The following is a 67,985-nucleotide window of genomic DNA, read 5'->3' as shown; positions in this document are numbered from 1 at the left end:
GTGAAGGGAGGCGTCGCTTGCCTTTGACCTTTGATTTCTTTGTACCTTTCTTGGGGCGTACGCACCCCATGGTGTTCCAGAGACTGAAGGTTTAATGCATGCCCTGCTAACCACAGCTGGGAGGAATAAAGGGGCTGGAAAGCCGTGGGGCAGAGCAGCTGCCAGAGAGGAGGGAGCGGCTGGCTGCAAGCCCCCAAAGGTGCAGGGACGCAGAGCCCCGGGGGGAGGTAGGGAGGTGCTCCGGGCTCTGGCAGGGTGGGAGCTCCTCTGAGCCCGTTTATTTCGTTGGAGGGCCCTGAGCCGGCAGTCAGAGGATTGGGCAGGCCTGGGATCCCCCCTGCCCCGGTTGGGCTACATGAACCTTGGGGCTGTGCCACATTTGGCCAGAGGGAGGCGCCATCACACCCCCCACACAGACCGTTTCTGCCTTTTCTGGCTTGTAATCACTTAGCTCCTGCCCTTCCCTGGTTCTCAGTGTTCGATCTAAAGCAGGGTGTGTCTGGGACCTTCCCTTGGGCCGACAGGATCGGGGCGTCTCCTTTCAAGGAATCAGTGATGGACTTTCTAGGAGCTTGTGTTGGCCCGGAGGGCGCTCGGAGTTCTGGGCAGGGGGGTTTGCTGGGCTGGGGGGTTTGCTGGTGTCGCTCTGCAGAGTGATTCTCGGGGGGTGGGGGAGGGGTCTGGCTGCAATATAACGGGGAGCGATTTGCAGGCTGGAGCAGGGGTGGGCAAACTTTTTGGCCCGAGGGCCACAACTGAGTATGGAAATTGTATGGCCGGCAATGACTGCTCAGGAAATTAGGGGCGAGGGGCTGAGGGCTCTGGCTAGGGATGAGGGGTTGGGGGTGCAGGAGGGTGCTCCGGGCTGGGACCCAGGGGTTCAGATGGAGGGAGGGGGATCAGGGCTGGGGCAGGGGGCTGGGGTGCAGGAGGGGTTCAGGGGTGCAGGCTCCGGGCGGCGCTTACCTCAAGCAGCTCCCCGAAGCAGCGGCATGTCCCCGCTCTGGCTCCTACGCCGAGGCTCTGGGCGCCACGTCGTCCGCAGGCGCCGTCCCTGCAGCTCTCATGGGCCACAGTTCCCAGCCAGTGGGCGCTGCGGGGGTCTCCATGCATAGGAGCCGGAGGGGGGACCTGCTGCTGCTTCTGGGAGCCGTGTAGAGCGGGGCAAGCCCCCCACCCCACTCCTTGGCTGGAGCACCAGAGCGGGCTAAGCCCCGGACCCCACTCCTCGGTGGGAGCTCGAGGGCCGGATTAAACCATCTGGAGGGCCGGATCCGGCCCCCGGGTCATAGTTTGCCCACCCCTGGGGTGGAGAACTGAGGGGCCCTGGCAGGTCATGGGTCCAGGCTGTAGGCTGGGGAATGTCCCAGGGACGCCCTTTGCACAGGAGGATCAAGAGGAGAAAGAACAAAGGAGACCCCCTTCCCCCTCCCCGCCTCTTTGGTCTCTGGGAGCTGTGGCTGGGATATTGGATTCAGCTCCAGCCAAGCTTAATCCAATATCCCAGCTCCCGGAGACCGGGGGTGTGTGCCAGGACACCTGGGTTCAGCGCAGATGCGGGCAGCGGTGTGGCAACTCGTCCAAACACACACACGAGCTCTGGGGAATTTCAGTTTAGGACCCAGCTTTATTCAGTGCCTTTACTTCCGGAAATACATAGCGTTAAATCAGGGAGTGCTGGGTGTCAGGGCTCCTGGGTTCTATCCCTGGCTCTCCGAAGGGAGTGGTGTGTCATGGTTAGAGCGGGGTGGCTGGGAGCCAGGACTCCTGGGTTCTATCCCAGCTATGGAAGAGGAGTTGGGGCTGATGGGGTAGAGCAGTGGGGGCTGGGAGGCCAGGCTGTCCCCATGCTGTCCCCAGTTCTGTCCCCACGCTGGACTCTCAGGGGCTCCTGCAGAATACAATTAGACTCAGCGCTGTTCCACAGGACGTCACAGTCTGTCCAGAGACACACGCGCCCCCTCCTCCCACTCTGGCTGTAATGGGCTTTGCCTGGGGCCCTGACTCCCTGGATCTTTGCAAAAGCAGTTCAGTTTCATTATCCTTTGGGCACAGATGGGGAAACTGAGGCGTGGGTGGGTGTGGGGAGAGGAGAGAGACCCACGGACTATGAGGGCCTCATTCAGCTGTGGGGTGGCTCCCCCTGGCGGAGGGGGGGCAACACAGAGGGGGCGTTAGGAGAGGAATTTCCCTGCCAGGAGCCCAGCCAGACTGGGCAAGATGCTGCCCAGGACGACGGGGCCCAGCATCCGCTGAGCACTGCTGGGCGTGTAACACTCAGTCTGTGTTATTCTGTAGGTGAACACTCCCGAATTCAGAATCTCTCCCTTCTTGAGTTCGCAGGCATTCGGGGTAGCACAGCCGCTGGCTGCAAAGGGTATCGTGATGTTATCTGTGCAGAGAAAGAGACGCTGATCAGACACGGGGCATCCCAGCTCTGCTGAGCCAACATAACAACCTCCCCCACAACCCTGCAGCCTGGAACCCCCCCACATTGCATCTTTAGCACAGAGTGGCACCCATGATGCCAATGGTAATTAGTAGGCTTCAGAGTCAACACCTTGTTGAGACAGAACGGGCATGTGTCACCCCCTGGGGCCTCTGGGTTTGAGCCTGCCTGGAGACTCCCTGCTGGTTGCGGGGTTCTCTTGGGCCTGGGGGAAAAGGCAAGTTCTTAACTCCCATTAGCTAAGGCCTGGTGACGTAGGCAGTGGGCCTGTCGGAGTTGCTCTGAATGGAGTATCAGGAACTGGTCGCTGTGACACTGGCAGGCAGGTGCCAGCTCATGGCAGAGCCTCAGGCCGCTTTACTTGTGGGTCAGTGTAGGTCAAAGTGATGGTGAAGCTGGAACAGCGTCTTCGGCATTGAAACGTCCTGAAAACGAATGGGGCATTACCCGCATTGTGTGCGCTGATCCGCCTCCTGTTTTGATGTCAGAGCAAATGTTGACACCATGTCTCCCCTGCAACTAACCGAGAAGGGATAATTCCAAAGCAAGTGGCCACTGCGTGAGAGGATGGGCAGGTAAAGACTCAGAGCGCGTTCCTCGCTCTCCACCACCGAAGGAAGAGCCCACGTGGGTGGGACCCTGGCGGCTTGTTCTCTGTGAGCGGGAGCTGGAAGTTTGGCTTCAGGAAAAGATCCTGCATCTCTGGCCGGTTTGGCATCTCACGGGGCGGAATAGCTGGACGCACAGATGGCGATTCCCCAGGGTTATTCGGGGCAGCCCTGAGTGACACGGGAACCTGGCAGGTTGCTGCCGTTGGGGCTCACAGACGGCCTCCCCTGGGCATCTATTGTACCTGCTATAACCGTGTTGACTAGCTACTAAACCTGGAGGTGGTTTACTGCAGAGTTGGCTGCCAGCGTCGCCTTTGCTGTGAGATGGAAAGTACCAGCGGGGCTGGGATAAGTGACTGGGAGCAACCTGCTGTGGGTGAGTTTAGGTGGAAGGGACCATTGCTCATAAGTGCCGTTTGTCTGGGTGGCCAGACAGAACTGGAGCATCTCAGGCTGTCACTCCGCAGCGAGACTGGTTCAGCGAGCCAGGAAATCTCGCCTGTTGAAATCGTATCAGAGAACACGCCATCCGCTCGGGGGGTCTGTCCTGCGTCTGTCAGTCCGCCCTGAGATAGGCACTCACGGTCACGAGCCGCCCCAGACAGCGTGACAACCACCTAGCCGGGTAACTGCCCTGGACAGAAGAAAACCCCAGCAACCGGGCATTGATTTGTAACGCCCGGCGAGGGGAGGGACGGCATCCACGGGACAGCAACCGGGACCCCAGGGCAGGTCACAGCGGTGAGAGCTCAGCTGCCTGGCCCTGGGGAGCAGCTGGCCTCACGCTGCATGGTGGACGTCTCTTGTTCTTCCATCGGTGGCGGTTGCTACTTCAGGCTCATGGTGGCCAGCGAGAAGCTGGGAAGGCTGGGCTGTGCAGGCCCTGGGGTCCACCCGCCCCTTCTGTCTGCAGTCCCACCCCTGTTCTGCACCTTCCCCCATGGCCCTGCCCCGGTTCCCCCCCACAGTCCTGTCCCAGTCCACCCACCCCCTTGCAGCCCCCCCGCCCACGGCCCCAAGACCAGGAAAGATCTGTCCCGCTGCCAGCTGGGGGTGAGAGCTCTTCCAGTCCCCGGGCCACAGCCGCAGCTGGGATCCGGGCGCTGGGGCTTCCCCCGCCACCTGGCGCTTCTGCCAGGCACCGGGCTTGGGGCGCCCATTTTTCCGGGGGCACCCAATTGGCTGAGGCTGCTGGGCACAGGCCCTGACGACCCATTGGCTAATCTGCCACCGCTGCACTGCGGGTAGGGGTGCAGGCTCCCCTGGCTGAGCTGGCCTGGCAGGGCGGGGCAGGTGAGGGCAGGGGGCTCTGTGTGTGGACGGAGCAGGGTTTGGGTTTAAACATGGGTCAGAGCCATGTCCACAGGGAGAGGGGGCAGCCGGCTGGCCTTGGAACAGGGGAGCGTGGCTCCAAACTCCCTTGCAAAGCCACAGGGTGTGACAAGAGGCTCTGGCCCCAAAGGGAGCCTGGGGCTGAGCCTTGCCCAGAGCTGGGCCAAGGGCATAGCCAGTTAAAGTGTGAACTGCCGGGAGGCTGTGGGGGCCTGGCCCACTGGAAATCCCGGCCCCGGGCCTCCCTTTGTCCTAGTGCCGATGGGCCCAGGGAGCCAGGGCTGGAAGGAATCCGGGACAGGCGCTCACCTTCCGAGATCTGCCCGCTGGTGGAAATGCACTGGCTGGCACGGCCCTCGCACTGCAGGGTCTCCGTGCTGGAACAGCTGCTCCGACCCAGGGCAATGCAGATCGGGCACCGGCCTCCCGTCTAGACGGTGTTCATGATCAGCCCTGCAAGACCCCCAAAGAGAGGGTTGGTGGGGGTTGACGGGCAGGGCTGAGGACAGGTGCCTTCTCTACTTTGTTACCGCTTATTTCTAGCACCGCAATAACTGAGATCAGGGACCCCCTTGTGCCAAGAGCTGCACAGACTCCCCAGAGCAGGGGCCCTGATTGCACTGGGCACTGCATAGATCCCCCCAGCCTGCTACTGGGGGCCCCCCATTGTGCCAGGCACTGCACGCCTCCCTCCCCTGAGATCAGGGTCCCCCCTATGGCACCAGGTGCTACACGGGACCCCACCCTTCTTCAGAAAAGAACCTTTTCCAAACCAGTTTGACACTCAGTCAGTGCCTATGCCACTGGGAACGAGCAGGGAGTGATGCAGAGAGGTACAGACAGGAGAGAACTGGGTATTGCAGCTGTTCGTAGAGCAGGTCCGGGATTGAATCTTCACAAAGAAGAGGGAGATGTTCCTGGGCGTGGCAGAGGATACACAGGAGAAGGAATAGCCTGCATTTCCCTTCGCTTCTGGTTAGAAATGTAACCCTTCTGCCCGTCAGAGTTGGCAGCAACAAGGGCCGGGTTCAATATCTAGGGGATCCATTCCAACAACACAATGCAAACCGGCTCGAGCCCCCACCCAGTGACCTGGGACAAATATATACCACTCCTGCTGAGCGCCTCCAAGAGGCAATATTCCCCTCTCGCAAGAACATAGTCTGAGTGTAGCAAAAGCCTTTTAATAAGAGAGAGAAACAATGTGGCATTATGTTGGGGAAACACCACCAACAGGATTCATAACACAACCCATGAGGAAAAAAAACCCACCCCAAGCAAATTGGGGCATGCCCCTTTCCCGTTGGTTCTTGAGTCCAGCAACCCCAAATCACCCAAAGTCCCAAAAGTCCAAGGACCCAAAAGTCTCTGTCCCTGGTCAGGGCAGCCCCAGAGTTCGAAAGTTTATCTGCGGAGCCTTACCCCCCAGCCTGGGTGGAGATGGGACAGGGGTAAGAGGCACCTTACAGGATCTGAAGCTGACCGCCCCACAGCTCCATAGGCCTTCGCTCCGCTCCGCCAGCCGCCCCACGAACTCCTTCGCTCAGCTCCGCTCCGCTCCGCGGCCCACAAGCAGCTCCCGCCGTCCCAGGAACTGCTCCACCAGCCGGTCCACAAGGCACTCCAGCCATCCCGCAAACTGCTCCACGATAGAACTTCAGGCTCCGCCACTACTTAACACAACGCTCAGTGATTTCAGCTCTTCGTCAGTTCAGCTCTTCGGTGAATTCAGCTCGTAGTAGGGGAGCCTCAGGGCTGGTGCACCATTAGCCCCAAGTGAGCTCAGCAGCCTGTAACTAGACTTCTAATGAAATCAAAATTAGCCCTGATATTCCACAGTGGAGAGAGAGAAGAAAGCGCAATTAGCATGTAAGGCCCTCACCAAGGGGCTCATACACCAAGGATTAATACTTGTCCCCAACCTCTCTCCATTCACAAAGTTTTGGAACCCATGACCCTTGCCTAGCGAGTGCCACTCAGTTGATGGTGAGTCCCTCCATCATAACAAAAGGCCAAGTAGAGTTCCAAGCACAGTTCCCATAATCAGGATAATAACAATTTATTCTTCCTGCCCCAATAACAGAGACACTGGGGATCCCATAGCAGCCAAAGTGACCATTTGGGCAGCTATGGCCTCATTCTAGGCGGGGTGGGTGTGCCTATGCAAATGAGATCGGCCCCTGAAGTTCTTTTCCACAACTTGCCACACCTCACCACCAGATGTCAGGGTGGAGCTCATCCTGACACTGCTTACAGAAGCAAAACAGTTACAAAAATTATTTACAGATGAAACCAGCGCCCCGAGGGCTGGTGATTCCTGGGAGCCACCTCACCCTTTTTTCTGGCGTCCCAGGCCAGAAGGACCCATACCCAGCATCTAGTCTGACCTGCCGCATAGCCCAGGCTGGAGAAGTCCTCCCTCCATTGTGCCCGATCACGTGCGTTTGATGAAAGCATCTTCCAGGAGGACAGCCAGCCTGGCCTGGGGGATGCCGAGGGACGGCGCATCCACCGCATCCCTGGGGAGCTTGTTAACCACCCTCCCCAGCATGTCTTGCTAAATACTTATCTGGCGCCCATCACCATGGCATCTGAACCCCTCGTCATCTTTAATGCATTATCCTCACAGCCACCTTGTGGGATGGGGCAGGGCTCTCAGCCCCATTGAACAGATGGGGGAAACTGAGGCACAGATCCTCAGCAGGACCTAACTCTTTGAATCTCTAGGCCTAAGTGGTGTGTCGCAGGTCACACAGGGTGGCTGGCAGACAGAGGTGTGCTAAGCCCTTGGCGCGTGTCCAAACCACAGCCAGCAAACGGTCGGTGCGGAGACCAATGGTGGAAAGTCAGCGCCACCCACCCTTGACCAGTGCGTTTGCCTCCCAGACACCGAGGCAGGTGCTGTGACCAGCGGGGCAGGGCTGTGGCTGAGCAGGGCAGTTGCTCACAGAATTTCTCCTACACTGGTAACAGGATCTGGTGAGGAGGGAAATAAAGCAGGATTTCCATTTTAATTTCTGGTGCCAGCGTCCCCCTTTTCTCGTCCGGTCCCCGAAGGCCTCGGGTTCGTGGAGGTGGCCTTGGCTGGGTTGATCTCACTCCCGCCGTTAAAGCCAGTGCCTGGGATCGGTGCTGGCAGTGGCAGGGTGCACCGGCCGGTGTCTGCAGCAGTTTGGGGCGCAGAGGGATGCGACAAAGTGGGAATTGAGCTCCTATTTCTATGATGCCATGGAGTGCCTCAGTTTCCCTCTGTGCTTTGCAAGGCTGTGCAGGGCACACCCCTCCATCCATCCCTGACACACCTGTGATGAAGTGGGACTGTTCTTAAGGTTTCCTCTGAATAGTGTGGGGGTGCCTCAGTTTCCCCCATGCAGTTCTTAAGTATCTAGGTGGTGGGGTAAGGGTGTATGATCATTGCAGAGCCCTCGAGGGCAGGTGTGTGCAGGATGTCATGGAGTCCCTGGGCGATGCTTTGGAACTGCTCCCCATAAAGCCAGGCAGGACTTTGGGGAAGTCTCCTCTCTGGGAGCAGCCTGTCTGCAGGACACAAAGCTCCCCCGGCTCCACCTTCCTGGGTCTGACCTCGGAGCATTCAGCCTCCTCTGCCCCTCCCTGCGCTTCCCACAGCGAGTCCGCCCAGGCGGGGTCCTGGGGGGGCCAGAGGGTCCTGCCCCCCAACTCCGCAGTCAGACGGGACTCTCAGCCAGCCAGTAAAACAGAAGGTTTAGGAGACGACAGGAACATGGTCTAACACAGAGCTTGTAGGTGCAGAGAACAGGACCCCTCAGCTGGGTCCATTTTGGGGGGCAGTGAGCCAGACAACCACGTCTGCCCTTCACTCCATGTCCCCAGCCAGCCGCAAACTGAAACTCCCTCCAGCCCCTCCTCCTCTGGGCTTTGTCCCTTTCCCGGGCCAGGAGATCACCTGATTCCTTTGTTCTCCAGCCCTTTAGCTCTCACCTTGCAGGGGGGAAGGGCCCAGGCCATCAGTTGCCAGGAAACAGGGTGTCGGCCATTCTCTGTGTCCAGACCCCTGCACACACCTGCCCTCTAGGGCTCTGCAATGATCATACACCCTTACCCCACCTAGATACTTAAGAACTGCCTAGAGGAAACCGAGGCACCCCCACACTTTTCAGAGGAAACATTAAGGACAGTCCCACTTCGTCACACCATCCATCTCTTCCTCCCTCACCACATGGCCCATCCATCCATCCATCTATCCATCCCCACACTCCCTTCTATCCAATGACCCAACCATCCCCACACACGCTCCTCCATCTCCCCACTTCCCAGAGCGGCTGTCCCACTGAAGTGCCCCCTGTGTCTCAGGGACACACCCGGCACCACGGCTCCCCCGGAAGCCAGAGACGCACCTGCTGTCCCCTGGGCCTCCACCGCAGCCAGGAGAGCGGCGAGCAGGCAGAGGACGTGTGGGGCGGGCATGGCGCATGGGTCTCTGATGCTGCTGGCTCCCCTGCCAGTAGGTTTTATGGACAGAGCAGGGCGTGGTGCCGGGACGTGGAAAATCACCAGACGGGATCCAGGGAACACAGGGAATGAAAATACCTCATGTGGCCGCCCATCATCGGGCACCTCCCAGTCTTCAATGCATCCATCCCCACCATCCCCCAGTGAGGCAAGGCAGCGCTGTGAAGGGGAAAGTTCAAGGATGGGCTCAAACCTGGGGCAGGGCACCAGGGAATGGGGGTGGGGTTATTTGCATGCAGGGGCCGAATTGCTGTGGGGTGGGGAAGTAAAAGGGGAACGGCTGGGTAAACAGAGGCAGGGATGAGTACGTGGCATGGGGCAGTGCGTGAAAGATGCTGCCTTTATGAGGGGTTTTACAGCTAGCGCAATAGTGATGGGGTAAAAGTCCAGGTGTCATACGTGGCTAGTTTTTTATGGTACATCCCTGCCTGGGCCCCTGGCTCCTCGGTTTGAGTCAGAATCACAGTTTCCCTTTTCAAAGAAATAAGAAGGAAATTTCTAGCCTTTGTGGTTGGGAAGAAAAGTGGGAAAATGTGCATGCCTTATGTTTGCCTGAGTCTGCTGAGAGCCTGAGCCCATTGCTGTGGAGGGAGGAGCTGCTCTGTTCATCTCAATGCGGTGCATGGGAGGGATGGGTAGGAGAGGAGTGCATGTGGGGATGGATGGAGAGACAGATGGCAGGGCCCCTGTCTTGCCAGGCACGGCCCAGATACACAGGCCCTGCCCCCAAAGGCTCATGGTGTGAGTTGACCATGGACGGGAGGGGAAACTGAGGCATGGGGGGGAAAGTGATTTCCCCAAGGTCACCCAGCAGAGTCCAGAATAGAATCCAGGAGCCCTGACCTCTGACACTGTGCTCCAAGCCACGAGCCAGCACTGTGGGGGAGGGCTGTGGGGGGAGTGAGGACAAGTGAAGACATCACTTCCCCACCTTTACAGGTTCCTCCAGCTGGCTGGAAAGAGCTTTTGCTGTGATGTGACTCAAGCAACCTCCACTGTCTCTGTGCTCCCACTGAGCAGGGCCGATCATCATCACCATCGTACCCAGTTCCTGGGTTTGTCCTTGGGAGTATGGAGTCCCCTAAATGGACCATCATCAGTGTCTGGTTTCTCCACTGTTGTACCTGAAAGGCTGGTTGTGGGTGTTTCCAATTTCACAACATATTTGAATAACAGCAAAACAGCAAAACTCCATAGCTCTCCCATACAAAGACAGCACACACAATCCAACAGGAGATTAGTGTTCAACAGATCAAGACTTTTAAAATGATCCCTCATAAGGCAGACTGTGTACAAAACACAACATAATCCTATCACCATGGTAAATATAGGGGTGCCGGGGTGTTGCTTTGTGGTGCAGAGTGTCACACCTCCCCGCTTAGTTTACTGCAGAAGTGTTAGTCACTGATTAATGCAGAGGCCTTGGGCCCAAGTTTCTCTTTCAGTCATAGCATACAACTTCCAAGTGTTGCTAAACCTCGTAGCATTACGCACACGAGCTCTTGCAAAGTTCTGTGTCCCATTTAACATTTTGTGGCTCAGTTTAGTGATCTCAGAAGCAAGCCAGTGTGTCTCCTGCTAGAAAACATCTCTTTGTATCTGTGCAGCATTGTTAAGCATTGTGCTTTTCCAACTGCTGTTAACTCAGTGGAGATATTAATGTTTTCTGGAGTGTAGGTATCTTGGCATTTAGCCACCAATGCCATGAGGTGGTGTGCCTCGGTTTCCCCTTCCACACAACAGGCCAGGTTTATTATGGTTTTTCTGCTGTGCCAAGCTTCATGGCTGCTTCCAGGTAGTAGCTGAGAAGTTGTATTTCCACAGGGCCTCTTCACACAGGACGCGTTCTTATTTACCACTCCTAGCATGTCCAAAAGCTTTTCCCCAGAATCATGCCTGTTGCATCTTTTCACAGAATTTACCATCGGTACCAAATTCCTTCTCGTACGGCTTACCATTACCATCTAACGTTTTATCATGAGATTTAACAGTAACACCAAATCTTTTATCACAGGGGGGCCTTTCCAAGCATCCTTCTCATACCATGCCTCCTGTTTAGACAGCCAGGTTTGTTCCATTCCCACTGTGTCTTGCAACTCCTCCCTGAACCTTAGCATGTGTTCAGTGACCGGTTTTTCTTTCCCTTCAGTGTTCCCTTCAGTGTGGGAACTGAGTCCCATCGTGCCTTTGGGGGTTTGGCACTCCAGGGACTGGTGAGGTGAGGACACCGGGTGGCTTTGCGGGTTGGCTGGCCCTCTGTGGAGCTGCTTCTCAGCCCAGGCAAAAAAAATCCACCTGCCCCGTGGGGTTACCCTGTGATCCTTACTCTCAGCACCGGGACCTTCCCTGGCCCCTTCTCCCAGAGGGTTGTGAGCTGGGCTGTCTGGGCTAAGATGAATAAACAGCTGCTGTTCTGTGTCTTCCTCCCCTCCCCTCTGTCAGTAGGATCTGCCTCCTGTCTTAAAGAGACAGAGGGCTTGTCTACACGGGCACTTTACTGAGCTGCAACTTTCTCGCTTGAGCCGTGGAACCCCCCGCGCGCTGCAGGCCAGCGGAGACATTGTCCCCGCGCTGGGAGCCGCGCGCCTCGTGGTAACTGGAGCGCTCGCAGAGCTCTCTGCCGCGGCTACGCAAGCCCCGTTCCAGTGCTACCACGGCAGGGCTTTCGCGTTACCAGTGTAGACCCGCCCAGAGTTCGTTTTCACAAGCCCGTCAAGAACAGTCTCCTGAAAACCTGGGAGCTGGAGTGCGGTACCTTCCGTCACCCCCTCTCTATCCGTAGAGGTCAGGTGTGTGGCCGCTCCCCTCCGGGAGGTCAGTTCCCCAGTTCCCACTGTTCCTTCCCAGTTTCTTCCTCTGGGCCCCCTCTAAGACACCCAGCTCTGTTCTCTCTAAGTGGGATCTATCCCCCGTCCAGCTGTGTAGGGCTCACAGCTAACAGCTTGGGCAGTTGTGTCACTGACAGGTGCTACACCCCTCTCCCTTCCTGAGCTGGTGTGGTCTCCAGCTGCAATGCAGGAGAGGGGCTCAACCACCCCCACCACTGGAAGCAGGCCGCTTCCCCCCAGCAGCAGAGGAATCAATGAGACTCCCTCCCATTCGTTCAGCAGGTCCTGGGACCTTGCCCTTCCCCTCTGGAGTCCCAGCAGAATGCTCCTTCTTAGGGCAGGACGACCCCTAACAGCCTGAGGTACAAGGAAGAAATCATTACCGATGGGCATATCAATGGGGCTATTGTCCACCACTCCCACTGATAATACAGCTTCTATCCCCTCAGTTTCTATATGTTTCTATAAGGATTTTGTAGCCTGCTACTGATACAAGCTCTGCCAGCTGCCCTGGCAGTATGTCACCCTCTCCTACGGTTCTCCTCCCGATCACAGACATTTCTGCACCTGTATCTTCCCACCCAAGGTGTTCCCTGCCATTAACGCTGACAGCCTTTATGTGCTTCCTGCCTGGTTCTGCAGAGGCTGGAGAAGCCACCTTCCGCCCCCTCCCCAGCACCTCCTGCCCCCTGATAGGGAAAAAAACCCAGAAAACGACCCTATAATCATGTAAAGCTACGCTGCTGTCTTTTTTCTATGCTTATCTGTCCTTTCTACTTTGTTTATGGATAGAAAGAATGTGAACTGTGTGTAACCTGCACTCCCTGCTTTTGGGGAGAGAATTCCTTATACAGATAAGCCTCCATGCTCGTACCTACCCCAGAACTTCAAACAGACTGGGTTAACCGGTTCGAACTGGAAGAGATATCACAATGTATGTTGAACCAAGCTATAAAAGCTCATCCCTGTTCTTTGTTCGGGGCTTCACCATTTTCCTCTGAAAAGGAATTGGTGAGCCCTTCAGCTGTCGTATTTGCTAGCAATAAAGTGCCTCACTTTATCAAAGAGCCAAGACTCTGTGTTTTGTTTGGCTAATACAGAAGTCCAGGGAAGGCTACCCTCCTAACCCTAGACGGGAGGGGAACCCTTTTTCCCTAACAATTTGGGGGCTCGTCCGGGATCGCCTCTTCTCCGGACCGGTGGACGGTCGGGACTCTGAATCCTTCTTGCCGGCACCCGGGTTGCTTTAACCCTGAAGGCTTCCCGTCTCGCTTCCACCCGCCGCTTCGGCGAAATAAGGCATCCCGAAGGCACTAGGGTCCGGACCTATTGGTGAACACCGGCCGGTGGGAACTTGGTGAGTTCTGAATTTTTCCTTTGTGATTGTCTAGACAACAGCTGGGGGTCCTGTCTTTGGGAAAAGATGGGGGGGGGGGGTCCAGTAGAACTGTTGATCCTTCTACGCCTCTGGGCTATATGTTAAAACATTATGATAGGGATATCAAGGCCTTACAATCGGATGGCAACAAAGCTTTGTCTAAGTTTATATTTTTGTGTCAAGGTCCCTGGGTGGGAATGACGCAAGACGACCCGGAACCAGGAAATCGCTGGCCGGGGGAAGGAACATTTGAGTTACATAACATTGTTCAATTACGAAAAGTATTGTATGATTTACAACCGCGGCAACTTAAGTATTCTGATGTATGGATCAGGGAGGCCGAACGGCGCAGAAGTGCCAGTGTAACTACTAGTTTACGTGCTGAGGTAGAAAAACTTAAAGCCATGCGGCCCCCACCATACAATCCAGAATCTAGTCATGCTGACCAGAAGCTAAAAACGTCAAGGTCTATTTATCCCCAACTCCCATTGAAAGAAGCGGGGGACCCTATACCATTGGAAGAATGTAGCTGGCTATGGGGTGGGGTACCGCAGCCTGACCCTGATGCACCCACGCCCCCAACCGGGGAAAGGAGCGGTCCCCCTCTCCCACTAGCCACCGATACCCCCACAATTAACGCAGAGCGGGGGGGCGATCTGGAGGCTGGCACCTCTACCCGGGGGTTGACACGTCCTGATCCGCGACACCCCAGTGATGCGACCCCTGCAAAGACCCGGTCTCACGGTTCTCTAGGCACCCCTAAGGCAAAAGTTCTTGGAGCTGCAATAGCCAGTGCAGTCCAAATGCCTATGCGACAACTGCCGAGCGGTAGGGGGGGGACACAGATGGTGTATGTCCCTTTTACCAGCACGGATCTAATGAATTGGTCATCTACTTTTCCCTCATTTCGACAGTGTCCGGAAGAATTTATTAAAAAGTTAAAGGGTATTTTCACAATGTATAAGTGTAATTATGACGATGTGGAAATGATTTTAAATCAAGTGCTAAGCGAGGGTGAGAAGGAAACGGTGTATAAGAAAGCTAGAGAGACGGTGCAAGGCAGGGCGGCTTATCCGCAAGAGAAACCTGAAATGGATTGGGATGTTCCAGAGACCGTTCAAGAGTGGGATAAAATGAGAAAGCGAATCTTAGAAGCATTAGAGGATATGTCTAAGCCTGTGTATGATTGGGGAAAGGTAGATGCATGTGTTCAAAAGCACGATGAGCACCCAGGGGAATTCTTCCACCGCCTTTGTAAGGTTTTGAAAAACCACGGCGGCTTAGATCCAACCTCCCCTGTAGCGAAAACACAAGTGATCGGCCAGTATGTAAAAAATTTATTACCATTCGCTCGGAAGTATGTGTGTAGTCAACCAGCTTATGAAAACAAAACGCTGGAGGAGGTGGTGGGGTTAGCAGCCCATGCCTGGAGGAATAGGAAGGAATTAGACACTAGGAGGTCCGAAAAGCTCCTTAATCTGCAGTTGCAAGGTTTCCAAGACGGCTCTCGGGGACGGGATGCAAGCCGCAGGAGGGGAGGCTTTCGGGGACGAGGCGGAAGAGGAGGCAGCTCTACCCAGGGATGGGGACCACAAGGTCAGAACTTCCAGCCACGGCCCGGGAGGGCAGGGCCAGATGAGTGCCGGCGGTGCCGACAAAAAGGACACTGGGCTGCCCAGTGCCCAAATTACCCCCTCCAGCCAGCTGACCCTCTTATGCAAGCCTACCAGAGGGTACAGGAAAGGGGGGAAGAAAAAGGAAGTACTGATTGAAAGCTAGCCGCCCACAATGCTTCGTCCCCCTCGCCAGGAACCCCCTCCGCTTCTTGGACAGTGCAGTTGGATGCAAACCACCCGGAGCTTCCAGTTGTGGTGGGAGGAAAAACTTATTCAATGTTAATCGACACCGGGGCAGATAGAAGTACTCTACAGGACCCCACCCTTCCTACCACTTCTGCAACCGTAAAAGCTATAGGCATTGGTGGCACCATGTGCACCCTTCCTCTAACTGCGGAGCAAACGGTCCAGCTTGGCCCGTTATCAGAGGATCATAGCTTTTTAATTGCAACTTCCTGTCCTGCAAATTTATTAGGTAGAGATCTGTTATGTAAACTACGAGCAACTATAACTTGCAGCCCGGAGGGGCTATATCTCTCAGTCCCTACTTCGGTCCCTGAAGCTACGGTAATGGCATTGTTAGCCACTACACCCACCGCCCCCTTTGTCCCTGCTGAGTTATCTGATATTCCTGAAGCATTGTGGGCCTCGGCGTCCACTGAAACTGGACTTTTAAAGTCAGCAGAACCGGTGTATATCAATTACCGTACAGATATCCCTCTGCCCCGAAAAATGCAATATCCATTGCCTAAAGAGGCCATAGAGGGCATTCGGCCAGTCCTACAACAGCTTTTAACTCAAGGAATCATTAAGGAGGCTACCAGCCCTTGCAATACACCTATTCTTCCTGTTAAGAAACCCAAGCCTGGCCCCGATGGCAAACCGGTTTACCGTTTCGTGCATGACCTCTGACTGATTAATGCTATTGTGATCCCGAGAGCTCCGGTTGTTCCCAATCCAGCAACTATTTTAACTGCTATTCCCCCAGGGGCTACTTATTTTACTGTGATTGATCTGTCTTCAGCATTTTTCAGCATCCCTGTGCACCCAGACTCACAGTTCCTATTTGCCTTTACCTTTGACGGATGTCAATACGTATGGACCCGCCTCCCTCAGGGCTACAGGGAGAGCCCTACCATCTTCAGGCAGTATTTAAAGCGAGATCTGGACTCTATTTCGTTGACTATGGGTTCTACTTTGATTCAATACGTTGATGATCTGTTATTGTGCTCTACAGCCAAGGCTGCCTGTGTACAGGACACTCGAATCCTTCTTTTTGCATTGGCCGAAAAAGGTCACAAGGTGGCACTCTCCAAGCTACAGTTTGCCCAACCCGAGGTGGAATATTTGGGGCATCGTATTTCATATGCTTCTACTGCACTTACTCAGGACAGGATTGAAAGCGTTCTGAGTATGCCAAGGCCTACCACTAAAAAGCAACTCCGCCAGTTACTGGGAGCAAGTGGCTATTGTAGAGCCTGGATTCCGGCTTATGCGGAGTTAGTGCACCCCCTCACCGATTTGCTGCTGGATTCCGTTCCCGAACCCTTACCATGGACGACTCTACACAACAACGCCCTTACCGCCCTCAAACAAGCACTAACTTCTGCACCAGCCCTGGGCAGACCGGATTACGCAAAGCCTTTCACCTTATTTTGCCATGAACAATCTGGCACGGCGTCTGGTGTGCTAACTCAGCCCTTTGGGCCTGGCCAGCGACCGGTGGCTTATTTTTCGGTCCTTCTTGACCCAGTGGCTCAGGGTCTTCCGCCCTGTCTCCGCGCTGTTGCGGCTGCCGCTGTGTTGGTCGAGAAAGCTTCGGGGCTTACCTTGGGCCACCCTCTTCTAGTTCAAGTGCCTCATGCCATTGCAGCACTTCTTAATCGTGGATCCACGCAGCACCTCACAGCAGCCAGACTGACCAGGTACGAATTGGCCTTGCTCGCCAATCAGGCTGTTACCCTACGCCGCTGCGAAGTCCTGAATCCTGCAACCCTTTTGCCTCTGCCTGAGGATGGGGAACCTCATAATTGCCTCCACGTGGTGGATTTGATCTCCACGCCTCGTCCTGACCTCTCTGATATTCCATTGCAGAATCCTGACCTCCAATTATTTTGTGATGGTTCCGCCTGTCGGGACGAGTTTGGGGCCTTACGAGTTGGCTATGCAATTGTTACCCTGATGGCAATGCTTGAAGCGCATGCCTTACCTACACAAAAGTCAGCGCAAGCAGCAGAACTCGTGGCGCTTGTTAGGGCCTGTCAATTAGCTGAAAACAAAACTGTGGCCATCTATACTGACTCCAAATATGCCTTTTCGGTATGCCACTCTACTGGACAACTTTGGAAGCATCGTGGGTTCCTTACCTCCAGTGGCTCTCAGATCTCCCATGTTGCCTTGATTTCTGCCTTGTTAGAGGCTATTCAACTTCCTGCAGCTGTTTCGGTTACACACTGTAAGGGCCACTCCCGCGCCTCGGACGAGGTTTCCAAGGGAAATGCTGCAGCCGATTCGGCGGCCCGTCATGCTGCCCTCTGTGGGGCTCCAGCCCCTTTTCCTTTTTTGGCACCCCTGCTACTGCAACCAGTGATGCCAGCCGTTTTGCTCTCTGCCCAGCAGACGACGTCCCCGGCCGAAGTTAGCCTTTGGAAATCCATTGGATGCCACCTAAATGAGGACAACCTCTACGTCAGCCCGGACGGTTGTCCGGTTCTCCCAAGACAACTCCTCCCTCAGGTTTCCCAGGCACTCCACCTGGCCTCGCACCTGGGAAAGGGGGGATTAGTAGCTCAAATGGAGAAGTTATTTTTTGCTCCGGGGGTCCATGCAGCTGCGAAGACCGTCACTGCACAGTGTGAATTGTGTCAACGGTACAATCACCAAGGAGCAGTCAAACCACAAGCTATGGGACATTGCAAACTGCCTGAGTACCCATTTGCTGTGGTCCAGATGGACTTCATGGACTTACCACCAGTGACAGGACTAAAACACTTGCTTGTCCTGGTTGATCTTTTTTCAGGGTGGGTTGAGGCTTTCCCCACTCGAAGGGCAGATGCAGTATCCGTAGCGAAGTGTCTCCTCAAGGAGATAGTGCCCCGCTTCGGGATAATGACTCGTTTGGAAAGTGACCAAGGCCCCCATTTCACTTCCCAAATTATTCAACACTTAGCAAAGGCCCTCGGCATAAAACAAGCCTTGCATACCCCCTATCATCCACAAAGTTCAGGAAAAGTAGAAAGGGTGAATGGGCTGATAAAAACCCAATTGGCAAAGCTATGCGAGCAGACTGGATTAAAGTGGCCTGAAGTGTTACCCATAGTGTTAACCAATCTTCGTAATACACCCCATAGGAAGCATTCGTTGACACCGTTCAAAATTCTATTTGGCCGACCCTTGCCGATTCCTCTAACCAGTGTAGACGGGTTTGCCCCAGCAAAAACTTCATTAATGGCTGGGCAAGATAAGTTGGCGGGTTATTGTCGCATGTTGCAAGATGCCTTGAGTGATGCATGGGCCAGAGTAAAAGATGCCCAACCTTTACCGCTTGATACTTGTGCGCACTCTCTTTTTCCAGGAGACTTTGTCTGTGTTAAAATCCATCGAAGGAAGCATTGCCTGGAACCAAGGTGGTCGGCCCCGGCCCAAGTCCTTCTGACTACTCCAACTGCAATGAAGGTCGAGGGCATCGATAGATGGGTGCACTGCAGCCACTGTAAAAAGGTTCCTGCTCCAACATCCCCAACGACTCCCATCACGACCGCCGCTTCTACATGAACTGGGTACCGGTCAATCAGCGGAATCAGAAGCAGTTACAGAACTCTGGAGTATTAGTATACTGTTACAAATATTGTATTAATATTATTTTTTTTAGAGTTGTTAGTAGCTGGTAGTGTTTATAATGTATGTATGGCTATGGGCGTTAACCTGGACCTCTGCCCTGGGGGGTTGGGATAAAAATACGTTTCTACAATTAGCCCAAAATTTAACCAACGCATGGAATGTTAGTGACTGTTGGGTGTGTTCCCACTTCTCTTCCCATTCACTGCAAGGGTTCCCCATTTTGCCGGTTCCAGCGCTCCTCAATTCTTGGCAAAATGGTTTGGCGTGGTACGGCCAAAAGGGAAAAAGGGGAAGGGGACCCATAGATTTTAGGACCTGGATCCCGAACCATCGCCCAGACTTGCTCGTTAAGGCCCCCTTGTGCGTAGAAAAAAGGTCGCTACGCACCCGAGGCAAAACTACTCTGGGAAAATACCCAAAAACCCACTGTGAGAAAATTCTAATTTTGGGAAACAATGCAAGTACTACTCTTTTGCTGTATCCCAATGGTACTGAGGTAGCCAACTATGCCCGTGCTGGAGGCTATGTGGGGTACATTCTCAGAGAAAATGCGACTCAATTTGCCGGCCTTACATTATGGAAATGGGGGGGGATAGGACCCAATCCTGATGATGCTGCATCCCTGGTGGGACGATTGCAGGAAGTATCTCAGAACTCAGGGGGCAATAAAGGCAACTATACCATAGTATTAGGAGATCATCACTTATGGTGGGTATGTGGCACTTGGGCAGGAAAGACCTTGCCCCCAAAGTGGTTGGAAAGATGCACGGTGGCCTTTGCCTGGCCAGGAGGGATGCATCGTAGAGACTTAATAGAAATCAGAGACACAACCCGTCGAGATACCAGTTATAATCCTATTGTCGAGGAAGGCAGTACAGGCATGCGCGCCTTCCGTATTCTTTTTCCGTGGGTGGGGGTGGGCCAACTTGAATACGCGCTAAAAAATATGTCAGCCGAAATGGAAATATTTACTAACGCCACTCGAGATGCAATCCAAGCTTTGCAAGAAGAAATAAGCTCACTAGCTCGCTACAGTATGCAAAACAGGTTGGCCCTGGATCAGCTTTTAAGTGCACAGGGAGGGGTGTGCACATTTCTCAATGCCACATGCTGCCTTTATGTAAATCAAAGCGGACGCATAGTCACAGATACTAACATAATTGCAAACGTGTCAGCCTTCTTTCATAAGCAGGCCTCTATTTCTCCCAGTGTGGGCTTTGACTTGTGGGGCTGGCTCACCAGCTGGTTGCCTAACTTTGGATGGCTAAAAACCTTGTTTGTGTATGGAGTGGGATTCCTTATGATTGTGGGTCTGCTGTTCTGCTGTGCGTCCAGTTGTTGTGCCCTCTTCCACCGGGTATGTACCAAAACCATGAGCCCAGCAAAGATACTATATGTAAAGAAGGGTGGTGTTAACCAAGATGAGAAACATATGAACATGTTAAACAATGAATAATGAGCCATGTAAGATAATTATCTTCAGGCTCAAAGGGGGGAACTGATAGGGAAAAAAACCCAGAAAACGACCCTATAATCATGTAAAGCTACGCTGCTGTCTTTTTTTCTACGCTTATCTGTCCTTTCTACTTTGTTTATGGATAGAAAGAATGTGAACTGTGTGTAACCTGCACTCCCTGCTTTTGGGGAGAGAATTCCTTATACAGATAAGCCTCCATGCTCGTACCTACCCCAGAACTTCAAACAGACTGGGTTAACCGGTTCGAACTGGAAGAGATATCACAATGTATGTTGAACCAAGCTATAAAAGCTCATCCCTGTTCTTTGTTCGGGGCTTCACCATTTTCCTCTGAAAAGGAATTGGTGAGCCCTTCAGCTGTCGTATTTGCTAGCAATAAAGTGCCTCACTTTATCAAAGAGCCAAGACTCTGTGTTTTGTTTGGCTAATACAGAAGTCCAGGGAAGGCTACCCTCCTAACCCTAGACGGGAGGGGAACCCTTTTTCCCTAACACCCCGCCGATCAGAAACTCCCCCTCCCTCCAAGTGCCTCCTGCCCCCCGTGGATCAGCTGTTCCGAGGCGTGCAGGAGGCACTGGGGGTGGGGGAGCGAAGGCAGGGCACGCTCAGGGGAGGTGGCAGAATGGGGGTGGGAAGAGGCGGGGCAGGGTGGGGGTGTCGGGGAAAGGGTAGAGTGGGGGCGAGGCCTGGGATTGAAACTTGGGGTTGAGGCCCCCCCCCGGCAGATTAGAAGCTCAGCGTGGTGGAGGGGAATTACAGGGATAGCAGCTTCTGGGCGCTCCTGGTTCCCCAGGAGACCTGGGACCAGGATTTCCCTGCATAAAATATATTTGGACCAAGAAGCGCTGCAGTTCCGCCCTGTGCCCACAGAGGCCACTCTGGCACCAGACCAGCCAGCTGCATTCCCGCTGGTTGTTCTCAGGCCACAGTGGCCTCTGGTGGGCACAGGGCGGGACTGCAGTGCTTCGGGGGCACGAAAACACAAAATTCTCTGCCCAGGGCTGCAGAATTGCCCCCCGAGCAGAGCTCAGCACCGCCCCCCTGCCTGCGGAGCCAGGATAGTACAGGGGGCACCCAGGGCTGCTGGGGGGTCACAGACTGGGGCTCAGGAGCTAGTGGGGAGCCAGCATTGAGCCTGGGGACGCGGGAGGGGGGCTGTAGAGACCCATGGGGATGGGGGGTAAGGGGACAGGGGCAAATGTGCCTGACTGAACAGGAGAGGCTTGGGGTCAGGCAGGGTCTGCATGGGGGAGGCTCCCCAACTCCCTAACAATCCCCCTCCCCCAAAGAAAAACTTCCCCCCCAACAGCCTCCAGGTTCACTCCCAGGCTTTTTCCCCCTCCCTCAGCTCCTCTGTTACCCCAACTCCCGCTGGCCTTTGCCCTGCTTCTGGCGGATGCGGGACATACAGGTCTGTTGTGTCGTTTAAATGAATTACACAAAGTTCTGTATTAAAATGCTCGTAAGGAATCTATTTGTCCAAAAAAAAAAAAATACCAGAATCATTCTTTTTTGGTCTGTATTGTTACGGCCATGCTTGCTGACCGATATTTTGAAATAAATGACCAAAATCACTGAAACTAACATGATTCTATTGTGTTAATTTGACAAATAAATATGCAGAATTTTGTATTTTGCATCGTGAATGGCAGCCAAGGCCATCCATGGAAATCTCATTCTCTCATGCTGGGTGGAACGTTCTCACAGTGTCCTGAACCGTCCTCCAGCTGCCACTTGTTCAGAGCTGGATGATCTGGCTGTCACTGCGGTTCCGGATCCAGACGTTTGTATGGATGCACCAACACTGGATGAAGTGAAGTGCGCCATCTCCAAACTGAAAAACGGACGCACAGCCGGTGCCGATGGCATCCCCTCAGAGCTGCTAAAAGGTGCTGTTGATTCAGGAGCAGAATCACCTCTGGCCATCTTTCGTCTGGTGTGGAGAACTGGAGCCCTACCAGCCGCCTGGAAGGACAGGATTGTGATCTCACTCCATCAGGGCAAGGCACCGCGCAGTGAATGTAAGAGCTACAGGCTGATCACCTTGCTCCCTGTTCCCTGTTTGTGCATGTTTTTCTGGCATGCCTGGAGCCTTTGCTATATCGGAAGCGTCATCCCCAACAGGCAGGCTTTACGAGGAACAGGTCCTTATTAGATGCCATTTTGGCCCTTCACTTGTTGTCACAGATACATCGCGAGTTCAGGAAGCCCCTGCACGTACTGTATGTTGATCTTAAGGCTGCGTTTGAGTCAGTAGACCATGTCGCGTCATGGAAGGCCTTAAAGGGCGTAGGTGCCCCTATCACTCTGCTGGACTTGATTAGAGAGCTGCTTAATGGAACCACTGCCCATGTTCGTCTGAGCAACCGGACAGCAGCACCTTTTAAATCAGTGTCTGGGGTCAGGCAGGGCTGCGTTCTGGCCCCTGCACTCTTTTGTCGGGCAATGGATTTCATAATGCAGCATTCCGTCAGGTCCACGGGCGCTGAGGTTGGTGATCTCTCGCTCACAGACCCTGACTACTCTGATGGCATTGGTTTTTTAGTATGGAGCCCTGACAGGTTTTGTGAGGCACTCCAGCATATGGAGGAGAAGTCAGTGAAGATTGGTCTCCATGTTCCATGGTCAAAGACAAAACTGCAAAATCTAGGACCAGGTCCACCCGCGACTCCAATCTCTTTGAACAACGAAACCATCAAATCAGTTTCCAGCTTTTGCTATCTGGGTTCTGAACTTACCAGCTCCTCCAGTTCTCACACGGAGGTTCTCCGTCGGATTGGCATCGCAGCATCTGCCACGGGCTGTTTACAACGGATATGGAATCCACATCATCTTAGTGTGACAACCAAGTTCAGGATTTATTCGAGCTGTATCCTTCCCATACTGTTGTACGGCTGTGAAACATGGACACTCCGCCATGCAGACTGGACAAAGCTAGAGGCTTTCCACACAAAATGTCAACGTTGTATACTGGGCATAAAGTGGAAAGACTTCATCTGTAATGCAGATGTTTATGGTCACTCTGGTCTACAGACTACTGGGGTCACTGTCTACAGGTGGTCCTTACGCTTTTCGGACATGTCCCAAGGATGCCACAAGACATTCCAGTGAACATCGTTCTCCAGGTGGCTTGTAACATCTGGGATAAAATTCCACCAACCGAGGGGTGGAGGTGGCCCAGAGGCAGACCCCCTATTACATGGGTTCAACAAGTCTGTTCCAATGTTGGACTCTCAGGCCGTCAAGCCTTTGTGGTTGTGCAGGAGTGGACCAAATGGCGAACGATTGCCATGGCCAACTGTCTGGCTAAGTGTTGGAGAAGAAGAGAATTTTGTAGAATTTTCAAATGTTGTGTGCAAAGTTTTTAATTTTTTGGTGCAGAATTCCCCCAGGAGTACTGTGTGCAGCCTCCTCTCTGGCAGTGTTTGCCAGCATTAGCTCCAAAATTCACCGGTGTTCTTTCTCTTTTTCTGCTACCTGCAATCTGAACAGCTCCAGCTACTCAATGACAGGTTTCAGAGGAGCAGCCGTGTTAGTCTGTATTCGAAAAAGAACAGGAGGACTTGTGGCACCTTACAGACTAAGCAATTTATTTGAGCATAAGCTTTTGTGAGCTACATGTCACTTCATCGGATGCATACTGTGGAAAAGACAGAAGATGTTTTTATACACACAGACCATGAAAAAATGGGTGTTTATCACTACAAAAGGTTTTCTCTCCCCCCACCCCACTCTCCTGCTGGTAATAGCTTATCTAAAGTGATTACTCTCCTTACAATGTGTATGATAATCAAGTGGGCCATTTCCAGCACAAATCCAGGGTTTAACAAGAACGTCTGAAGAACAGTGGGAGCAGGGAGGAATAAACAAGGGGAAATAGGTTACTTTTTATGATGAATCAACCATTCCCAGTCTCAATGGTTTCTCTGTTTTCACTCATCTTGCTGCTTTTCTGTCCCTACTTCCCTTTCCCAAAATAAGCAAACAGAAAATAACAAACTGGTAACCTCTCTGAGTGTTCTTAGCCACCACACTTAACATCTTGCTTCAAAGCTCTACACTAGTGTATGAAGTGCAAATCTCACTCAGAACAACAAGCTGTGCATTTCACACTGTTCGCTGCCCAAGTGTGACAGGTTCCCCGGGGAGCCACCTGGAACTGGGGTACCACTGAGCCCTCTGTCGCACCAACCTGGGCTCCCTCTCACATTGTGATGCTGTGACAAGCTGCAAACCCCTCCAGTTCCTGCACTTACCCAGACATCCACAGGTAGGGACACTCCGAGCTGAGTTACATGAATGCTTTTCCCAGCCACTCATGAACCACCAATAGAGAGGCTGCAGCCAATTCCCCCGTCTCCCCAGTGTAGGATCCCCGGGCTGTACTGTCCTACCCTGGTCAGAAGCCTGCCAGTGTAAGTTCATTTCTACAAAGGAAAGTGGACGTGCACCAGCTTTTGTGCAGATTCCCCAAACACTTCACGCAAAAGCCACTGTTATAGGTAAAATATAAAACCAATTTATTAACTGCAGAGAGATGTTCAGTGACTGTAAGGAGTGAGTGTGCACATCAAAGCTGGTCACCTATGAAATAAAAAGTAAAATCACAGGCTGAGTTCTAGAAACTAGCCAGGGTTTGAATCAGGCCGTGTCTCACCCTGACAGTACAGTATCCTTGATACACAGATTGGGATTCTCCTTTCCAGCCCGGGGATCCGCTCCCCCATTCAGTCTTTGTCCTCCAGACGTGTTTGCAGGTGTTGGGTTGTGGGGGGAGAGAAGACAAGTGAAGACGTCACTTCCCTCCCTTTACAGGTTCCTCCAGTTGGCTGGAAAGAGCTTTCGCTGTGACATGAGTCAAGCAGCCTCCATTGTCTCCGTGCTCTCCCTGAGAGGTCTCCATCATATCCAGTTCCTGGGGTCGTCCTTGGGAGTGTGGAGTCCCTTCAATGGGCAACACTGTCTGGCTGCTCCATTGTTGCACCTGAAAGGCTGGTTGTGGGTGTTCCCAACCTCACAACCTATTTCAGTAACACACACGTAGCAAAACGTCATAACTCCCTGTGACGATGTGACTCAGCAGGGAGGGGGGAGTGTTGACCTGGGAATGTGCCCTGGGGATGGGAGACCTGAGAGCCTGTCACCTGAGCCAGGAGGGGGAGGGGGAGGTAACACCTCTGCCCAGGAATGTGGACGGAGACTGCAGCAGGGAACCTGCTGGGTGGGTTTAGTTTTCAGTTTGGGGCTGGGTGGAGGAACACAGGGAACCCCAGGGCTGGGGTCTAAGCTCCCTGCTCCCCCAGAAGGACGTGATTGAGGGGTCCTGGTTGTACCCACAAGCTCTGTTGGGGACTGTGTTCCTGTTGTCCAATAAACCTTCTGTTTTACTGGCTGGCTGAGAGTCTCAGTGGATCCCAGGAAGAGGGGTGCAGGGCCTGGACTCCCCCACACTCCGTGACACTCCCCATACAATGCTAGCACACACAATCCAACAGGAGATTAATGCTCAACAGATCAAGACTTTTAGAATGATACCTCACAAGGCAGACTGTGTACAAAACACATCACAATGCTATCACCATGGTAAATATGGGGGTGCGAGGGTGTTGCTTTGGGGTACAGGGTGTCACAATGGGGTGCTGGGGGCCCTATTATGCCGGTTCTGCCCAGACCCCCTGGCTAAGATCAGGGAATCCCTGTTGTGCCAGGCACTGCCCAGACACACACTGAGAGCCAGCCCCTGCCCTGGAGAGCTTCCAATCTAAACAGACAAAGAAAAAGATGATTGCACAGAAGGGGAAACTGAGGCTCAGAGTGACAAAGTGGCACCAGATCAGGGCCGTTGCAGCCATAGGTGTTGTCTGATGTCCATATTTGGGGGGACAAGGGGTGGGGGGGCAGGCTCGTGGAGGATCTGGGGGGCAGGATCCGCATGCAGGGGCTGAGGCTCGGCAGGGGAGGGATTCAAGTGCGGGGAGGGGCTCGTCAGAGGGTCTGGGGGGCACTCAGTGCGGGAGGTTCTGGGTGTGTGTGGGGGAGGTCCCAACCCCCAAACAAGACTGGAGACCCCTTCACACCAGGCACAGCCAAGACTCCCTGGGCGCTGCCTAAACCTTGCACAAGACCAGGGTCCCCCTGTGTCAGGTATTGCCCCAACCCCAATCGAGTCCAGGGTCCCCCCGGTGGTGGGTGCTGTCCAGACCCCAGCCGAGATTGGGGCCCTGTGTGATGAAGTGGGGGTGGAGGGTTCTTGGTTTTTCCTTGGTTTTTCCAATGGGTTGCATGCAGAGGGGGTGGGACTCAGTTTCCCTGGGTGTTAGGGGTTTAACGAGGGGAGGGGAGAGGGAGTTTGTTGGGACACAGGACCAGCGACAGCACTTGGGACCCCGGCCAATGGCCTGGAGAATGGAGACCCCAGCAACTGGGGACCTGGGGACCCAGAGCCCAGCTCGGGAATTGCAGCCGGGTCTGGCCAGCGGGAGGACAAGGGGCTGCGGGGACCCTGGTGACCGGAGCAGCCGGGTCCAGCCAGAGGGGCCAGAGGACAGAAGAGGGGGGAGGGGGCCCCGGCGACCCCATTTCCCTGGAGAGGAGACAATGGACAGAGGGGGGGCTTGGGGCCAGTGATAGCAGATGCCCAGCGGGGAAGCAGGGGGGCTCGATGCTGGAGGGAGGGAGCAGGCAGAGCCCCCCTGGGTGCAGGGGAGACTGGGCTGGGCTGGGCTGGGCTGGGGGAGGCCAGGCCTGAGGCTGGAGAGTATCCTGTGCTGGGTTCAGATGCTCAATAAACCCTCCTGTGTTACCCCAGCTGAGAGTCGCTCCGGGCTAGAGGACACGGGGCATTATTGCTTCTGGGAGTGGGGAGATCGGGGGGGGGGGGGGGGGCATTATTCCCTCTGGGAGTGGAGAGATGCCGGGGGGCGGGATTATTCCCTCTGGGAGTGGAGAGATGCCGGGGGGGGATTATTCCCTCTGGGAGTGGAGAGATGCCGGGGGGGGGGGGATTATTCCCTCTGGGAGTGGAGAGATGCCGGGGGGGGGGATTATTCCCTCTGGGAGTGGAGAGATGCCGGGGGGGGGGATTATTCCCTCTGGGAGTGGAGAGATGCCGGGGGGGGGGATTATTCCCTCTGGGAGTGGAGAGATGCCGGGGGGGGGGATTATTCCCTCTGGGAGTGGAGAGATGCCGGGGGGGGGGATTATTCCCTCTGGGAGTGGAGAGATGCCGGGGGGGGATTATTCCTGCTGGGAGTGGAGAGACAGGTGTGCTGAGGCTCAGAGAGGTGCGGCTCCAGGAGGTGGAGGGGCTTAACCCCCGAGAGAGAGTGGCCCCCCGAGAGGGGCTGTCACACCGAAGGGGGGTCCCCCCAGGGACCGTACAGGGCCAGGAGAGGGCACGACCTGGGAGGCCGTGACACCCTGTTGCGCCATGTTTGCGCCAGTGTTAAAAAATCAGACGTCTTTTGCCCCTCGCCCTCTGGTGATGCTTTATTCAGGGACGTTCTCCCAGGAAATCACCCTCACCCCCCAACACGGCCGCTTGCGGCACACGCCCGATGCCGGAGCTCGATGCTGGATCATGCTCAGAGCCGACGGCGACAGGAGCGACCACCCAGCCGGGCTGCGTGTGCCCCAGGCTGTGGGGGGCTAAGTGCCCTGCTTGGGGCCAGGGGTGGGGGCCGGGCTGCATTCGGACGTTATCACAATGTCGGTGAAGACCCCCGGCAGCTTGTACACCCCCACCTTGCTGGTGCAGGTGCTTTTCGTGGCACAGCCGCGCACGGCATAGGTGTAATTCCGGGTGCCTGGAAGCAGAGTGGAGGAGGGCGTCACCGAGGGGACCGCACCCCGGAGAGGCCCCTGGGAACAGCCCCCCCGAGGTGCTTCGATTGCGACCAAACTCTGCCAGGCACCTGCCTGCTGAGGGGAGGGGGACGCCCTGATCCCAGCCCCTCCGCCCCCCGCAGCTCACCAGGTGGGAGGTCCTGTGGGTGCCGGGACGGTACCATGCTGCCAGCCACAGGGTATCCTGGATGCAGGTCCCAGGGCTACCAGAGCCTGACCAGCCTGCCCCGAGCCAGGACCTCACCCCCTGTCGGTTCACCTGGCCGGCCCCGAGCCGGGACCTCACCCTCCGTCCGTTCACCTGGCCGGCCCCGAGCCGGGACCTCACCCTCTGTCCGTTCACCTGGCCTGCCCCGAGCCGGGACCTCACCCTCCGTCTGTTCACCTGGCCGGCCCTGAGCCGGGACCTCACCCTCCGCCTGGCCGGCCCTGAGCCGGGACCTCACCCTCTGCCTGGCTGGCTTTCCAGAGCTTTCCCGCGGGTGGGGAATTTTCCTAGGGGTTTTTCTTCTTCTGAATCTTACCTACATTTTAATTTAAGAATGTTCTTGGCTAGTTTCCCCTCCCGCAGAGCCCCGGTGAGTCTCCCCCGGCACGGAGGTCAGTGACTTGTATTCCGCTAAAGCAGGTGCCAGAGAGGACACATTACGGGGGCAAACCCACCCCAGCCCGCAGAAGCTTGTTACAACGGGGCCTTATCTCTGACTGGACTGTGCCTGGCGTTAACGCCCGCACTCGCTCCTTGCCCTGCCGTCCTCCGCTAGATGCAAGAGCCCTTCCCCGCCCCAAATGTCTCCCCCGAGCGGTTACCGGTTGTGATGGATCCAGCAAAATAGACGCAGTGGTTCTCGGGGCCCAGGCAGGTCACGGTCTCATTGGCCTGGCATTCGGTGCCCTCTGACAAGCAGCCCGGGCACTGCAGCCCGCTGGGCTTGGGCTGGGCCCGTGGCACTAGGGACAGAGAGACACAGTCAGTGTTTGTGCTCGGAGCAGGGAAGGGCGTTGGGATGGGGCTGGGTGTCCTAATGGTCAGAGCAGCAGACTCCTGAATCTGAGATGGGAGTGGGGTGTACTGGGTTGGAATGGGAAGTGTGGGTGGGGGCTGGGAGCCAGGATTCCTGGGTTATCTCCCCGGCTCAGGCAGGGGAGCGGGGTCTCGTGGGTCAGAGCAGGGGAACTAGGAGAGCCAGGACTCCTGGGTTCTCTCCCCGACTCAGGCAGGGGAGCGGGGTCTCATGAGTCAGAGCGGGAGAACTAGGAGAGCCGGGACTCCTGGGTTCTCTCCCCGACTCAGGCAGGGGAGCGGGGTCTCGTGAGTCAGAGCGGGAGAACTAGGAGAGCCAGGACTCCTGGGTTCTCTCCCCGACTCAGGCAGGGGAGCGGGGTCTCATGAGTCAGAGCGGGAGAACTAGGAGAGCCGGGACTCCTGGGTTCTCTCCCCGGCTCAGGCAGGGGAGCGGGGTCTCATGAGTCAGAGCGGGGGAACTTGGAGAGCCAGGACTCCTGGGTTCTCTCCCCGGCTCAGGCAGGGGAGCGGGGTCTCGTGAGTCAGAGCGGGGGAACTAGGAGAGCCAGGACTCCTGGGTTCTCTCCCCGGCTCAGGCAGGGGAGCGGGGTCTCGTGAGTCAGAGCGGGGGAACTAGGAGAGCCAGGACTCCTGGGTTCTCTCCCCGGCTCAGGCAGGGGAGCGGGGTCTCGTGAGTCAGAGCGGGGGAACTAGGAGAGCCAGGACTCCTGGGTTCTCTCCCCGGCTCAGGCAGGGGAGCGGGGTCTCATGAGTCAGAGCGGGGGAACTTGGAGAGCCAGGACTCCTGGGTTCTCTCCCCGGCTCAGGCAGGGGAGCGGGGTCTCGTGAGTCAGAGCGGGGGAACTTGGAGAGCCAGGACTCCTGGGTTCTCTCCCCGGCTCAGGCAAGGGAGCGGGGTCTCATGAGTCAGAGCGGGGGAACTAGGAGAGCCAGGACTCCTGGGTTCTCTCCCCGGCTCAGGCAGGGGAGCGGGGTCTCATGAGTCAGAGCGGGGGAACTAGGAGAGCCAGGACTCCTGGGTTCTCTCCCCGGCTCAGGCAGGGGAGCGGGGTCTCGTGAGTCAGAGCGGGGGAACTAGGAGAGCCAGGACTCCTGGGTTCTCTCCCCGGCTCAGGCAGGGGAGCGGGGTCTTGTGGCTCGAGTGGGGGCCGGGCAGGCGACTGGTCCCGTACACCTCACGGCTCCCTTGTTGCACAGGTCCCGCTGGCAGCACTTGGCGGCGCTCCGCACACGCAGGCCGAAGGCGGCGCTGAGGCTGGAGGATCGCGGGGGACAGAACTTGGTCTCGGTGCAGCCCTTGTAGGTGCCCAGCTTCTGCTCCTGCCCTGGGGGCAAGACACGGGGGAGGCGTCACCAAGCCGGACGGGCTGCTGCACAGCGGGGCTAAGGCAGGCTCCCTGCCTGCCCTGGCTCTGCTCGGCTCCTGGGAGCGGCCAGCCTGTCCCCCCTCTGGCTCCTAACAGGGGCTCCATGCGCTGCCCGCACCCCGAGTGCTGGCTCCGCCGTTCCCATTGGCTGGGAACCATGGCCAATGAGAGCTGCGGGGGCGACACCTGTGGATGGGGGCAGCGCACAGAGCCACCTGGCCGCGCCTCCACCTAGGAGCTGGACATGCCGGCTACTTCTGGGAGCCACCTGAGGTCAGTGCCGCCCGGACCCCACACCCCAAAACCCCTCCTACACCCCAATCCCCTGCCCCAGGTTCGAACCCCCTCCCACACCCAAACTCCTTCCCAGAGCCCACACCCCCTCCGGCACGCTGAACCCTTCAGCCCCAGTCCCACACCAGCGCCCGCACCCCCCTCCATAGCCCGACCCCCTGCCCCAGCTTGGACCCCCCCAACCCCTCATTTCTGGTCCCACACTGGAATCCTCACCCCCTCCCACACCCCAACCTCCTGCCCCGTTAAACTGAACAAGAGAGGGGGAGAGTGAGCGATGGAGGGAGGGGGGATGGAGTGGCCTTGGAGAAGGGGTGGGGCCTCGGGAAGGGGGCGGGGCAGGGGTGTTTGGTTTTCTGCAATTGGAAAGTTGGCCACCCTACCCAGAGGGAATGAACAGAACAGGGAATCATCAAGTGACCAAACCCTTGTGGCCCATTCCCAGCTGCTGGCAAACAGAGGCCAGGGACACTATCCCTGCCCATCCTGGCTAATAGCCATCGATGGACCTGTCCTCCAGGAACTCATCTAGTTCTTGTTTGAACCCTGTTATTGTCTTGGCCTTCACAATGTCCTCTACCAAGGAGTTCCACAAGTTGACTCCACAGCTCCCAGCGCAACGGGCCCCGATCTCAGTTGAGGTCCGGGCAGTGCCTGGTGCGACGGGGGCACCGCTGGCTGGCCAGCAGCAGAGCCCAGCCCCTCCCCATCGGGGCAGGGGCAATGCCCGGGCATGGTGCCGTCACCCACCGATTCTGGTCTCCGAGCTGAGGATGAGGCAGGCAGTCTGGGAGGGTGCGCAGTCCTGTGGCTCTCCGGAGCACACCTTGTCAGCGCTCCTGCAGTGTTCGCACTTCAGGCAGCCACCTGGGGAGAGAGGGGAGGACTTGGGAGAGGGATAATCTGCAGGGCCACCAGCCCCCCCTTAATGGATAGTTCCAGTGGGGGCGCAGCAGCTGACTAGCGGAGCTTAGATTGGGGCTGCCGTTCTGGGAGCCAGGACTCCTGGGTTCTCTGAGTGGGGAGTGGGGTCTAGTGGTTAGAGCAGGGGGCTGGGAGCCAGGATTACTGGAGTCTCTCCCCAGCCCTGGGAGAGGAATGGGGTCTAGTGGGTTAGAACAGGGGGGCTGGGAGCCAGGACTCCTGGGTTCTCTCCCCAGCTCTGCAGGGGAGTGGGAGCTGGCGGTTGGTGCTGGACAGACATTACCACTCACCCGTGGCCAGCAGCGCAGACAGCAGGCAGAGGGCCAGGCGGGCCACCATGGTGCAGGGCAGAGCGCGGGGCAGCGAGCACAGCTGGCCGTCGGATGCAGCCAGCACTGCGCCCAGTGGGGATTTATAGCCCCGGGGCTGGGCCAGGGCAGGGAACAGGGCCTGGGAACAGCCAGTTCCTGGAGGGATCCGGCTCCGGGGCCATCAATTACCCTGGCCTGGACCTCTCACCGCCGGCCACGTCTCCCTTTCGATCCCTGCCACGCACCCCGCCCGGCCTGGGGACGTGGCACCCACAGGCCTGGGGCTGCCGCTCTCCGACCATGGGGTATCTGTGGGTGGGTGAAGGGGGGCCAGGGTTGGGGTGAGAGTTTGGGGAGCCCAGGGGTGGAATATGGGGGATCCCATTAAGGGAAGCCTGTCACCGGACCGGTGCGGCCTGACCCCCCTATTGCCCCAGCCCATAATCCGGCCAAGGGCTCTCCCTGTCCCCAGCCCAGGGAGCCCAGGAGGGACACAGGCCAGCCAGTGCCTCGGCATGTGGCAGGGGGCCGAGATCAAGGGGGGAATGTAGCCCCGATGCCAAGGAGACAGGCCTCTGAGCAGCCAGTGAAATTGTCCAGAGGGGAGGATGAGCTTGCTGGGCCGGGGCCAGGACTCCTGCAGGTTCTCCGTCTGGTACGGGAACTTGGCAAGAACCCGGTTGGGGTTGCAAACCCACAGACACTCCTAAGATGTGCTAGGCGGGGTGCTGGGCACTTCCCCAAAGACGTTCCCGAAGGATCCCCCCGGGTACCGAGTTAGGGGTAAACACACTCCCCAAAGGCGATACGGGGACACCCGGACCCCTCCCAAGGCTAGACTCAGAATGACAGGGGCATGGACAGAGATGGCTTGAGCCTGGGTCAACCAGCCGGTACACGGGTGGTAACTAGCCCCATCAGGGGATATTACCTACTTTGTTGCTATTCCTGTATAAAGGCGGGGTCCCAGAAGGAGTGTCTTTGTCTGGCCGAGGGGGGAATGGAAAGTCCACACCAGGGATTTTCTCTCCCCGGCTGTGGGAGGGGAGTGGGGCCTAGTGGGTTAGAGCAGGGGGACCGGGAGCCAGGACTTGTGGGTTCCCTTTCCAGCCCTGGCAGGGGACCAGGGGCTGGTGGGTCAGAGTAGGCTGGAAACGGATAGACATCAAACAGTAGCCTTTTGTTTCCCAGCACTGGTTTATTCGGGGACAGGCTGCAGGAAAGCAATGAGAATTGCCCCCAAAAGTGGCAAGATGGGGGGGGGTCCAGGACCCTCGCTTGGGGGAGACCCTTGGGGGAAGAGGAGCTGGAGCACAGATCCAGCCGCAATGAGATCCCAGTGGGGGGGAGGGGGGCAATCCGGAGGGGGTGGGCTGGAGCAGCAGGGTGCAGATGGCCTCTCTCCGGGAATACAGCAACCCCACGGGGCAGACACATGTCGGGGGGCAGAGAGCCCCACACTGTGAAGAGGGACAAAGGGGCCTTGTGGAGCGTGAGAGAGAGTCGCTTTTTGCTGTGGCTATTCCCTGCCCCCCAGGGCCCATGGGACGGATCGGGGCATGGCCGGGGCGCACTGTGCTGTGGCTATTTCCTGTCTCCAGGGCCCAAAGGATCGGGGGTGTAGCTGGGGCACTCTGCGCTGGGGCTATTCCCTGCCCCTCACGGCCCATAGGGCAGATTGTAAAATAGAGCAGCCCCAAGGCTGCTCTATGTCGCATCGGGGAGATGGCCAGGCCAGGGACAGCAACGGGGGCTGGAGAATCCCCCACCTGACAACACCTCAGCCCTGCCCTAAGTGCAGCAAATCCAGCGCTTGGCCTGGCACCAGCTCGGCACGACGCCTTTTCCACCCCAGCCCAGTGGGTCTCGGCCCCTGCGCAGCTCAAGCCGGGGTCCCCCTGGCAGGTGTCAGCATCCATGGCGAAGGAGGCTGGGCAGTTCAGCCCATGGGAGGTGGGGGGCATCCGCTGGAGGTACCAGGCACCACATGTGGGGAGGGGGCGGTTACAGAGAGCAGGGTGGGCTCAGACCAGGGCAGAGAACCCCCTCCCGAGACCAGCAGGGGGAGCTGAGGCTCAGAGCGAGGGGGCTGGGAGCCAGGACTCCTGGGTTCTCTCCCCGGCTCTGATTCCGGGCAGAGGGCCGAGGGAAGCTGAGCCAAGCGCCCAGGTTGCTGGCAGAGGCGCGGCTGGCCTGGCTGGGGGCCAGCGCAGGCAGGACGGAGAGTTTCTGGGCAGGGCCCTGGAGAAAGGCCTTTGGGACAGTCAGACAGCAGCAAAGACTGAGGTCTGGCCAGCCGGCTCCAGTGACAAGCCAGGGGCCCCCGGCTGGCTGGGATCTAGCATGGGGTTCTCAGCCTTTCCCTTCCTGAGCCCCGCGCCGGGACCCTGAGTGCTATAAAGACTCCAGGGCCCGGTGCGGGGGCCAGGGGGACTCGAGGCTCCGGCCAGGGGTGGGACCCTGGGGCATAGGCGTAGTTTGACTTCTATATTTGGGGAGGGGCCAGCTCTGCACAGCGGGGTCCAGGGAGGGAAAGTCGCCTCCAGCCCCGGACTCACCTCAGCAGCCCCCCGCCTGTCTGGGGCTGTGCCGGCAGCTGCTCCCCGAGGGCTCTGCCGGCCCCGGGTCCCTGCCCAGGCGGCTCTGACCGGCTGCAGGAGCAGTCAAAGGGGGCTGGGAGCAGCCGCAGCCCCGGGCACCAGCAGCAGACGGGGGAATGCCATGGCTGCCCGCCCCATGGCACCACCAGCCAGAGGAGGAGCTGCCCCACACTGCCTGGCTCCGGCTTCCCGCCTAGGACCTGGCCAGAGGGCAGGACCTGAGTGGGGCTGAAGGAGGGGGGCGGGGTGGAGCTGCCCCCAGGACTGCCCCACTCTGGGTAAGACTCTGCAGTTTGGGGGGGCAATGACCTCATGCCCCCTCACCTCTGTCCATGGGCTCAGGGCTTCTGCCCACGTTGAGGCTTCAGCGGGGGTCTGGGGCGGGGGGGATCTCAGGGTTTCAGCCCTATGCTGGTCCCGGCTTCAGTGGGAGGAGGGGGAGAAGGGAGCTCGGGGTTTCAGCCCCACGCCACTCCTGGTTTCAGCCCCATGGCAGGGGAGTTGGGCACCAGGGCGCAGGGTTTCAGCGAAAGGGCTCACAGATCCCCAGTGGGCCGCGGATCCCCGCTTATCTGGGGGGGAGAGTGATCCCAGGGGGGCCCTGATGCTAGGCTAGAGAGGCACCTTATCCTATATGGGGATAGACAGGGAGACTGAGGGCTGGGGATGGGGATGGCGAACAGGACAGATGGAGGCAGTGTTGCCAACCCCAAAGGTTCAAAAGTGATGAGATTACGTAAAGATATGAGATCTGGGGGTCTTGTTATTTGCCGTCTGCTCTTTGAGCCGTTAGGGGGCCCCGGGGGTCACGGTTTGTAGCTTTCTCCACAGCCGGGAGGACTCGAAACGGCCCTCTTCTTTAAGGCTGAAACCAGCCCAGACCCACCTGACTCCGGGAGCTGGGGCTTAAACGAAAACAATACTTATCATGAGACTCGTGACAGAATCATGAGAATCGGCACCACTGTGGCGATGGAGATGGGTGGATGGGCAGGAAGGTGTGAATGGGGACGGATGGACAGTCAGAGGGATGTGTATGAAGCAGGACGGGTGGGGAGGGATGGGGTGACACTGGCAGGCCGGAATTAGCTAAGAACTGGGGACCAGCCCAGGTTACCCATGTGTTACTTTGCTCAGAACTGGTGCCAGTCTGGTACGACTGTATTTAACGTTTAGCCTCGAGGGAGGCCGCTGGCTGCCTGCATTAACCTCCCGTGCCATGTCTGGGTTCCAGCCTACAAGGAAATAGCTCAGTTTTGCTCTAGAGTTTGAAAACGTTTGCTTTGAACTTGTGAACCCAGCCTGGGAATCGTCCCCCCGCCCAGCCAGCAGGCCTATCCGAATCAGACGGGCCAGCCAGGACCATTGCAATCCAGAGGGTTGGTTAACGGCCCTGTCGCACCTGGGAAACGGTGCACAGAAGCTCGGCCTGCAGGCTTGGAAGCTGAATGAAGGAAATAAAACCAAGCACGGGAAAATTGTCCATCTCTCTCTTCACTGTTTGAATTCCGACAGGGCCAGAATCTCTAAACTGAGGCCGAGATCCCCAAGGGTGACCCCTGGGCCCACCCTGGAAGCCACTTCGAATCGACAGATCACTACAAGTCAGGCATGCATTAGATGGTTTATTACAGGATTTGCAGCAGGCCTTGTCTTTGGTGTAGGATCTAGGGCACCAATTGATCTCAGGAAGTGACCTTCTGTGGGGTGATTTTTGGTGTAAGTGATTACTGGTCACTAAGCCCAGTTTAGTTGGGTGACAAGACAGACTGGAGAGTCTCCGGGGACCGCCTGTAACTGTAGCTAATGGGAGCTGCATGGGCGGCACCTGCGGATGGGGGTAGCGCACCTGGCCACGCCTCCGCCTGGGAGCCAGATACGCTTCTGGGAGCCACCCGAGGTAAGCGCCACCCAGAGCCTGCAACCCTCACCCCTTCCCATGCCCCAACACCCTGCCCCAGTCCTGAGCCCCCTCCCGCAATCCGAACCCCTCGGTCCCAGCCCAAAGCCCCCTCCTGAACCCCAACCCCCTCATCCCCAGTCCCACCCCAGAGCCCACACCCTCAGCCAGAGACACCCTCACATCCCTCCCAACCACCTGCCCCAGCCCATCAACCCCAGGTGATGTCACGTGATGGCGATGTCCCTTAACGATGCTGTCATCGTGCTGCCGGACCACCGTAACGCCACTGTGCCACAGGGACACTGCTGCCATGAGGGCCTTGGGCTGTTGGCATGGTGACGGCGTACTGGGATGGGGCCATTTTGATCACGTCTGCTCATCTGGATGATGTCACCAGCCTGTGATGTCATGTCACATCAGGCTGATGTCACTGCATGCACTGTGCCCCTGTGACGAAGTGGGGATTTCCCCTTGTTATGTTGTACGTGAGCCTATGTGAGTCTTTCTGTTTTGCATGAATGCCGGCTGTGCCTCAGTTTCCCTGTGTATTGCACCAATGTCTGGGTGGTGGGAATAAGCGCGTGTGACCTTTGTGGGGGTTGCTCCAGCTCCCTTCATGGATGCTGTGGCTGCCCCTTCATAACCTGAGACCCAGGAGGAGGATGCGACCAGGTGACTCTCGGCCCAGAAGCGAGACAAGGGCCGGAGGAGGAGCAATGGCCAGGGCAGGCGCCAGGCACCTGGAAGCGAGTTGGTCTCGGAAGGCTTGGGGCTCAGGGGGAGGACTGTCCCCCCAAGATGGACTTAGCTTAAAGTCACTGATTTCTGTGCTAACACATTCTGTCCTACGCTGTGTTCCTGTCGACGGATAAACCTTCTGTTTCCCCGGCTGGCTGAGAGTCAGGTGTGAGTGCGGAGTTGGGGTGCAGGTGTCACGGAGTCCCTTGGCGATGCTCTGGACCTGCTCCCCATGAAGCCAGTCAGGACTCTGGGGAAGTCTCCGCTCTGGGAGCAGCCTGTCTGCAGGACACACAGCTCACACGGCTTCCACCTTCCTGGGTCTGACCTTGGAGCATTCAGCCTCCTCTGCCCCTCTGTGTGCTTCCCACAGCAAGTCCGCTCAGGCGGGGTCTTGCGGAAGCCAGAGGGTCCTGCCCCCCAACTCTGCAGTCAGACGGGACTCTCAGCCAGCCAGTAAAACAGAAGGTTTATTAGACGACAGGGACATGGTCTAACACAGAGCTTGCAGGTGCAGAGAACGGGACCCCTCAGCTGGGTCCATTTTGGGGGGCAGTGAGCCAGACAACCCCATCTGCCCTTCACTCCATGTCCCAGCCAGCCCCAAACTCCCTCCCCCTCCAGCCCCTCCTCCTCTGGGCTTTGTCCCTTTCCCGGGCCAGGAGGTCACCTGATTCCTTTGTTCTCCAACCCTTCAGCTCTCACCTTGCAGGGGGGAAGGGCCCAGGCCATCAGTGGCCAGGAAACAGGGTGTCGGCCATTCTCTGTTTCCAGACCCCTGCACACACCTGCCCTCTAGGGCTCTGCAATGATCAGACACCCTTACCCCACCCCCTAGATACTTAAGAACTGCCTAGGGGAAACTGAGGCACCCCCACACTATTCAGAGGAAACATTAAGAACAGTCCCACTTCGTCACAACAGGGCCCTCTGGCTCCCCCAGAAGCTCCGCCACGGGTGGACTCACTGCGGGAAGCGCACGGTGTGGAAGGGGATGCTGAATACTCCGAGATCAGACCCAGGAAGCTCAGAGCTTTTTGCCCTTGAAACAGCATGCTCAGAGAGAAGAGGCTCCCACAGACTCCTGACTGGCTTTGTAGGGAATAGTTCCAGAGCATCACCCCAATGACTCCATGCCACCTGGTGGCAGTGGTGGGATCAACTGCACCCCACGGACAGACCATCCTGCAGTTAGTCACTGGGGAGCAGTAAGACGAAGGGGGATTAGCGGGAGATGGGCGTGCTGAAGGCTCCAAGAGGTGCGGTTCCAGGAGGTGGAGGAGCCTATGGCTTAACCCCAAGAGAGAGTGGACCCCCGAGAAGGGCTGTCGCACTGAAGGGGTTCCTCCCAGGGATCATGGGCAGCGAACAGAGCACAGGCCTGTGAGTCCATGATCAGTGGGGCATAGGTGCCGACTTCCCCTCTGCCCAGTGGGTGCTCAACCCCCACACCTGCCTCTGGCCCCGCCCCCGTCCCTCTTCTTCCCATCCCTGCACCACCCTCACCCCACCCCCTTCCCCCAAGTGCCCGCCCCTGCCCTACCTCTTCTCCGCATCCTCCCCTGAGCATGCCGTGTCCCCGCTCCTCCTCCTCCCTCTGGGAAAGTCCTAAGCGCCGCCAAACAGCTGTTAGGCAGCAGGGGGCGGGAAGAGCTGGGAGGGAGGGGGAGGAGCGGGAACGCAGCACGCTTGTGGGGGAAGGCGAGGCGGGGGTGGAGCTTGGCTGCCGGTGGGTGCGGTGCCAAGGCAGGCCAATGCAAAGGGGGAGAAACACCCCATCAAGTAGCTGAGCAGGAAGCTGCTGCCCCGGGAGCAAGGCTTTGCGGCCATAGAGGAGACGTGACTGGCCATGGAGTGGGCTCCTGAAAGGCTGCAGCCGGATCTGTTTGGGTGGCGCTTCACTGTGTACCCGGACCACTTGTCCTACCGTGCCTGCACCAGATGAGAAGGGCCAACGTCAAGCTCCTGAGGTGGAGTCTGTCCTTCCAGGAATTTGAGATGGAGGCGGTCCATGTTCAGGGGAGTGCACATGTTATAGCTGATGCTTTGTCCCGGAGAGCGGGGCCTGAACTTCCCCAGGTCACTGGCTAAAGAAACCCCGCTCAGTTCGGTCTCGAAGAGGGGAGAGATGTTGCAAAGTGGGGCCTACGTGAGCCTATGTGAGTCTTACTGTTTTGCATGAATGCTGTGTGTGCCTCTGTTTCCCTATGTATTGCACCAATGTCTGGGTGGTGGGAATAAGCGGGTGACTTTTGCGAGGGCTGCTCCAGCTGCCTGCATGGATGCTGTGGCTGCCCCTTCGTAACCTGAGACCCAGGAGGGGGATGCGACCAGGTGTCTCTCGGCCCAGAAGGGAGACAAAGGCCGGAGGAGGAGCATCGGGCAGGGCAGGTGCCAGGCAGCTGGAGCAAGTCGGTCTCTGCAGGCTTGGGGCGCAGGGGAAAGGCTTGTCTTCTTGTCGTTTAATAAACCTTCTGTTTTCCCGCCTGGCTGAGAGTCCCGTCTGACTGTGGAGTTGGGGGGCAGGACCCTCTGGCTGCCCCAGGACCCTGCCTGGGCAGATTCGCTGCAGGAAGCGCACGGTGGGGCAGGCGACGCTGAATGCTCCGAGGTCAGACGCAGGAAGGGGGAAGCCGGGGAAGCTTCTTGCCCTGGGGACAGGCTGCTCCCAGAGTCCTGCCCGGCTTCGCAGGGAGCAGTTCCCGAGAAACGCCCGGGGACCCCGTGACAGCCCCATGATGATGTCACATCATAATGTCTGCCTATTTTGATGATGTCACATTCTCAGGCCATCACATCCAGGTGTCTGCACATATTGATGACATCACACCATGGGGCTGATGACATCACCACTTGGTGATGTGGTGTCATAGGCTGATGATGTCACCGCAGATGATGTTACACCAGGAAGACTGCTCATGTTGATGATGTCATGTCATGATGATGTCATTATCAGTCACTAAGACACCACAATTAACTAAAATTGGGGCCGCGTGCGCCACAGCATGACGTCATGTCGCGCTCTGATGCGACTTCACCTCTGCGCCGCCAGGAGGTGGAACAGGTGCGAGCGGGCTGCACGAGGGCAAGGCGCATGCGCCCTAGTAAGAGCCGCAAGCAGCACTCGGGGCGCATGCGCCGCGACCGAGCGGGGACCGGGCGAAAGAGGCGCGAAGGAACCACGCACGCGCTCCGCTGCTCGGGCGAGATCGGGCGCTGCGCACGCGCACAATCCCTCGCTGGGCAACGGCGCCTGCGCAGAGCGGCTCGGAGGGCCGAGCCCACATAGAGCGGAGCGGGCGGCGCAGAGCGGTTTCGCTTCCGGGGGCGCCGGAGTTTTGTTTCCGGGCGGGGGGGCAGCGGCGGCGGCGGCGGCGCGCGGGGATGCCGGAGATCGGGGTCCGCCATGTGGTGTCCGCGAGCAGCGCCGACCCGGTGCGGGGCAGCCATTCCCGGGGGCGGGGCGGGGGGGGTCAGGTCTGGGTCGGCGAGACCACGACGGGACGGGAGAGACCATTCCCCGTGGGGGGGGGCGGACGGGAGAGACCATTCCCCGTGGGGGGGGGGACGGACGGGAGAGACCATTCCCTGTGGGGGGGGCGGGAGAGCTGAGTGGGAGAGACCATTCCCTGTCGGGGGGGGGACGGGACGGGAGAGACCATTCCCTGTGGGGGGGGCGGGAGAGCTGAGTGGGAGAGACCATTCCCTGTCGGGGGGGGACGGGACGGGAGAGACCATTCCTGGGGGGGGGGAAGAGACCATCCTTGGGGGTGTCTCGCCCCCCTGACCACCCCCATTCCCCAGACTCACTGCGCCGAGAACCTGCTCAAAGCCGACACCTACCGCAAGTGGAAGGCGGCGCAGGCGGGCGAGAAGCAGCTGTCGGTCATCCTGCAGGTGAGCTCCCCCTCCTCTCCCCCCCCCCGTGGGGCCGGGACTCCTGGGTTCTGTCCCTGGAAGGGAGGGGGGGCAAGGGGGAGCCGGGACTCCTGGGTTCTGTCCCTGGAAGGGGGGGGGGGCAAGGGGGAGCCGGGACTCCTGGGTTCTGTCCCTGGAAGGGGGGGGGGCAAGGGGGAGCCGGGACTCCTGGGTTCTGTCCCTGGAAAGGGGGAGCCGGGACTCCTGGGTTCTGTCCCTGGAAAGGGGGAGCCGGGACTCCTGGGTTCTGTCCCTGGAAGGGAGCGGGGGCAAGGGGGAGCCGGGACTCCTGGGTTCTGTCCCTGGAAGGGAGCGGGGGCAAGGGGGAGCCGGGACTCCTGGGTTCTGTCCCTGGGAGGAGACTAGGGTGTAGGGGGGACCCTGGACTCCTGGTTCCCGGAGTGGGTTGGGAATGGGCCCTGGGTGGGCACCGCATCCCCGGCCCCTGACTCTCTCCCCTTCCACCTGCGGCAGTTCGAGAAGGAGGAGCGGATCCACAGCATCGACGTGGGCAACGAGGGCTCAGCCTTCGTGGAGGTGCTGGCCGGCAGCTCCGCCTCACCCAGCGAGCAGGACTACGAGGTGAGGGGGAGGAAGCAGCGCATGCTGAGCTTTGGGGAACTCCCAGGTCTAAGGTGGGGGGCAGAGGGGTTGACCTGGTTCAGTGAGCCCTGTGGGGTGGGGCCCAGCTGAGCGACGGCAGGGGGCTTAACTGTTTAGGACTGTGGCAACGACAGGATTTGGGGTGGGGGGATGTCAGGGGTTTGCAGAGGCTTCTCTAACCCGGGCTCTCTTCCCTCTTCCCCCCCCCCCCCACCCCGCAAGGTGCTGCTGGTCACCTCGTCTTTCATGTCGCCCTCGGAGAGCAAGGCTGGCACCAACCTCAACCGGGTCCGGATGTTCGGCCCGGACAAGCTGGTGAAGGCAGCAGCAGAGAAGAAATGGGACCGGGTGAAAATTGTCTGCACCCAGCCCTACACCAAGGTGGGACCCCTCCCGACCCTGGGACCTTCCTCCGCAGTACAGCCTGGTCTGGGGACCCCTCGCATACTGGCCAGGCAGGGGTGGAAGGGATTACACGTGGGTGAGTGAAAGCGGGCAGTGCAGAACAGTGGTGACGTCGTGATCCATTGTCAGTGCGACCCGCTCAAGCGGGGTGGGTGTGATGTTCCCCAGGGTACAGTCTGGAGTGGGGAACAGCTGTGTCCCCTTGGGTCTCTTTGACATTGCTTTGCCACCAGTCCTGGCCCTCTCACACAGCCTGCAGCGTGCAAAGTCACCCCGAGCTGAGTTACAGGAACACTTTCCCAGCCATTCCTCAATTACACACTGGGCAGCACCCGCAAATCCTTAGTCCCGGCCTTGTCCCCCAGAAATGTGCGTTTTGTACTGCCCAGCACCCTCCTGGACAGCACGAGCTCATAGAAATCCCATCAAAGGGAAGGTATTGTGCACCAGCCAAGTGGAGGTTCCCAAACACTTCGCTCCAAACACTCTGTTTTGGATGAAACTATTTGAGAAGGTTTTTACCTGCTGAAAGGTTGATTCCAATCGCTTACAAGTGATGAGACGTAAAAGCCAGAATGGGGTGCAAAGAAAAATGACAGGAAATAAGCACGCAAGCTACTGCCTAATTTACCCCCTGAGTGGAGTTAAAAGCAAAAAAGGGTTTTTCTTGCCAAAAGTTTGTGGTAGATTTCACAGGCTGGATTTCCTTTCAGCCTGGGATCCCCCACTTTGGTTCAGTGTCTTTCCAGGGAATACACTGATGTCATGAGCAGAGAGATGGGAGAGGTGAGGTAGAAGCCACTGTTTCATTCCTTTACCCCCTCCCCCCTGAGGATTACCCCACACCTTGTGTACGTGAGGCTTGAACCATCTCTGGGGCGAAATGTACATTTCTTACTCACACCTTCCCCCTGCCAGAGAACGGCCGCCTACCCAGCTGATAGTTTCTTAACACCTGGTGGGGTATTGTTCTGTCCTTTGTGGTCTCTGAAGAGCTAGTCTGTGGGTGCTCCCCAGAATCCTAACATATTTTAGTAACATCGTATAGTAAAAGTACGTAGCTTTACACACACTGTTACACACATTTTAAAAGGACAGTGATGTTCAGCAAATGATGAGTTTTTAAATGATAGCTCACAAAGCAGACTTTGTACCAAATATTTCATAACCTTATAAAAGTGCCTAACATGGGGTACAGGGTGTCTCGGCGGGGGCGGGGGGAGTGAGGTCTAGTGGTTAGACCAGGGGAGGCGGGCTGGGAGCCAGGACTCCTGGGTTCTCTTCCCAGCTCTGCCAATGGGTCACTTTCTTTTGGCTGTTCTCCCCATAGACCCTAGCGTATGGGCTGTCTTTTGTGAAGTTCCACTCGCCACCCGAAAACAACGAAACCCAATCAAAATCTGCCTCCCCGGTGAGTAACAGCTTTGGTGGTGCCCCTCAATCCTGCTAGCCTAGCCATGGACTCCCCCCTCCCCTCTCTCAGCTCTGCCAGTGCCCCTCACTCCTTACCTGCAGCCCCCTGCTAGCCCAGCCCTGGGCTCCCCCCTCCCCAGCTCTGCCGGTGCCCCTCACGCCCGACCCGCAGCCCGAACTAGCCCAGCCCTGTGCATCTCTCTCCGTACAGAAGGTGACCAAGCTGGGCCAGTTTAAGGTGAAGGACGAAGACAGCAGTTCTGCCTCAATGAGGCCCGGGGCCCTGTTCTTCAGCCGAGCTAGCAAACCGCTTCTCACACCACCCAGAGGTACCATGAACCCCTGGAGGGGGGGGGGTCTAGTGGGATAGAATGGGGTGGGGGCTGGGCGCCACGACTCCTGGGTTCTCTGCCCGGCTCCGGGAGGGGAGTGGGGTCTAGTGGTGGGTGCTGGGAGCCAGGGCTCCTGGGTTCTCTCCACAGCTGGGTGTGCTGGCCGTCTGCCTAGGTTACCCAGAGATGCTGGTTTCCAGGGGCTGTCCCCTGCCCTCTGTGGTACGTCTGGTTAGCTCTGGCTCCGCGGGCTGCTACTGTGATTTGTGGCTGCGACATCTCTTGTCTGCTCTCCCGTGCAGCCCCGCAGACGGAGGAACCGTCCCCCAGCTACGCTGTGGCCACCCTCCAGGCCAGTACACCCAGCGCTGCCGCCTCCTCCCCCTCCCCACCCGCTGCAGAGAAACCCACCGCCAGGACCTCCCCGAGCCGCGCTGCAGCCTCCCCCAAGGTACAGTCCTCTCAGCCGGGCGCAGCCCTCGCGGTGGTGGGGGTTGCTGGAACCCGGGCAAAGAGCCGCGAGAACAAAGAACGGCTTGAAAATTCCCCGCAGAGCAAGTGACACCAGGCACTTGACCCGTTCGGTTTAACCCAGGGAAGGCTCCCGGGAGCTGTGATCCCGTCTCTATTCACCCTGGGAATAAGGCATCAGTGCTCACCAGGGAGGGCAATGAAACATTGGGACAAGTGCCCAAGGGGCGCGGGGGATTCTCCATCCCGGGCAGTTTCTCAGTTGAGACGGGGTTCCTTGGTAAGATCGACCCTAGGAGTGACTGGGGGGCCGGTCTCTGGCCTGGGCTGTCTGGAACGGGCTGACGGGCACAGGTGGCCCTGCTGGCCTGGGAATGTAGTCATCTATGTGAACCCTGGCGTCCGGGCCGGCTCCCATCACTGGGGACTGCATTCTGGTACCCACAATCTGCTGCATTGCAGATTTGCTTGGGTACAGGGTTCTCCTTCACGTTTTGTCTTAAAGCTGCCGCATCTCAGCACCCGGTGAGGGGTCCCTGTATAAACAGCCCCCGCAGTGGTGGCTGCGTTCAGGAATCCAATGCTGATCGTACCAGTTGTTTATCTTTCGCTCCTGATCCACTTCTTCTCCCTCAGGATCCGGCTCCCACCAAGAGGAAGTTTGAGTTCAGCAAGGAGAACTCGGTCCCCCCCTCTGCTCGGAAGCCTGACCCCGAGGCCCCCCACTCCATGCAGCCAGCCCCCAAGAAGCCCAAAGGTGAGAGGGGACTCCTGGTTCTCTCCCCAGCTCTCTCCATAGTATACAGTATGATGGGTCTACAGTATGACGGGTCGAGGTCTGTTGGTACCTTAAGGGCCAGAGAAAGGGGGGGCGGGGTACAGTGTAAGGAGGGGAGGGCAGATCTGTCACTCATTTGGCCGAGTGTTTCAGTTGGCTCAGGTGTCCCAGTAGGTGGGTGTTATCATGAACCCCCCCCATTGTCCTCCCCCAGCCCCAGAGCCACCCCCCAGCAGGCTGCCGGCCCACAAGAAGCAGCCGAAGGAGCCGTCGCCGGAGGGGGCAGGGGAGGATTTTCATAGGCTCCTGCAGGGGACGGTCTTCGTGCTGAGCGGCTTCCAGAACCCCTTCCGCTCCGAGCTGCGGGACAAGGCGCTGGAGATGGGCGCCAAGTACCGGCCCGACTGGACCCCCGACAGCACCCACCTCATGTAGGTACTGCCAGCTCCCTGCACCCGCCAGGCCGGTACTGCCCAGCCAGCCGGACTGGACTCCCAACTGCACCCACCTCATGTGGGTACCGCCGGCTCCCTGCCCGGCCAGACGGACTGGACCCCTGGCAGCACCCACCTCATATCGGTACTGCCGGCTCCCCTCCCCACCCCGCCTGGCTGGTACCGCCCGACAGGACCCCGGACAGCACCCACCTCACGTTGGTACTGCCGGCTCCCTGCCCCTGCCCGGCTGGTACCGCCCGGCCAGCCCAACTGGACCCCCGACAGCACCCGCCTCATCTAGGTACCCCCGTCTAACCACTAGACTTCACTCCCAACCCAGAGCTGGGGAAAGAACCCAGGAGTCCTGATGCCTTGATCTACCTCTCTCTGATCTCCCTTCTGCTTCCCTCTCCCCCAGCTGTGCCTTCGCCAACACCCCCAAGTACAGCCAGGTGAAGGGGCGCGGGGGCACCATTGTGCGGAAAGAGTGGGTGCTGGACTGCCACCGGGCCCGGCGGCACCTGCCCTGCAAACGGTGAGGAGGGGGCACCCTACATCCAGTGGGTCTGGGGGGCCATCCAGGAGGTGTCAGCACTGGCTGGGGCTTGGGGGGTTATATGCTATCGGGGTCAGATGGGGAGCAAGACTGGTGGGGGAGGGTGCTGGGGGGTCATTCATGGGGGGGGGCAATCAGTGATGGCTGGAGCCCAGGGGGTTCAGTCCTGTTGTAGGGGACTGCAGGGGGGTGGGGGGGCTCCAGGGGGTATAGTCGGATCTCCCTGGGGCTGGGGAGCAGCGCTTGGCTGAGGGGATAACCGAGGGGTGTCCCTGGGCAGGTACCTGATGGATGGTCCGCCTGCCTCGGGCAGCGAGGAGGAAGAGGAGAGTGAGGAAGAGCCGCCCGCCCGGCCCCGCAAGACCCCCTCCCCCCGACAGGTAGGGGGCATCAGATGGCGCAGGGCCTGGCTCTGGGAGGGGAGTGGGGTGGGGCTGGGAGCCAGGACTCCTGGGTTCTCTCCCCACCTCTGGGAGGGGGGTGGGGTCTAGCTTCCCAAGCCCCTGCCCTGCCCCCATTACACCACCTTGCACAGACCCCCCCCTCGGACCTTTCTCTTGCAGAGAGCCGGGCTGCCTAGCTCCAACCACCAGGGCAAGGCACCTGCCAGGGCTCTGCCGCCTCAGGGTGAGTCCTCGGGGGAGGAGACAGAGCCCGGCACATCCTGGGCCAACGCCGGCAACTCGCGGGCCGGGGGGGAGAGCTCCCCGGCCTCCACGGACAGCGGGGAGCCCGCAGGTAGGGAGAGAACCCAGGAGTCCTGGCTCCCTGCCCCGGGAGGTATCCCACAATGCTGTGGGGTGGCTGGGACTGATTTCCCGTGCTGTTCTCCAGGGGCGAGAGACAGCGGGGAGGGCGACTCCGGCGACACAGACGATGAGCTGAGGAGGTGGGTACAGCAGAGCTTGGCCCCCGGTGAGTTGGGGCGAGTGCCCCTTGGCCATGGGGGCTGATCCAGAGAGGGGGTGGGGACAGGAGGGATGGGAAAAGGGCCCCAGGGGGAGATCCGCCTCCCCCCCGGTGCTCTTTCTGGGGAGGGACTCCTGGGTTCTCTCTGTAGCTCAGGGGAGTGGGGTGTAGTGATTAGAGCAGGGGGGCTGGGAGCCAGGATGCCTGGGTTCTCTCCCTGGCTTTGGGAGGGGGATGGAGATGAGGTAGGGCAGGGGGTTCCGTTGCTTCAGCAGAGGAGCGGGAGGGGTGTCACCCCCTGGCTGACCCACACTCCCTGATGTAGGGTGGAGGAGGAGCACCGCAAGAAGCAGCAAGCGGGTCGGGAGGCAGCTCCGGACCCTGATGACGACCCCTATGGTGGGTCTACAGATGAGAACACAGATGTAGAGGAGGAGCCAGATCAGCCCATCCCGGAGCTTCCTGGTATGTGTGGTGGGACATGGCACCTTTCCCTTCCAGGGACCTCTGGCTTCCATCCGGCCCCATGGGGGGAACTGGCTCTCTTGGGTGGGGGACGATGGGGCACGGGGCCTGTCTCCTCTAGGGGATGGGTAACCGCTGTTAACAGTGAGTTTGAGTAGAACACATGAAGGAGATTCTTAATATCCTGCGGCAGGGAGTCCCACAGGTGAACACCATACAACTCTGACAGGGAGACGCCCAAGCGGTTTTCGAGCATCCCGCTCTTTACGTGACCCCTTTCCTCCTCCTCCAGATTTCTTCGTGGGCAAACGCTTTTTCCTCTATGGCGAGTTCCCCTCCCAGGAGCGACGCCTCCTGAATCGCTACATCACGGCGTTCAGCGGGTGAGGGGTGAAATCCTGCTGGTTGGGGGTAGCTCCCGAAGTCCCCTTTGTAGTTATAAAATTCTCCTTCGCTGCTGTCCTAGGCATGATCTGTTTCTGGGAGGTTGTTAAACAGCCTCCGCGCCCCACCCTAGAGACCGCTGCATCTCTGTGCTGGACACACATCTGTGTTCAGCGAGCAATTCTTTATAATCGATTGGTGGGTCGGAGCGAGGGGCGCGGGCAGAGCTGGGGGGGAGCCCCGCGGGGGCTGCGGGTCGGAGCGAGGGGCGCGGGCAGAGCTGGGGGGGGAGCCCCGCGGGTCGGAGCGAGGGGCGCGGGCAGAGCTGGGGGGACGGACGGTGGGTCGGAGCGAGGGGTTCTCACTGATGCTGCCGTCCTGCCCCCAGGGAGGTGGAGGGCTACATGAACGAGCGGGTGAACTACGTCATCACGGCCCAGGAGTGGGACGACACCTTCGAGGAGGTGAGAGGGCTCCCCCCGTTCTCCCCCTGCCCCCCAGCACCAGAATAGCGACCCCTAATGGATGAGGTGCACGTGTCCTCCCCTGGAGCGGGCAGGGGGCTGGCTGGCTCCGTGGGGCAGGGAACGGGACACGGGGCCTTTAACCTGTTTGTCGCATTTGGGTGTTTAATGCAGGGTGCAGGCTAGAGTTTCTGGAGCCAGGACTCCTGGGTTCTGTCCCTGACTGGGATGGGAGTGGGGTCCAGTGCCTCAGAGCAGGGGGAGCTGGGAGCCAGGACTCCTGGGTTCTCTCCCCAGCTCTGGGAGCGGAGTGGGGTCGAGGGGCTTAGAGCAGGGGGGCTGGTCAGATGCTCTTCTGCGCGTGGCCCTCACTTCCCTGCCGTCGCCCACCGCAGGCTCTGAACGACAACGCCAACCTCTCCTTCGTCCGCCCCCGCTGGATCTACGCCTGCAACCAGCGCCAGCGGCTCATCCCGCACCAGCCCTACGTGGTGGTGCCCCAAGCATAGGGCGGCGCTCGCAGACCCCCCCAGCGCAGACTCGGGGCTGGGAGCCCCCCCGTGTACCTGGGTACGGATGACACGCTGGGCGGGGCGGTTCCAGCCCCTGCCTGAGCCTCCTGTTCGCATCAACGTCAACTGCAGGGGCTGAGCTGGGCTCTGTGCCGGGGCAGGGCCGCCCCACATGTACCCACCCCCCGCAGCTGATCTGACTCCTCCTCCCTGTTCCCCTCAATATACCCCTCCCCCGAATCTGTGAGGCGCCCTCACCACCCATCCCCTCAACCTTCTTTCCGCCAGCGCTGTCGTTTCCACCTGTTGGGTTAATCCTGGATTGACTCTGCTTCTCGCCGTTCGCCCGCCCTACAATCACATCCCTTTGAACGGGTGTCTGCATCCGCTGGACCCCCCATGTCCAGTCCCCTTCACCTGCGTGGGCCCCCTTTTCAGTTAAACCCAGGTGACTTGTGCTGGACAGAGTCTGTGACTGGGAGGGAGAAACCCGCGGGGCGGGGTTAGATGCTAAACTCCGGAGAATTTACAAACCCAGATGAAATGCAGGAAACCTTCCCTCCCTGCCTTACCGCCCTGGGAACGGTGCAGCCAGGAACTGCTTGGCACCGTGAATTTTCACCGAGCCATGGCGGTGGGTGAGTTCAGGTCTTACCATTTGACTGCTCTGAGCAAGGAAATTAAGCTGGTTACTTTCCTTCTCTCCCTGGTCGGTTTCAGGCTGGGGGGAGGGACCTAGGTGGGTGTGTCTGGTCAGTTTCAGGGTTGCTGTGTGCCTGTCTCCATGGTTTCCCTTTCTCCTGCCCTAGATCCTGGGGTGCTGTTTGTATTTGGGGGGGAGCTCTTTTCTACAACATTTTCTTTGAGCAAAATAAAGGGCTTTCAGGTGAAGCTTGGTTTAAAAACTCCCTTTAACAGGGGGGTGGGTCTGGTCTCCCTGAGGCCCTGGCCTGGGCCCCACACTGAATTTAGGTTGCAAGTCCTGGGCTCCCTCCCACACAGCACAGCGGAGGGTGCATGCTGGGGACCCTGCTTTGTCCCAGTGGGATTTTTTGAAAGGGCCCCACATTGTCCTTCGAAAGAAGATGTGCTGCTGAGCCTGTGCCCCCATAAACCCACATCCCCCAGGGAGCTGCTGCGGAAAAGCTACTGGCCCTGCTGCCATGAACTCGAACGCCCCCCCCCCCCCCCCCCGCACTGGTTCAGAGAGTGGCCTCTGTATTGAAACTCAGGACACGTGTTTGATGAGCGGAGGCATCTCGCTCTCTGGGCCTGAATGGGGCTGGAGCTACTGCTCCACCCCTCAGCTGCTCTGGGTCTGCGTGACCCCCATCTCCAGCCATGGAGTCATAACCCATCCATTCTCCCTCTGAGCTGTAGCCAGGGGTGGGGGTCTCCGCATGTTCTGTCTGGCCTGGGCAGGGGAATCCAGCAGGGGAACTTTCTCTCTTGTGCCCCACAGTGCTTTCCTGACTCAGACCAGCTGGGGGAGAAGAGAGGGTGTGGGGGTCCTGAGCCAGAGCCCAGTTCAGCTGCTCCCCACACCACCTGGGGGGCCCTGTCCTTTGCTGCATGGCCAGTGTGTATCTTTCCTAATTAAACCTGTTAATGAGCCCAGCTATGGCCCCCTTGTGTTGATCTGACCGCACAGCTGCTAGTGAGTGGCAGAAACGAAGCAGTGGGGCTGATAGCAGGGCTGACAGAGACCGAGAGGTAGGTCCATGAACGGAGCCGGGAGGGGGGAGCCCGGGGCTGTTATAGCAGGGGGCTGTGGGTTGGAATTGAGGGGCACTCACAGACCGGGGAGGGGCCTGTTGAGCTGGAGTCTGGAACCTTTTCGGAGGGGCAGGGGGTGTTGTGGAGAAGTTGGGCTTTGGGGGAATTCAAGACTTCCCAGGGGGTGATGTGTGTAAGATTGGGGGAGGGGGCAGTCAGCCCCTCCAGCAGAGGATGGACAGACAGAGTCATTACTTTTTTTAGATTAATGTACCAAAAAATAAAATGAGCGAATTTCCCCCCTCCCCCCCCCCCGCCCTGTCCTCCCCATGGGGTGCATATAATACACTGGAAGACGTTTCTATAACAGGGATCAACCTTGCCCCATGGTTTCATCCCCTTTCCAGCCGCAGCAGCAGGTTGGGTTTGGGGTACTTATAACCTACAGGACCCAGAAAACATCTGTGACTTGTGCAGAGGGCTGCGGGTCAGGAGTGAGGGGCACTGGCAGAGCTGTGGGGGGGCATCTCAGGGCTGCGATAACTGGGGGCTGCAGGTCAGGATTGACTTTTGAATGAAAATCTGTCACCCCAGTATGAAATGGACCATGAACTCCTAGGGCATTAATTTCCCATCACTAGAAACCCAGCCCTCAAATGCCAGATTTTTTTAAACCTCAAAATTTCTACCCAGCTATTTATCCCCCTCAAGGGTGATTTATTTTTACTCTGTTGTTTAGTATTTTCTTTCTCTCAATTCTTTTTGCTGATTGGTTAAATTTCACCTACATGTTTAAAATTAAAATCTGGGTAAAGTTATTTTTGTTACTCAACTTTTTTTTTAACCTGCTACAGAAATTTCCCAGTTCACAATTTATCTTTGTTATTTTTGTTGTTTTTTTGCGTCACATTCTTTCATCTGATTAATTTTACTGCGTGACTATCGATTTGTACCCAACACATTGTCACCTGGTTATAATAATTGGTAACTGATCACTGATAATCTATCATCCAAGATCTGTTGAGAATGTATAGTAAGAATTCATACTTATTAATAATTAGGAACTAATGGTTAATGTATAATTAGGCTTGACAATTTGAGTTTTATCATTTTTGACATATCAATTTTTAAAGCATTTTAAATTTTTTTACTGATTTAAATGTTCACTGTTGCGGGAAGTTATGGGGCAGTCATGCAACAGGGCAGGTCAGACAATAATTATTGAATGACTAAACGTTGATTTTAAAAAGTGAAAGCTTTATACCTGTTAAAACACACATTGTCGACATGTACAAAGCAAATATCCTGAAATCCAGCTCCGCTCCATTCCCCAGCCGGGCTGGTCTCACGTCGCCCATCCGGACATTTTGATGATCATCAACAGAAAGATTTTTCCATCAGTTTCCATGGGTGCGGTGAAATTGACTTTTATCGATGTTTACTGATAAAAAAACAACCCCTTCCAAGGCTAGGTATAACATGACTTGTCAGAGTTCGTTAAACGTGCAATCTGGGTTTTACAACAAAATGTTAATAATTAACACAACCAATTGGTCAGTTATCCTGTCTCTGGCAAAGTCTTACAGCCAGCGGTCAGTCCCCGCAGCAGGAAAATGGGGAACTCAGCAAGGATCTTCGAAGCAGGAAAGGCGTCGAGTCCATAAAGAGGAGTGAGGCGTGACCTGCGGTAGGAGGCTGGCTAGCACAGTGACAAGTCAGAACTACGAGTCGGTAATTGGGCCTGCAGCGTGTATGGCTCCGAATGCTGGGAACGGAGGAAGTGACCGGTGCAGATCTTGCAGAGAATGGTAATAAACCCATTCAGCTGGACCCTGGGGGTAACGAGGATGAATTTGTGCTTGGAACAAACGAATTCGGGGAAGGTGGCACCAATTCTAGAACCGCGGAGGGGATCCAGGCTTGGACGGTTTGGCCAGGGGGCTGGAAGATCGAAAGAACAGTCAGGAAACGGGGGGGTTCAAGTTAGACGTGGCAGGTAAAAGCTGGGTTGGAAGACCCAGCGCTAGCTGGGCTTCGATGAACAGCAGCGTTTCTGAGGAACTGCTCCAAGACAGACGGGAATGGAGACGAGCCAGCCCCAGGGAGACGGGCCTGAGGCAAGGAGAAGAATCAAATCATTTATCATCTGTAATAGAAAATATTAGTGGTGTTTTAATACAGAAGAGTGAGTATCAATTGCTAATTTATAATTACTGATAATTACTAATAAGATTGATTTCATCATGGAATCTGTGACTTCCAGTAACCTTCATGACTTCAGCCTGCGGTGGTTGGGAGCTGTGGGTCCCCCGCTGCCCGCGGGGACAGGGAGCTGTGGGGTACCTCTACCGTCTCTGGCAGCCCCTACAGCCCCCAGCTGCGATGGCGGAACCCCCCAGCTCCCAGCCGCCGTGGGCCCCCAGAGCTGCAGGGGGCAGGGTCACCCCACAGCCCCAGTTCAGCTGCCCCGCTTCAGGCAGTGTGGGGACCCACCGATCCCCATTTTGTCCAGGATATTTTTAGTAAAATTCAAGAACAGGTCACAGTTTCCATGAACTTTTCTTTTTTGCCCATCACCTGTCCCCGACTTTTACTAAAAATATCCCTGATAAAAGCTTAGTCTCACTACTAATGTATTTTGATATATCCTGAATAGTGCCCAATTTATAATAATTACTAATTTATCATTTATAATACAAAGTAGTGTTTAATATATAGTCCCTGATTTATTACTAATTTCTCATTTATGATATAAAATGTTATAAATGATAAATAGTAGTAATCATTTAGTTATATAATTGTTTATTAGAAATGATTAATATTGTTTAACATATATAATATGCAATATCTAATTTATAATTAATTACAAATAATGTATTTATAATATAAAGTATTGTTCAATCTCTCATTTAAAATGTAGTAATTGATAATTATATCATTTATAAGTATTATCATATTGTTAGTTAACATAATATTATAAATTAGAGATTGTACAACAATAAACACAGACCCCAGCCAAGAGCGGGGGTCCCCTCGCGCCGGGGCGCTGTGCAGACCCCGGCCGAGAGCGAGGCCCTGCAATGAATGATGTCATTTGACCGATTATCGATGGTTTCCCGGTCCCCACAGTCCGCATGGTGCTGTCCCTCAGGCATTTCGCTGGCGTCACCTCACTGTCATGCACCAATAGTCCAGCCTGGCCTGCATGTCACCAGCAGCAGCTGGAGTTTAGTCCTCTGGGTGGGATTTGGGCCCAAGAAGCGGGAATCCAGTCTCGGGGGCCGGATTCAGCCCAAGATCGGGGTGAGCAAAACCGGGCTGGGATTTACACAGGGGAAATGCCCTGCTGTGAATGAGAAAGGGAGTGTCACCAGAGCGATGGCCAGTTCCTGCCCGCTGGGGCTCTGGCCCCATTGACACCCGGCCCAAGATACAAACGGGGCCAAAACTGACCCTTGTGTTACAATTGGCCATCATCCCTCTGGGCACCAGTCCCCCTTCCAGCTCCCCAGCCCCACATCTCTATACCCCCATCCCCTTATACCTCCATCCATCCCATGTCCTCTCTCCCTCCATCCATCTCCCTACACCCCCATTCCCCCTACTCGCCTGTCCCCATTCCCCCTGCTCACCTCTCCCCATCCCCTGCTCACCTGTCATATTCCTCCCCCCCGCCCCAGCCACTGGTCTCTGTCCTTCTCCAGCTGGTCCCTCAGACCCGCTGGCCCAGGGTGATGGGCACACTGCAGGCAGCTGCAGGGAGCGGGGCACTGTCGGGGCTGCGTATGGGGCCCACCGCTGCCACCATGGCAGGGTTCCCTTCCCACTCTGAACTCTGAGGGATAGATGTGGGGACCAGCATGCAAGACCCCCTAAGCTTATTTTTACCAGCTTAGGTTAAAAACTTTCCCAAGGCACAAATTCCACCTTGTCCTTGAACAGTATGCTGCTACCATCAAGGGGTTTAGACAAAGAATCAGGGAAAGGACCACTTGGCATTCCTGTTCCCACAAAATAGCCCCCCAAGCCCCTTCACCCCCTTTCCTGGGGAGGCTTGAGAATATCCTAACCAATTGGTTACAAAGTGAACACAGACCCAAACCCCTAGATCTTTGGACACTGAAAAAAAAAATCAATCCCTTCTTAAAAGAATTTTATTTTAAAAAAAAAAAAAAGAAAGAAAGAAAAGGTAAAAATCCCCTCTGTAAAGTCAGGTTGGAAGATAACTTTACAGGGTAACAAACGATGCACAAAACACAGAGGAACCCCCCCACCCCAGAGCCTTAGCTTCAAAGTTACAACAAAACCGGGATAAACCTCCCTCCAGCAAAGGGAAAATTCACAAGCTGAGAAAACAAAGAGAAACTAATCCACCTTGCCTGGCTGTACTTAGAATTTCTGTAATAGGAGAGACTGGTTCAGAAGGGTTTGGAGGACATGGACTGATGTCCGGTCCCGCTTAGTCTCAAGCGCAAAGGAACACCAAGGCAAAGAACCCAAAACAAAGGCCCCCCCAGATTTGAAAAGATCTTTTGTCCCCATTGGTTCCTTTGGTCAGGTACCAACCAGGTTATTTGAGCTTCTTAACCCCTTACAGGTAAGGAGGAATTTTAGGCTACCCTTATGGTTATGACAGGGCCAGAGTTAGGGGGACCTGGCTACACACACCCTGGGGAGCTTCCAGCCCCACATACTGACCCCATATACCCTCAATCCAGCCCCACATCCCCACTCCCCCATCAACCTCATCTATCTATATAGCTTTCTCCCTCCCATTCCACCATGCACATATCCCCCAGATCCAGCCCCACATCAGACCCCGCCTACCCCTCGATCCTGTGCCATATACCCCTCCCAGTGCCCTCCCCCCAAAGACTTGTTCTCAGTTCATCTCCTCACTGGAATATTGGGTGGGTCGCTGTGGGTCAGGATGGAGCACATGGGGGGGGGGCTGATCTTAGTCTGGGTCTGTGCAGCGCCCGGCTCTGATCTTGGGTAACAAAGATGGGACAGACGTATGTAGACGGGCAGCTTTCTCCTCAGGGATCCTACTCTAAAGGGTGCAGGACTGGCGGGCCATCAAGAGCCCTGGCTCTGGTTGGTTTGGGACGTGCAGAGGGGAGAAGGGAAAATCCCGTGTCTGAGACTGTCAGGGCAGAGCTGGTGGCGGGGTGGGATAAGCTGCGGGGCGTGGAATATCTCAGCCCTGTAATGAAGCGTTAACTGGGGTCGTTTGCATTTAATTTCCCTAGGATTTTCTATGTGTCAGCCTGGCCATGCAGGCTCTCAGCTCCCCCAAGGGGCGGCTGAGCCCTGTTTCATAAGAGGGGAGGTTCACCCTTATACGGGGCCCGCATGCCCCCCAGGACTCCTGGGTTCCATTCCTGCCTCTGGGGCTTGATTCCCAGCCCCCTGCCGCTCTAACCACTAGACACCACTCCTCTCCTGGTGCCAGGGAGAGAACCCAGGAGTCCGGGCTCCCAGCCCTCCCCCAGTTCCCACTCCCCTCCCAGAGCCGGGGAGAGAACCCTGGAGTCCGGGCAGAGCAGGGGGAGGGGACAATGCAGGAGGCTCAGTGAGGGAGGGGGGCAAATCCCAGCGGGAAGGGGGGTAAATATCCCGGGGGGGGGAATCCCTGGGAGCGGGGGAATCCCCAGGGAACAGGGGGCGGACGCAGCAGAATCCACCGGGGAGGAGCCGCTGCCGGACGCGGCCGAATCAACCCAGCCGCTGGGAGGGGCCAGGAGCAGGGAGCGAGCGCTGGGCTATACCAAGTGCCCGCATGGGGGCGCGTCAGGGCTCCCCCTTCGCGCGCTGGTTTCTCTCACCAGCTCGGGCGAGGGACAAAATTCATCGTGCCAACGCGCGGTGGCTGTTCTTTCTATGCGTCCATCCCCGCCCCCCCCCCGCCGCAGGTCCCAGCAGCAGGCTGTTCCAGGCTCGGTCTCCCCTCCCAGGCCAGGGTCTCTCATGAACCACGGGGCTGTGCAGCAGGATGGTTTGTTGATGGTGGAGTATCTGGGCATCCCAGTTTGTTTATTGTAGGGTCTCCTGTGCATGCTGGGGCTGCAAGGTCTCGTTTGTTTATTGTAGGGTCTTCCGTGACCACTGGGGTCACACGGGCTCGTTTGTTTATTGTAGGGTCTCCTGTGAGCACCAGGGCCGCAGAGCCCTGTTTGTTTACGGTAGGGTCTCCTGTGAACACTGGTATGTTTGTTTACGGTAGGGTCTCTCACGTGCCCTGGGGCTACAGACACTAATGTGTTGTCTGTTGGCTCTCTCCGGGGCTATGCACGCTCCCTTGCTCCGTGGAGGGTGACTGGGCAGAGTGGTTTGTTTATTGCGGGGTCTCTCCGGAGACCTTGGTTTGCATCGCCTAGGGTTATTGCTGTAGGGTTGCTTATGAGCGCTGGGCGGCCAGGCATGCTGTTTATTCTAGGGTCTGCCCTGAGAACTGACACTGCACAGGCTGGCTTATTATCGTAGGGTTTCCCTCTGCTCAGTGGCTTTGACTCGACATTTTATTTTAATTTCTGTCAGAAAAGATCATTGAGGGAGCAGAAAATACAGAAAACAGCCTGTGGTGGGGGGTGGGGGGAAGAGAAGGGTTAACTCCCAGCACCCCGGTCTAACCGCTAGACCCCACTCCCCTCCCAGAGCCAGGGAGAGAACCCAGGAGTCCTGGCCCCCGGCTCTAACCCATTAGAGCTCCCCAGCCAGCTGCTTCCTGAAAAGTAAAAAAACGCAGGATTGGGAGCAGGGGAGCAACGATGTGAAATCCTAGAGATCAGGCTGATTGCTGGAGGAGGCGCCTGGCTGGCCAGTGACCAGGGCTTCCTTGAGAAGATAGGGGGACTCCATTGCGTGGGAGTTCTGCCCACGGTGACTGTCACCACCCAAAATGGCTGAAAGGAGGGAAGAGTTCAGCGCTACTGTAATTACACCGCAAGGGCAAAGGAAGGGGGTTGGGAGCCAGGACGCCCGGGTTCTCTCCCCAGCTCAGGGAGGGGAGTGGGGTCTAGTAGTTAGAGCAGGGGGCTGGGAGCCAGGACCCCTGGGCGCTGTTCCTTTCCCTCCCCCCTCCATCATGGCATCGGTTGCCAGCTGGCAAATTTCTCCCTCCCAGATATAATCAGCCCCCAGCAGGAGTTACCGTCTCATCACACCCAGCGGCTCGGGCTCCTCAGCCCTGCACCCAGCCATGTTATTGCCACAGCAGGTTCCCAGCCTGCTCCCGGGGGCCCCAAATCATCCCCCTGCCAGAGCCCACACAGGCCTAGTAGCCAGGAGGGAATGATTGCCTCATGCCCCCTGGGAACCCAACAGGCAACGGGTCTGCACAGAATGCACTCATCTCTAGAGAACCCAGGAGTCCTGGCTCCCAGCTCCCCTGCTCTGACCATGAGATCCCACTCCCCGCCCAGAGCCGGGGAGAGAACCCAGGAGTCCTGGCTGGCAGGCCTGCCACACCCTTTTAACGACTGGAGCTCACACCCAGTACTTAGAGCCAGGGGCCGGGCTTGGAGTCCTGACTTGTGCCCTGGGAACGAAGTCCATATGGCCAAGACAATAAACAATGTCGTCACTTCTCCCCCCCTCCCCATATCCCTATCCTGACCCCCAGCGCTGAGCTGCTTCGTGGGTTTCTAACCCTCTCCCAGGTGGGCTGCGGGCGCCTGTCCCGGAGGAAAGGGCTGGCAGGAGAAGGGTTAATCTCAGCTGCTTCTTTGGCAAAGGGCAGAGACCAGCTGGACAAGAATCTATAGGGACAGTTAAAGTCCCCTGGTCCTTGCCCACTGCCCCCCACCCTGCTCTGACCACTAGACCCCACTCCCCTCCCCGAGCTGGGGAGAGAACCCAGGAGTCCTGGCTCCCAGCCCTGCCCCTGGCTCTCGCCCCTTCCACCCCTCTGCCTTAACAGAGCCCTGGGGAGAGAGCCCAGGAGTCCTGGCTCCATACCCCACCCCACCCCTTTCCGCTAGGTGATGCGGCCTCCCCTATATCTGGCATTTGTAGGGTTAATAAGATGAACAGGAAATGAAACTACCAGCCCGGGAGCTGTCCTGCAGAATGGACCAATCAGGATAGGGATTGCGACCTTCATTTGCATATTTAAAGGGGACTCGATCTGTAGCTGTGGGCCCAGTGTTGTACCCTCTTCCATGTGTTTGCTAATTGTCCTTGGAAGACCCTACAGCAACAAAGCAGTGCAATTAACAGGTTGCAGGGGTAAATCTTTACTGTGTGTGGGTGTGTGTTTCCAAAGAGGCTGACCTGTGAGTGCTTGTGTCTTGTTCTCGGTGCACCTGGGGTGTGCCAGCGGGACTGTAGCCCACTGTGGCTGCATGTGTGTGTGTAAGTGTAACCCTGTGTACACTGTGAGACAGAGAGGGGGACTCTGGATATGTGTGTAACCCAGTGTGTGTTGCATTGTATCTCTGTGTGTGCGCGCACGTGCCAGGGCCGCTGTGTGTATAATTGTATTCCAGGGAGAGTGTGTGTCTATGAGAGGGACTTGTGTGTGTATCTGGAACCCTGTGTGTAATTATATCCCTGTGTGTACATGTGTGGCACTCCATGTCTCTGCGCACGTGTCTCTGTGTGTGGGTGTTACCCTTCCCTAGTGTGTGAATCTGTTTGTGTTACCCTTCCCTAGTGTGTGTATCTGTTTGTGTTCTCCTTCCCTAGTGTGTGTGTATTTGTGTGTGTATCTGTTTGTGTTCTCCTTCCCGTGTGTGTGTGTTACCCTTCCCTCGTGTGTCAGGGGCATCTCTATGTCCACGCCCCCACCCCCTCGTGCAGCTGGCCCTTTAAGGGCTCCAGGCTTCCTGTCCCCGCCCCCTCCCGTCCTCCCCAACCCCTGGCATTTAAAGGGCCCGTCCCCGCAGCTGGCAGCAGCGCAGCGCCCGCTGCCCCGGCCATGTGGCTGTCCCGGAGCCGCCCTGCAGCGGCCGCTGCCCGGCGCGCCCTGGCCCTGAGACCCTACTGCACCCGCCGCGCCCAGCGCCAGGGGCTGCTCTTCCGGCAGGTGAGCCCCGGGCCGGGCCTGGGGGCTGCGAGCCAGGACTCCTGGGTTCCCTCCCTGGCACTGGGAGGGGAGTGGGGGCTGGTGGTTTGAGCTGGGAGCCAGGACTCCTGGGTTCTCCCCACAGCTCTGGGAAGGGAGTGGGGTCTGGTAGTTAGAGCGGGGGCGGGTCTGCGAGCCAGGACTCCTGGGTTCCCTCCCTGGCACTGGGAGGGGAGTGGGGGCTGGTGGTTTGAGCTGGGAGCCAGGACTCCTGGGTTCTCTCCACAGCTCTGGGAAGGGAGTGGGGTCTGGTAGTTAGAGCGGGGGCGGGTCTGCGAGCCAGGACTCCTGGGTTCCCTCCCTGGCACTGGGAGGGGAGTGGGGGCTGGTGATTCGAGCAGGGGGGCAGGGCTGGGAGCTGGAACTCCTGGGTTCTCTCCCCAGAAGAAGGCGCTCTGGCAGTCAGGAAATCCCAGCCCGCCTTATTGCTGGTCTGATCAGATCCTTGGTGCTGTAACTTCCCCGCCCTGCTTGCGGGGCTCCTGACTTCCTGTCCAGCTCCCAGGGTAAAGGGAGCCTGGAGCTGGGAATGACTGACGGGGCAGGAGGGATAGCACCAGAACCATGGGTAGAACCCAGGAGTCCCGGCTCCCAGCCCCCTGCTCTAACCACTAGACCCCACTCTCCTGCCGGCGCTAACTGGGTCTCCCCTCCACAGCTCTTTGAGCCCGTGAGCTGCACCTACACCTACCTGCTCGCGGATCTGAAGACCAAGGAGGCGGTTCTGATCGACCCGGTTCTGGAGACGGCCAAGCGGGACGCGGAGCTGGTGAGGGAGCTGGGCCTCAACTTACTGTACGCAGGTGAGAGAAGCCCTGGAAGGCAGGTGGAGAATGGGACACGGGGCCTTTCCCCTCTCGGGGGCACCGGCCCTGATCCGGCCCCAGGGCAGGGACCGCCTGGCTCAGGGGGTGGAGAATGGGGCACGGGGCCTTTCCCCTCTCAGGGGCACCGGCCCTGATCCGGCCCCAGGGCAGGGACCGCCTGGCTCAGGGGGTGGAGAATGGGGCACGGGGCCTTTCCCCTCTCGGGGGCACCGGCCCTGATCCGGCCCCAGGGCAGGGACCGGCTGGCGGGGCGGGTGGGGAGTGGGTCAGGTTCCCATCTGTAAATCCCTGGTTCTGCTCCGCGCAGCCAACACCCACTGCCATGCAGACCACATCACGGGCACCGGGCTGCTGAAGACGATGCTCCCAGGCTGCCGCAGTGTGATCTCCCAGGACAGCGGGGCCTTGGCCGACATCCTCCTCCGCGAGGGCCACGCCCTGGAATTCGGGGCCTTCGTAAGTCACCTGGGCACTGGGGCTGGGAGCCCGGACTCCTGGGTTCTCTCCTCGGCTCTGGAAGGGTGGGGGGTCTAGTGATTAGAGCATGTGTGTGTGGAGGGAGGGGGACTTGGGAGTCGGGACTCCTGGGTTTCTCCCCAGAGTGGGAGCTGAGTGGGGTCAGAACAGGGGGGTTGTGAGGCAGGATTCCTGGGTTCTCTCCGTAGTTCTGGGAGCAGAGCAGAATGGAGTCAGAGTAGGGGGCTGGGAGCCAGGACTCCTGGGTCCCATGAAGAGGTCATGTCGCTGGCTCCCCCTGTCTGCAGGCCCTGGAAACCCGCTCCACCCCCGGACACACGGACGGCTGTCTGACCTACGTGCTCAGTGACAGGACCATGGCCTTCACCGGGGACGCCCTGCTGATCCGGGGCTGCGGCCGCACCGACTTCCAGCAGGGTGAGGGCGAGCTGGGGTGATGGGGGGGGGGGGGTTCTTGGAGGGCTGGTGAATGGTTACCGTGGGGACAAGACGGTGCATCCCTTTGATATGATGGTAACCGCCATGGCTATGGTGACAGCCGCTGGGCATGACCTGCTGGTGCCATGGTGAGGGGTGTGGGGGGGTGCGTTATCTCTTGAACGTGATTGGTAGTTGCCATGGAGATGGAGGGAACATCTCTGGGTTCACCTCCTAGTCGCCATAGCCCTGGGGAACATGGCTGCTGGTTGCCAAGGTGATGGCAGTGGGTGCTGGGGCGATGATGGGGGTGCCATGCCAGGGAGCTTTGGCCAGATGGTGCCAAGGATGTCAGGGGTGCCATGCCAGGGGGTTGGCTGTGTCCCTCACCCCATGGTAACCAGGCCCCACTTCTCTCTGCCCCCCAGGCTCCCCGGAGACCCTGTACCGCTCCGTGCACGAGAAAATCTTCACGCTCCCCGGAGACTGTCTGATCTACCCCGCCCACGACTACACGGGTGAGTCCGAGCGCGGCGCTAGGGGGCGCTGTGCTGCAGGGGGCGGGGCTCAGTGGGGCAGTCAGGGCTGGCCCCGATGCCCCAGCCCGGCACTAGGGGGCGCTGTGCTCCAGGGAGCCGGGTGGGGGGCCCGCAGGGGTGGGGGCTCCCCCTGCTGGTGCTGTTTCTCACCTGCCCCCTGGCGCCCCCTGCAGGCCAGACGGTGTCCACGGTGGAGGAGGAGAGGACCCTGAACCCCCGACTGACCCAGAGCTGCGAGGCCTTTGTCCAGCTGATGAACAGCTTGAACCTTCCTCAACCCCAACAAATTGGTGAAGCTGGGAGTCAGGACGCCTGGGTTCTCTCCATGGGCTGGGAGGGAGAAGGGTTGGTGGGTTAGAGCAGTGGGGGGCTGGGAGGCAGGACGCCTGGGTTCTCTCACGGGGCTGGGAGGGGAGTGGGGGGTCTAGTGGTTAAAGCGGGGGGTGGAGTTATCCCAGTTGAGGACTGGCAGGGGGCGTAGATGAGGCCAGGGCCCCTATCGCTCTGTCTAATGTGTCTGTTTTTTCATCCTCTGCAGATTTTGCTGTCCCAGCGAACCTCAAGTGTGGGATACAGGATGCAGCGACTTAGCCCAGCCCTCTTTCTCTAATGCCACGCCCCCTTGTATTAAGCCCCACCCACCTCATCATAGGGCACACCCTCTCATTGACCCTTATGATGATGCAAGGTCCTTTGGCCTGGGACTGGCTGTCCCTGACTCTCACTCTGGTCCCTCCCTTAAGCGAAATCTGGGGGCTCCCTGTTTGGGGTCCTGAGTGGGAGGGTGCATCCCTTGACTGGGGAGGGGGTTCATGATCTTCAACCATGGCAGCTTCCCGACCCCCCCCCCTCCCCACCCAGTCTGGCATTCACTGTGGGGTGGGAGCTTCCCGCTAGCCTCCCCTGGGGAGCAAAGCCCCCCCCCTTCCCTGAGCCTGGTGTGCAGACAGCAGGGAACCCCTGCAGCCAGCATTGGGGTCTGAGAGAGGCCCCAGGCCCCCATATTCTGCATTTGAATAACGGGGTGCCTGGGCGGACCCTGCTCAGTTCTGTCAGGCCCTGCTTCCTACCCTGTGCCTGAACTGGGGGGTCCCACCCACACTGCAGGGCTCCCTCCACTTGCTGTTTGCACCAGCTGGACTGCCTCTGCTCTGTGGGGCGTCGGCACCCGTGGGCCTAGAGCTGGGAGCGGGTGTTCCCCACTCTGGGCTGGAAGGGGGAGGGGCCCTCTTTATGAATGGGGCCCAGTCTTGGGGAGGGAGGGGGTTGGAAATGAACCACTGCTGAGAGAATAAAGTTGTGCTGGACCCATCGGAATCGCGTTTGCTTCCCAAGGCGGGATGCTGGGTGAGATGGGCCCATGGGGCCAGCGTGTTACTGCAGTTGTCCACCAGAGGGTGCTGCTCCCTCACTTTCCCAGGCCTGTTCCCGGGGTTTGCTCTCCCCCAGGGGGCCCAGACCCCCTCACCTCCCGCCCCAGGAATAGCTGCAGGAGCCTGCACGTGGCCTTGGCCCAGAGAAAGGGCAAGAGGGAAGGAGAATCGGCTTCCCCCCCGCACCCCTGAGAGCTGAACTCGCCACTCCCCCCCATTCCTTCCTTCCTCCCGTCCTGCTAGTTCTTTCCTTTTCCCTTCCTTCCTCTCTGGGGAGGGGTAAACCCCGGCCACAACCCCCACTGCTTAAAAAAGGGAGCCCCCCCATCCCTCAGTCTGTTCCCACCCACCCTGACCCCTGCAAACAGGCTCAGCCAGCTGGACACCACCTCGGAGCCAGGCGCAACGCTGGTGCGGCTCCATCCCAGCTGGAGGGGGAAGGTCTTTCTGCCCAGCGAACTCCACAGGGTTGGGATGGAGCCACCCCAGACACCCCCCTTCAATAAGGGGTGCTGCCCCTTTAAGGCTGCAGCCCTGAAAGAAAGGAAGTGTGGGAGATGTAGTCCCCAGGGTCCATGGGTGTTGTAAGCTGGGCAGCAAGGCATGCTGGGAAGCGACCAGGGCTATAAAAGGGGGCTCCCTTTTCGGCTACCAAGAGGAGGGTCCGGGTAAATATGGGGGGTTGGACACCTTAGCTAGCCAGCCGCTGCGAGACACTCCTGGGGCAACTGGGCACCACTGCGCATGTGCAGAATTTGGGGGTTCCCCCCCCCAGCTTTTCTGTGTTTCCCTGCAGAATACGAGATGCCGCTGGGGCCACGCGCCCTTCCCTGGCCGTGGTCTCGAGCGGGCGTGCTGGGAGCAGCCGGGAGGGGTGTAAATCACCGCTGGGGCTGGGCGTGCCCGCTGCAGAAAAGCAGGCCCTTCTGCGGTGGCGGGTGCATGGCTGAGTCTGTGTCAGGGGGCGGGGGGGGGGCTGCAGGTGATCCCCCCGCCCCGCCACCTCCGTGCAGCCAGGGGCCCGCGCTCCCCCACTGGCAGGCAGCCCCGGAGTGTGCCCCTTGTCCACGTCGCCGCGCCTGCCCTGCAGAGGCGTGGGGCTGACGCAAGCAGCTGTGGGGAAACCATGGGGAGCCTTGGCCAGGGGTGCCATGGGGGGGGCACCTGCCCCCTGATTTTCAGGCTGCACAGCTTCTCCAGGAGCGGGGTTCTCCAGCTGCGGCTCCCAGTGCTAGGGACTTGGGAGTGGGCCAGGCAAGTAAGGGGTCAGTTGGGGTGTGAGGGGGAAGCAGAGGGACCCCAGTGGAATGGGGGAGGAGAGCTCCCCAGTGGTAGAACGGGGTTTTTTGGAGCCTGGGGGTGGGGGGGGCTGTGGGATGGGAAAGGGGAGTCAATCTCCAGGGGAAGGGAGAGATGAGGGCACAGGGCTGAGGGGGAACGGTCCATGGGACAAGGATCCTGATGAGGGAGGGGAAGCTGAGGAAGCGTGGGGGGGGGCTAGGAGTAGCTATGTGGGTCTTGGGGTGTGTTTGCCCACTGAGAAGCAGGGAGCCCCCTCACCTCTGCCTGGGAAGAGACTGGGACAGATCCCACTATGCTAATGCGTTCTCTGTGCCATCAGCTCTCTCTGCCTTACCCCCAGCTCCCGTGTTTCCGGGTAACCTGCACCCTGAGCCTGCAGCAAGGATCCACGTGGGCACAGGGGTTTCTGTCTCTCTCTGCTCCTGGGGGGTTGTCTGTCTCGTTACAGACAGACTGGCTGACAGGGATTTTGCAATACATTACCAAAGTAGTTGAAAGTGAGGGGATGATATGGGATTTGGGGGGTGGGATAGCTCAGTGGTTTGAGCATTGCCTGCTAAACCCAGGGTTGTGAGTTCAATCCTTCAGGGGGCCCTTTAGGGATAGGGGGCAAAAATTGGGGATTGGTCCTGCATTGAGCAGGGGGTTGGACTAGGAGACCTCCCTTCCAACTCTGATATTCTACAATTCTAAGAAAATGCACAGGGTTTTTAAATGTTGTGCACAGATCTTTTTGTTTTTTTGGTGCAGAATTCCCCCCAGAGCAGGGAGCCTGGCACCATCTCGCCGAGCTGCCCCAGCAGCATTCTCTGCTGTTGCTTCCAGCCCTGGATCTTAAAGCAATTAACACAGGTTAATTAGTGGACCCTGACAAACCTTTCCTTCCCTGGGGAAACTGAGTCAAGCAAACTCAATGCTATTATACAGTGAGGGAAACTGAGGCAGAAAGAGGTGAAATCTGTGCAGGACAGCTGGGGATAGAACCCAGTAGCCCTGGGTCCTAGAGCCCCCTTGCTCTAACCACTAGATTCCTTTCCCCTCCCAGAACTGTGAGAGAACCCAGGAGTCCTGGCTCCCAGCTGGCCCCTGCTCTAACCACTTGACATCACTCTCCTCCCAGAGCCAGGGATAGATCACAGGAGTCCAGGCTCCCAACCCCGCCTGCTCTAACCACTAGACTCCCCTCCCCTCGCCGAACTGAGGAGCAAACCCAGAAGTTCTGGCTCCCAGGACCCCCTGCTTTCAGCCAGGTGACCTGTGAAATCCGGGGTGTGGCCGATTCTCCAGTTCCCACCCTCCCGCCCCATGTTTATACCAGGCCCACGCCACAGGTGTGTTGGGTTGAGGTTATATGATGCCAGCCAAGGTGGCAGAACCTGGGTGAAGGGTGGGAATCTGGGGGGAACGTGGGCAGGGGCAGAGGAGACACTAAAGGGCAAATCTAATGAACATCCTAGATGCCTGTGTGCTAATGCACGAAGTATGGAGAGTCAACAGGAAGGGCTAGAGATCCCCGTGAAGAATCCCAATTACGACACACGGTGCATCACAATGACTCGGCAGGTTAACTCCCGTGACTGCAATATCGGTACAGAAGGGCACGGTTTACTCAGGCGGGCAGGGACAGAGGGAGGAGGGGTTGCTGGTATAGCCAAGGTGTCGGCACCTGCTCGGAGGCTGGGATGCGAATAGGAGACGGATTTGTTGAAAGTCTCCGGGTCGGGATAAAAGGGGTAACAACCCGGGGTGGGGGGGAACGCCATGGGAGGGTCGGCGACAGACCAGCTAGCCAGGAAGAAGAGGTGGGTGAGGCTTTTTTAAACAACTCACAGAATCATGCAAAGCCCAGGCCGTGGTGGCGACGGGGGGTTTCAACCACCCAGAGAACGGCTGGGAAAATAACACAGCCGGGCACAGATCTTGGAATGCATTGGAGACAGCTTTGGGGAAAGCAGCGAGGGGGAGGCGGTTCTGGATTTGGTTCTGACCCACAGGGAGGAACTGGTTGAGAATCTGCAGGTGGACGGCAGCCTGGGTGAAAGGGGTCAGGAAATGACAGAGCTCACGCTGCTAAGGAACGGGAGGAGGGAAAACAGCAGAGATCAGACAATGGACTTGGAGAAGGCCGACTTCAGTGAACTCAGCGAATTGGTGGTGAGATCCCGTGGGAAGCAAGTCTGAGGGCCACAGAGTTCAGGGCAGTTTTTAAAGAGACGTTATTAAGGTCACAAGAGCAAACTACCCTGCTGCGTAGGAAGGATGGCAAAAGACCACTCTGGCTTACCAGGGGATCGTCAATGAGCTGAACCGCAGAAAAGAATCCTGCAAAAAGTGTAAATTAGGTCAGATTGCGAAGGGTGAACATAAACACACGACACATGTCGGGACAAAATGAGAAAGGCCAAGGCACAAAACGAGATTAAACCAGCTAGGGACAGCAAGGGCAACAAGAAAACATTCTGTGAATACGTGAAAAGCAAGAGGAAGACCAAGGATGGGACAGGTCTGTTACTCAGTGAGAATGGAAAGCCAGTAACAGAAAACGAAGCAATGGCTGAAGTGTAAAATGCTTTTTTTGTTTCTGTTTTCATCAGCCGACTACCATAGTGAACGTCAGCGGACATGGGGCAGGATCTGAGGCTACAAGAGGGAAAGAGCGAGTTAAGAATTACTTAGATAAGTTCCATGTTTTCAAGTCGGCAGGGCCTGACGAAATCTGACCTCGGATACGTAAGGAACTGGCTGGCGAGATCTCTGAGCTACTAGCGATCTTGGTGATCTTCCAGAAAACACCATCCTGGCCACTATGGATGTAGAAGCCCTCTACGCCATCATTCCACACAAAGATGGACTACAAGCCGTCGGGAACACTATCCCCGATAATGTCACGGCAAACCTGGTGGCTGAATTTTGTGACTTTGTCCTCACCCATAACTATTTTACATTTGGGGACAATGTATACCTTCAGATCAGCGGCACTGCCATGGGTCCCCGCATGGCCCCACAGTATGCCAACATTTTTATGACTGACTTAGAACAACGCTTCCTCAGCTCTCGTCCCCTAAAGCCCCTACTCTACTTGCGCTATATTGATGACATCTTCATCATCTGGACCCATGGAAAAGAAGCCCTTGAGGAATTCCGCCATGATTTCAACAATTTCCATCCCACCATCAACCTCAGCCTGGTCCAGTCCACACAAGAGATCCACTTCCTGGACACTACAGTGCTAATAAACAATGGTCACATAAACACCACCCTATACCGGAAACCTACTGACCACTATTCCTACCTACATGCCTCCAGCTTTCACCCTGACCGCACCACACGAACCATCGTCTACAGCCAAGCTCTGCGATACAACCGCATTTGCTCCAACCCCTCAGACAGAGACAAACACCTACAAGATCTCTGTCAAGCTTTCTTACAACTACAATACCCACCTGCGGAAGTGAAGAAACAGATTGATAGAGCCAGAAGAGTTCCCAGAAGTCACCTACTACAGGACAGGCCTAACAAAGAAAATAACAGAACGCCACTAGCCGTCACCTTCAGCCCCCAACTAAAACCTCTCCAACGCATCAAGGAT

General features: G+C 57.5%; 3 protein-coding genes across 8 annotated transcripts; 2 read left to right on the top strand and 1 right to left on the bottom strand.

Moving 5' to 3' along the window:
- Positions 1-27,553: 27,553 nt before the first annotated feature.
- LOC140902979 (phospholipase A2 inhibitor and Ly6/PLAUR domain-containing protein-like) lies at positions 27,554-31,818 on the bottom strand. The gene is made up of 5 exons (XM_073323560.1): positions 31,770-31,818; positions 31,306-31,458; positions 30,067-30,219; positions 28,678-28,818; positions 27,554-27,827 (listed from the first exon to the last, which is right to left on the bottom strand). The coding sequence occupies exons 1-5, from the start codon at positions 31,816-31,818 to the stop codon at positions 27,670-27,672; spliced, it is 654 nt and encodes a 217-aa protein (XP_073179661.1). The 3' UTR covers positions 27,554-27,669.
- An 8,417-nt stretch (positions 31,819-40,235) lies between these two features.
- On the top strand, positions 40,236-50,295 carry XRCC1 (X-ray repair cross complementing 1). 4 transcript variants are annotated; one of them, XM_073323580.1, is made up of 17 exons: positions 40,242-40,466; positions 40,836-40,928; positions 41,424-41,531; positions 41,775-41,933; positions 43,288-43,368; positions 43,582-43,699; positions 44,005-44,153; positions 44,810-44,930; positions 45,166-45,382; positions 45,807-45,923; positions 46,225-46,324; positions 46,508-46,682; positions 46,779-46,833; positions 47,179-47,318; positions 47,611-47,701; positions 48,091-48,166; positions 48,562-50,295. In XM_073323580.1, exons 1-17 carry the CDS (start codon positions 40,416-40,418, stop codon positions 48,673-48,675), a joined length of 1,965 nt encoding a protein of 654 aa, XP_073179681.1. In that variant the 5' UTR covers positions 40,242-40,415; the 3' UTR covers positions 48,676-50,295. The 4 variants fall into 4 exon arrangements, with proteins under 4 accessions (XP_073179682.1, XP_073179680.1, XP_073179683.1 ...); XM_073323579.1 differs by having other exon boundaries at positions 40,239-40,466; positions 46,508-46,833; XM_073323581.1 differs by lacking the exons at positions 48,091-48,166; positions 48,562-50,295 and having other exon boundaries at positions 40,236-40,466; positions 46,508-46,859; positions 47,611-47,699.
- A 1,815-nt stretch (positions 50,296-52,110) lies between these two features.
- LOC140902992 (persulfide dioxygenase ETHE1, mitochondrial-like) lies at positions 52,111-63,293 on the top strand. Of its 3 annotated transcripts, none has more exons than XM_073323585.1 (7): positions 52,111-52,202; positions 60,120-60,264; positions 60,596-60,744; positions 61,053-61,182; positions 61,611-61,700; positions 61,895-62,011; positions 62,260-63,292. In XM_073323585.1, the coding sequence occupies exons 1-7, from the start codon at positions 52,200-52,202 to the stop codon at positions 62,310-62,312; spliced, it is 687 nt and encodes a 228-aa protein (XP_073179686.1). In that variant the 5' UTR covers positions 52,111-52,199; the 3' UTR covers positions 62,313-63,292. The 3 variants fall into 3 exon arrangements, with proteins under 3 accessions (XP_073179686.1, XP_073179687.1, XP_073179684.1); XM_073323586.1 differs by lacking the exon at positions 52,111-52,202 and adding an exon at positions 56,374-56,392; XM_073323583.1 differs by lacking the exon at positions 52,111-52,202 and adding an exon at positions 59,255-59,422 and having other exon boundaries at positions 62,260-63,293.
- The last annotated feature ends 4,692 nt before the right edge of the window (positions 63,294-67,985 follow it).

This window comes from Lepidochelys kempii, chromosome 24 (genome assembly GCF_965140265.1).
Source record: "Lepidochelys kempii isolate rLepKem1 chromosome 24, rLepKem1.hap2, whole genome shotgun sequence".
In the NCBI taxonomy this organism is placed as follows: domain Eukaryota; kingdom Metazoa; phylum Chordata; order Testudines; family Cheloniidae; genus Lepidochelys; species Lepidochelys kempii.
This window is presented reverse-complemented; position numbering and strand designations above follow the sequence as displayed.

Bases quoted from the DNA above. Each gene is read 5' to 3' on its own strand.
- LOC140902979 (XM_073323560.1), bottom strand. From the start codon at position 31,818: ATGGTGGCCCGCCTGGCCCTCTGCCTGCTGTCTGCGCTGCTGGCCACG. The intron at 30,220-31,305 runs GTGGGTGACGGC...TCTTGCCCCCAG, and splicing joins CAGCTCGGAGACCAGAATCG to GGCAGGAGCAGAAGCTGGGC. The intron at 28,819-30,066 runs GTACGGGACCAG...CTCTGTCCCTAG, and splicing joins CAACAAGGGAGCCGTGAGGT to TGCCACGGGCCCAGCCCAAG.
- XRCC1 (XM_073323579.1), top strand. From the start codon at position 40,416: ATGCCGGAGATCGGGGTCCGCCATGTGGTGTCCGCGAGCAGCGCCGAC. The intron at 44,931-45,165 runs GTGAGAGGGGAC...GTCCTCCCCCAG, and splicing joins AGCCCCCAAGAAGCCCAAAG to CCCCAGAGCCACCCCCCAGC. The intron at 46,834-47,178 runs GTGGGTACAGCA...TCCCTGATGTAG, and splicing joins ACAGACGATGAGCTGAGGAG to GGTGGAGGAGGAGCACCGCA.
- LOC140902992 (XM_073323583.1), top strand. From the start codon at position 59,315: ATGTGGCTGTCCCGGAGCCGCCCTGCAGCGGCCGCTGCCCGGCGCGCC. The intron at 59,423-60,119 runs GTGAGCCCCGGG...TCCCCTCCACAG, and splicing joins AGGGGCTGCTCTTCCGGCAG to CTCTTTGAGCCCGTGAGCTG. The intron at 60,745-61,052 runs GTAAGTCACCTG...CCCTGTCTGCAG, and splicing joins CCCTGGAATTCGGGGCCTTC to GCCCTGGAAACCCGCTCCAC.